This window comes from Barbus barbus (assembly GCF_936440315.1).
Source record: "Barbus barbus genome assembly, chromosome: 34".
Taxonomy (NCBI): domain Eukaryota; kingdom Metazoa; phylum Chordata; class Actinopteri; order Cypriniformes; family Cyprinidae; genus Barbus; species Barbus barbus.
The window spans coordinates 2811251-2883339 of NC_136762.1; the positions used below are offsets into that span (position 1 = coordinate 2811251).

The following is a 72089-nucleotide window of genomic DNA, read 5'->3' on the forward strand; positions in this document are numbered from 1 at the left end:
CTTCAAAGGGGTTTAAACGATACCAGACGATGAATAAGGGTGTTATCTAGCGAAACGATCGGTCATTTCAAAAATAAATAAAAAAGTTTAAGTTTTATAAGCACAAATGCTCGCCTTGCTCTGTTCTGTGATGCGTGTTCGTGACACCCGCATCCTCGCCGTCTCCTCATTAGACGCGCCTTTAGAGAGAAATGCATCTTTATTGATTATGATTAAGATTATAATAAAAGAGTTTTTGTTTTCGTATTTTTTTATTTCGTTAAGTGATAATTTAAAGCTTTCTATAGATATATTTATTATGTCTGTGAGGCATGTATTCGCTCAGCTTCGGTTCATTTTTGTGAAGCGCTCCTGTTCAAGACGAGACGACAGAAAGCGCATCATGTTTGTTTTCTTTGTTTTATAAAAGAACTACCTTTTGTTGGTATTGTGAGTGCACACAAATACAAGTAGACCCTTTACAGGCCCGAATGATGTATTACTCTTACCTTTATCAAAAAATAAAAAAATTACGGCGTAGGCTATTTTAATTTGTTTCCACTGAAAAAAATCCAAAGCTGGTGCCTCCATGTCCTACAGAGCGCGCTTTAGCTTCCACTCTCCACACAAACTTAGATATAGGCTAGCCCACATTATTATTATAGTGCAGGTTTAACGTTTAAACTTTGTTATATGCTTGAACTGTTTTAGTATATCTATAGATTTTATTTTAGGCATGTCCTGATGATATGAGAAGGCTAAATTGATCAAACATAGGCTATGATCAGCTCATGCCGCTGGCCGCTTGGTCGTTACTTTGAAAAAAACTAAAACTTATAGGCTATTTAACGAACAAATATGCTCCAAACGTTTTTCTAAATTAACTTAATAAAAAAACAAAATGAAATATAATAATTTTGCCATTACACACAAAACTGAACTATTTTAATAGCCAAAACATTAGTATAAACTGTTTTAGGAGAAGAGGGAAAAAAAGACGGGCTCGGGTCGGACTCGGGCCGGTAATTCTGATGAGCTGTCGGACGTGGGCCGGGCTAGGGCCAGACCGTCTCGGGCCAGGGCCGGGCTAGGGCCAGAGCGTCTCGGGCCAGGGCCGGGCTAGGACCTAAATTTGAGGCCCGTGCAGGGCTCTAAGTCACATGACACCGAGGAGAGAAAATGGCTAATTGGGCCCAATTTGGACATTTACACTTAGGGGTGTACTCACTTTTGTGGCCAGCGGTTTAGACATTAATGGCTGTGTGTTGAGTTATTTTGAGGGGACAGCACATTTATACTGTTATACAAGCTGTACACTCACTACTTTACATTGTAGTAAATTTCTTCAGTGTTGTCACATGAAAAGATATAATAAAATATTTACAAACATTTAAGGGGTGTACTCACTTCTGTGAAATACTGTATGTAAAAGCCCCTCCGCATGTGAAATGAATAACAACACATTCCTGTGAGTTTTCTGTTAGGTCGGTCTTGTTTTTTTTAACTGCTCATCCTTCAGTAACAGCCTATAGTGACAGAATCATAAAACAACCCGAGCTGAAATATGCCACTCAAAATGTTTTAGGCATCATGAGAACTCACAAACACAATTTTATCTCCTGGTAGACAGATATAAACCTGTGATGTTTCACTCTTGGAAATTGCATAAAACAGCCAGCTGTTTTGTGTGCAATTAGCATTAAACAGTGTGTGGGCGTATCCTTTAGGCTGAGTCTAGATTTTGATTGGCTCTTGCCTCTTTCTCAGGGTTCCTCATTGATCCATCAGAAGGTGGCTCCGCCCAGTGAGGGTGTCGGCTCTCCCGTTCTATCATTCATCCAGCTGGAGCAGTTTAATGCGGTGCGATTGGTCCAGAGCATTCACCAATCGCTGGCCTCGCTCAGTAAAGTCATCAGAGGGACGTCCCTCCTGACCGCTGACGTACACAAACTGGCCACTGCGCTCCTCAACCAGGAGGTAAGACTGAACGCCTGCACCTGCTTGATTAATTAAACAATACAGTATGATAGGCTGGGCTAAATGGCGTTATATAGTGATTACACCGTATCATATTTGCTGAATGAAATCCAATATTTGTTTCTTATTTTGTGATGCTGATTCCAAAAATAGTGGAATAAATACATTTTCGGTCTCCAAAGAACTATTTGTTCAATTCTCGGCCCATTTTCACATTTATGACAATATTTTATGCATAATCCTGAATTCAAATGTAGAAATTTAATCGCGTGTTCTTGGTTTTTTATTACATCTCTTTGGTTTTTATTCATTTTCATTTCAGTAAATATATTTTTAGCGATAACAACACTGGTTCATGACATCTTGTAGGTAAAGACACATGAAACAGTACTGCATTAAATAATAAAATAAGATTTTACAAAATTGTATATAATATATATATATATATGCGTTGCTCAAGGGCACCTCAGTCGTGGTATTGAGGGTATTGACTCGAACCCGCAACCTTTGATTACAAGTCCGACTCTAACCATTAGGCCACGACTTCCCCTTGTATTATTGTTAAAATTTTAATTAAAATTAAAAATTGAAATTGAAATGAAATGGAAAATAAAAAAAATGGTTAAGTTTTAGTAATTCTGTTGTGTGTTTTTGTAAATTTGTATTCTTTTTTGTTTGTTTTTTACCTTGTTTTTATTTTCTATTAATTTTATTAAGTTTTATTCTATTGAGTTTTAGTAATTCTAAGTAAATAAAAAAATGTGCACTGCTTTTCTTATATTAATAAGTACATTAAAAGTGATATATAAAATAAAAAAATATATAAATATTCTTATTTTGTGGGGGGGAAAAAAACTGATGGAAAATGTTATTTTATTTTGTTTTATTTTTTTACTCCGCATCATAAAATTAAGCAATATTAGGCCTTTTTTGCAAATCAGCAGCTCTTTGTTTTTGGGATAAAGGCAATGTAATCGTTTGTTTCTGTGTCTCTCAGTGTCCGTTGAGTTGGCAGAATAAATGGGAAGGCCCTGAAGACCCGATGCAGTATTTGCGAGCCGTTGTGTCCCGAGCGCTCGCGATTCAGGTAAACAAACGGCTGCTGTTGATCCAGAGGTCCTGGGATGTGTTTGACCTCCTCCAGGTGTTCTTGAGTTTGTTTAGCTGTGTCTGTGGGAGCGTTATGATCCTAGAATGCGGGAATGCCACAAAGGAGCCTTGTTTGTTCAGGATGCACCTGGCCTTATAAATGGCTCGCATATTTTCCTGCTGTAATAGGGCCATGCAGAGAGATTATCTGACCTCATGAGTCTCTGGAGACATTTGCCCGCACTGCCACGGGTCTCCCATCAGGCTCAGCAGACGCCGCGTGTGTCGAGGCGTCTCTGGTTGTTTTCCGAGCGTAAAGCCTTTGGAATGTAGGCCGCAGTGACTCATCTGATTATATGAAGGTTTTTCCGTGCTTTTATGTGCTTTACTCTTTTTTTTGTGCTTTGGCTTTGGATAAAAGCACTTTGTGAATAGTAGCCCTGCCATAAATTCCAGCTCTGTGAGGCTCATGACGTACTGTTTCTGATATCACTGGATCACAGCGCTCCGATGCCCATAGTCCACAGTGTGGTTTGGTGATTAAACAACTATGAAGCATTCATGAAGCCTTACAAAAATTGGTAACTTATTGTTGACTTTGGTTTTTGACTTTTGGTTAACTGAGGATTACTGTTCTAAATAAATAAATAAGAATATATATATATATATATATATATATATATATATATATATATATATATATATATATATATATATATATATATATATGCATCGCGAATCGAGAAATAATTCAGCATCCATTCTGATATTTTCCGAATGCATCTCGATTCTGAGCTTAGTTTTGAACAGCAGATGGCGCTGCATGCTTTAGAAACAGCCGTACTCTGCTTCTTTCCAAATCCTTACTCACACTTGAACCTAAAATAATCATTCATAAAATTAGAAAAGGTTGAAGTGAATTACAAGGGTGTTCACAGTGGGCTGTGTTTACATTAATTTTGTGTCATAAAAGCATTCTGAGCCGAGGTTAAATTACAGACTCAGCTGAACACACAATCGCTCTTCAGCGCATTTGAGTGTGCGGATAAAAACTAGATTAGAGCGCCATCTGCTGTTAAAATCTAAGCTCAGATTCGATTCCTAAGGACTCGCGATGCATTCTGAAAATCTCAGAATCGATCCAGAATCGATGTATCGTCTCAGCACTAATATATATATATATAATATAGTCGTGGTCAGAATTATTGGTACTCTTGGTAAATATGATCAAAGAAGGCTCTGAAAATAAACCTGCATTATTGATCCTTTTGATCTTTTATTTTAAAAAATAATCACAAAAATCTAACCTTTCATTGAACTAAAACAATTGAAAATGGGGGGAAATATCATTATGAAATAAATGTTTTTCTCAAATACACGTTAGACACAATTATTGGCACCCCTAGAAATTCTTACGAGTAAAATATCTCTGAAGTATATTCCCATTCATATTCACAATTTTGAGCACTCAAGGGTGATTATGAACATGAAATTATCCAGCCGTGGCTTCCTGTTTCACAGAAATATAAATAAGAGGGAAAACAAAGGCCAAATTCCCTTAATCATCCATCACAATGAGAAAAACCAAAGAATATATTTCTGATGTGCAACAAAAGATAATTGAGCTTCACAAATTAGTGAAGTGGCTTTAAGAAAAGAGCTAGAGCAGTGAAAATTCCCATTTCCACCATCAGGGCAATAATTAAGAATTTCCAATCAACAGAAAATGTTACAAAACTGCCGACGTGTGTCTATATCGTCCTAATGCACGGTGAGAAGGAGAGTTTGAGTGGCTAAAGACTCTTCAAGGATCACAGCTGGAGAATTACAGAAAATAGTTGAGTCTCGGGGTCAGAAAACCTTTTAAAAAAAAATGGTCAAACAGCCCCTACATCACCACATGTTGTTTGGGAGGGTTTCAAGAAAAATTCTCCTAGCTCATCCAAAAACAATCTCCAGCATATTCAGTTATCAGACACGACTGGAACTTCAAATGGGACTGGCTTCTGTGGTCAGATGAAACAAAAAATGAGCTTTTTAGCAGCAAACACTCAAGATGGGTTTGGTGAACACAGGGATAAAAAGTACCCCATGTGTACAATGAAATATACTGCTGTATTTGTGATGTTGTGGGCCTATATTTCTGCTGGAGGTCCTGGAGATCTTGTTCAGACACATGGCATCATGGATTCTATCAAATACCAACAGATAAAAAATCAATAAGTGACTGACTCTGTTAGAAATCTTATAATGGACCATGTTTGGATCTTCCAACCGAACAATAATCCAAACACAAACCTCAAAAAGGTGTCACTGAGCACAAAACCAAGCTTCTGCTGGCCATTCCAGTCCTCTGACCTGAACCCTGTAGAAAATGAGTGAGGTGAACTGAAGAGAAGAAGCACCAACATGAAGCTGTGAATCTGAAGGGTCTGGAGTGTTCTGGATGAAGGAATGGTCTCTGATCTCTTGTCAGGTGTTCTCTAACCTCATCAGGCATTATAGGAGAACATTTAGAGCTGTTAAACTGGCAAATGGAGGTTTCAACAAGTATTGAATAAAAAGGTGCCAATAATTGTGTCCAACGTGTGTTTGAGAAAAACATTTATTTCATAACGATATTTCCCCCCATTTTAAATTCTTATTCTCCAATGAAAGGTTAGATTTTTGAGTTTATATTTTGAGGATAGATTTAGAGTTTTTAAATAAAAGATCAAAAGGATTAACAATGCAGATTAATTTTCACAGCCTTCTTTGATCATATTTATGGATGGATGGATGGATGGATGGATGGATGGATGGATGGATGGATGGATGGATGGATGGATGGATGGATGGATGGATAGATAGATAGATAGATAGATAGATAGATAGATAGATAGATAGATAGATAGATAGATAGATATTCACTTGATACACTGACCTTGAGTGCAGGAAGGAGGAGGAGCTACGTGGCGTGAATATTAAAGACATCAGACAAGGACTCATGAATAATTCATGAGCACAGCAGCATCACCTGAGGGATAGTTCATTACAGCTGAACACACACACAAACAGCAGCGTGTGTATTATCATGTACATTAATCACACGACTGACTCATGTAATATTGTGATGGTGTGTTTATATATGATTATGGGAATCTGTTTGTTTAGAGTTAGTGCTTCTGAATATCCAGCCTGCTGTAAACACTAAAGCAGTGAATGTGAGCAGGTGTGTTCAGTGTTTGTCATCTGCTGATGTGTGTGTATAGAACTGTGAAGCGAGACTTTTAGATAGATCGTTCTATACATGTGAGAATCTACAAAACATGTCTGGGTAGCATTTATTGCCTTCTGATGTGGGGCTGAAATAAGAATATATATTTTGCATAAGGAAAATGAAGTCTGTTTCAGAAACATTAAGATTTGTGAATATTTTCATTTCACATTTTCACCTCAGAATTCTCTTTACTAAGTGCAGATAACTTTTCTGTTAAATAATAATTATTATTATAAAATAATAAATATGATTAAATTATTAAAATTAAAGTAATAATAAAATAAAATGTATATGCCTACTTCATGATAGTATTTGCAGTATTGTCTTTAGAAGGGTATTTTTCTAATTTAAAAATATTTTATTACAGTATTTTACTATAATATAGTAGAAAATTAACTGTATTACATGTATTATTATGTATTACTGTATTGTTATGAATGTAAGAATTCTGAAAATTATATATATATATATATATTAAAAAAAAAAGATGTCATATGACATCCTTCATATTTTTGATGCAGAATATATATATATTTATTTATTTTTATTTTATTTTGTGGTGAAATGTGACCTGGACATGTTTTGGTGAGGTTCACTGCTCTCATTTGTCCAGTCAGAGTCCGAGACGAGAGCTGGAAATGAGCCACGGCGTCCACAAAACACCTGTCACGCGTGTCCGATCCGTCCGCCGCTGCTGATCTGAGTTAGTTTGACTGTAATTAGTCCTACGGAGCGAGCTGACAGAAACACTCCTCATGATGAATGTGTTTCTTCAGCTGGGCTGATGATGACGATGATGATGGTGATTTGAGCTGCTCTCTCAGGCACTGCACTGAACCAGATCTCCCTGTAAACCAATGAAGGAGCAAGGTTGAGTGAACTTGAGAGGGAGAGTTTAGGTGAAGAAGTGTTAAGAGCTTTACAATATTGAAGCAATTCTGAGTTCATACTTCCTCCACAGGTCTAAAAGTCTTGCAGGACAAAAACAGCATTTTAAGAGTCGGAAACAATCCTGAAAACTAAATTATGTTTGTTTTTTGTTCCAAGAAACCTTGAATAAAGTTTTAAGTGGGCCTTAAGGGTCAAATATGGTGCCTAAAATGATTATAAAGCAGGTTTGTAGACGCACAAACTGATGAAAAATGAAGGTCATGGAAGTCTGTGTGCCGAAACTCCCCCCGAGATGGACTGTAATGGACCTCGGGACGGATTCCTCATGTGTGCTCCTCTAACAGATAATTGAATCTTATCCGTCAGCGCTATTATGACCCCCACCTGCTCCAGTGAGTCGAATTTCCACAGCAGTAGCTGTTTACAGGGATCTGTGAAATCTGTAAATGTGACCCGTCTATTCCCGACGAACAGATCTGAGCACAACACACACCTGCAGAAACGCTCCGACTCTAATAAACAGGAAGTCGAGCATGTTTGTGTGAGAGCGTTTGTGGGTCGTGCTAGTTCCTGAACACAGATCTTGTTGAAGTGACCTTGAAAAACTATATTATCTGCAATTTGACGTGTTTCTGAGTTAATTCAGTTGGAAATAGCAGACATTAATTAAAAATTTAGATGCAGATTGTTTGCTATTAGGATTATCAAGTAAATTTTTTATTTTTTTTTATAATTATTTTTAATTAATCATTTATTTTATAATTATTTTTAGTTATTCAATAATAATATACAATACAGCTTAATAATATTTAAAATATTAATTCACTACACTACTGTTCAAAATTTGGAGTCAGTAAGATTTTTTTAAAACAAAAATTTATATTTTATTTATCAAGGATGCATTAAATTGATTGAAAGTGACAGTAAAGATATTTAGAATATTACAAAAAAATTATATTTCAAAATGTGCTATTCTTTTGAACTTTCTATTCATCAAAGAATCCTGAAAAATAAAATGTATCACGGTTTAAAAAAATATGAAGCAGCACAACTGTTTAATCAGAAATGTGTCTTGAGCAGCAATTCAGTATATTAGAATGATTTCTGAAGGATCATGTGACACTGAAGACTGGAGCAATGATGCTGAAAATACAGATTTGATCCCAGGAATAAATGATATTTTAACATATATTTACATAGAAAACAGTTATTGCAAGTTGTAATAATATTTTACAATATTACTGTTTTACTGTACTTTTGCTCAAATAAATACAGCCTTTTTGAGCAGAAGAGAATCTAAAATCTTTAAAAAAAACATTACTTTAAAACAATTATTACTACAACAGTTGTGTTTGTTGTTGTTTATTGTGTGTGTGTGTGTGTGTGTGTGTGTGTGCAGGGATGGGTGGAGAGGGCAGAGAGGGGTGGACTGTTGTCGGAGATGCTGGATCTGTCGGAGCTCTTCCACCCGGACACTTTCCTGAACGCGCTGAGACAGGAGACCGCCAGGTGATGAATTGAGCACACACCTGAGAAACACAACTTTCTGAAGTCAACTTGAGGAGACTAATGCCAGAGTTATTGTACTTAACTAAAACTAAAACAACAAAAAAACTTTTGTTACTTAAAATAAAATGAACTAAATAAAACCTATAAAATTTTATTTTTTTTTCTCATTACATTTAGTTTAAATTGATGTACTATCATTACTAAAACGAAAATAAAAATGGGGGGGGGACTATTTAAACTAAACTAAAACTAATAAAAAAAAACTCAATTGCACAAAAATGAAAACATAAAATAGAAAAATTAAAATTCAGGTTATATTAATAAAAACTATAATAATATCTCTATCATACTAAAAGGAATAGTTCATCCAAAACTGGAAATCTGCTGAAAATGTACTGGCCATTAGGTAATCCGAGATGAGGATGAGTTTGTTTCTTCATCAGATTTGGATAAATGTAGCATTCCATCAGTGTCTCAGCAATGGATGCTCTGCAGTGAATGGGTGCCGTCAGAATGAGAGTCCAAACAGCTGATAAAAACATCACAATAATCCACACCACTCCAGTCCATCAGTTAACATCTGGAGATGAAACAAATCCATCATTAAGATGTTTTTAACTAAAATATGAGTCCATAATTCATAATAACGCTTCCTCCAGTGAAAAAAATGGTCTGGCGTGAATCAGGAAATAAATCTGCACAGATCAACAAGCAAAACAGCTCTTAACAAATATGTGGGTTGATTTGTATGTGAGAGACAACAGGAGACTGACTTTTTCCCACGTACACCTGTAAACTCATTATTTCACATACACCTACTAAACTGAACTTGCGGTGTCTTACGTAACAAATACCTGCTAAACTATCACCTGCACACCTGTTAAACTAAACTCATAAACATGTACTGAAGTAAATGTGAGGTAACTTACATCACATACTCCCACTACACTAAAATCAGCTCATTTACATAAAGAAGTTTTAAAGCTACAGTAACAAAAACAGCCAAAAGTTTTGTGGTTTAATAATTACTGATGCTAGTCTGTCGCTATTTGAATTGAATTCATTTTACAGCCCTACTTTTGATTTATTCATTAAAAATGTGCTAAATGCTATGCAGTAAATTTCATTTTATATCCTCGTTTTGTGCATTGCAGAAATCACATTGTACTAACAGAGGGTGAAAATGATTATTAGAAATAAAATTACAGCTAACAGAATTCAGGGGAAAATATAAAATGCTCTTCTGTTTTTTTGTTAGGCTGATGAGCTGCTCTATGGACAGTCTGAAGTTTGTGGCGTCATGGAGGGGTCAGATCACTGATGCTAAACTACAAGTGAAGGTACAAAGGCTCACGTTTAACAGGATTAAACTGAACTCTGCCGGTTCATGTTAACTTAAACTCTCTCTGGCTGTAGGTTGGCGGTTTGCAGTTGGAAGGTTGTGTTTTTGATGGAACGCGTCTGACTGAGAGCCATCATGAATCTCCCAGCGTGTCTGCCGTCCCCGCGTGTTACATGGCCTGGATCCCACAGGTAACACACACACTTTATCCTCTAATTATGCTGATATGATGTTTCCAGTGAAGGCTGTGCTTTATAGAGTGTGTGTGTGTGTGTTTCAGAGCACCGTGGGAAGTTATTCTCTGGATGAGTGCATCTCTTTGCCCGTGTACAGCAGCGCTGAGCGTCAGCGCGTGGTGACAAACGTGCAGCTGCCGTGTGCCGGAGATCATGACACATGGATCCAGAGCGGAGCGGCGCTCTTCCTCAAACAGCAGTAACACACACACACACACGCACGCTGAGGCGTTTCCACAATCCATTTATATGATCGCACTACATGTTTTTGAATGGCCTTTGGCTGAATGTGGTGGTGCTTTTGTCACGATCGCTGCACTAAAGCTGCTGTGAGACTGTAGTTTTTTTATTCAGTCTTGTTGCAGGTGTTTATATTATTAAATAAAAGAGTTTGTCATCAAGATCCAACACTTTCTCTCTAGTTAATTTCAGTTTGATTTAAGAGGGGACATTTTATTTTTAGTGTGAAATAAAAGAGCGGACAGCCTTGCCTCCACGGCCAATCTGAAATCTTGGTGTGGTACCAAAAGGGAGAGAAACTGAACTATTCATGTCTCTGTAAATCATTTTTATAACACTGATAAACGGTTCACCAAAACCGAAAAGTTCTAAGGTTTTAAAAAGAAAAGCATGCCCTATCATATCAAAGGCTAAAAATAAAATGAATCCATCCTCCTCTATCAAGTGACTGTACTCCACCAAATCCATCACCAACCTTACATTATTAAGGATAGATCTTCCTTTAAGAAAGCCTGATTGTGATTCGTTAATTAAATTATTAATGCCCACTTTTAATCTATTAACATATATATGTGTGCAAATTTGATAATCATTATTGAGCAATTTTGAGCATTATTGATCGGACGAAGATTATCCATATATCTCATATCTTTATCTGGTTTAGGGATTAATGTAATCAGACCCTGATTCATAGTGGGGCCTAAAGATCCATCTTCAATGGATTCAACAAAAGCATTAAATAATAATAATCTAATATCATTCCAAAAGAATTTGTAAAAAATGAGCTGTGAGGCCATCAGGGCCCGGAGATTTGTTTAACTTAAGGTTTTGAATCGCTGAATCAAGTTCGTCAATATGCAAATCAGAATCACAGCAATCTCTCCAATCATTGTCAATGTGGGGAATAAAATGTATTATATTATCAAATAAATTATTACACTATTGGGGAGAAGTTGGAAGAATACAGGTCACTGTAAAATTGATAGATATTCTTACTTATTAGAGTAGGATCTGTACATTCAGCATCATTTATCATTAGTGAAAGTCTAAGTCTATCTATTTTCTAATCTACAAAAGTAAGTACTTTTTTCACCCTCTTCTATCCATTTAGCCCTAGAACGTATATATATGCACCTTTGGCTTTCTTAATATAAAGATTGTTCAGTTCTAATTGCAGAGAGACCATTTTGTTTTTTTCAAATAAGTGCAAAATGTAAGGAAAAGTGTAAACACTCACGTCGTTTCGCGTGAGAATGATTCTAATTTTAATTGCATTCATTGTAAACGGCGACTGATAATGTATTTATGTCGTGCTAGATGAGGCTTGCACAGCCTGAGTGAGTGTGTGAGAGAGACAGCACACACAAAGCAACTCACAGAAATGTATAGATGCATACTGCTGTAGAAAAAATATATATATTTTCAATATATGATTTAGATATGCAACATACAGCCATGATGTTTCCCCGAATATCAATATCAACACGATTGCAACATGACACTGATTTTATACAACAGTATTTAAATAAACAAGAAGTTAAAATGAAGTGACTTAGATTTTAGACAAAATATTGACACAATTGTCTCAATTTCGCTGACGAAAATAGTTCCGATCAAAGCCACAGCAGAACGAATCCACGTTTTTGAACGAATCGAGTGAGTCAATGATTCAGTGTCCCATTCATAAGGACAGTCACTTGCCTCGTTTCTGAATGAATCGGTGGAATGAATACAGAACAGACACTTGCCGCAACCTAATGGTGGTTTAGTCATATTTAAAAGTATCATTGCATTTTTTCAACATTTATTTGTATGTTTAAAAGAAAAAAACAACAACATTAATCTTATAAATTATTAATGCATTTGCAATTTTGCAGTGTAAATGCATTTATGGCACCTCAGCTTCATCAGATTTGTGTAAATGTCTGTGTAAATGCATCTAATGCCACTTCAGATGCAGCTTCTGTTTCCTCAGCAGTGGAAAGATAAAGTTTGTTAATACTGATTTCATTTGAATAGTAACATATAATACTAACTCTACAGTTTCTTATTATGCTAACTGAATTAATTGAAACAAAGTAAGAATTTGATGTGAAAGATGACACATTTAATAAGGTTAGGGGGAAAAAAAATGACCATTTATAGACATAGTGGGAAATGATATCTGTTTTGTTACATACCGCAACTTATTTTACGTTTAAGTTTAAGCTATTTCTTCCTCTTTCCAGTCACAGAGCACTTTGTTTTGAGAGTTGTTTAATCTGTAACTTAGTCCAGATTGGGGGAATTGTAATGTTTAATAATTTATTTTATTATGTAAATTGAAATTTGCATAGATTTTTGTTTGTATATGCTGTCAATTATAGTTCTTAGAAAGAAAATCGGAATCGGCAAAATCGGTATCGGCAGGTCACACTTCCAAAAAATCGGAAATCTGAATCGGCCAAGAAAATTGCAATCGGTGCATCTCTAATTGTAATACATTTTTTTCTTTTTTTTACATGTGTAAAAAACTTATATATAATAATATATATATATATATATATATATATATATATATATGTAACAAGGCCTATACTGTTGTATATATATATATATATATACAACAGTTCTTTCTGGTCCTCAAATCTGATTGGCTGATGAGAGAGTGATATTAGAGTCCAACAGAACAGAACTGTTTCACCGTTTGTAATTGTATCACTCCGCTTGCCGAAGTTGCCGTATTTCTCACAGCGAGTGTCATGGCGGACACACAAATCCACTATAATTAAAAAAGTAATACTGTTTTTGTGTCATGGAATGTAGTTTTAAGAGTTTTTTAGGCAAGAATGTACATGTTTGGACTTAAAATGTGCAGTTTGTTAATAAAGATAATGTCTATTTGAAAATTTGCCATATCTCACGTCTACGAGAGTGATATTGCTCATTTATATATATATATATATATATATACATACAAACGGTTGAATACATTTATAAAATGTACACAAACATGACGGTTTGGTACGTACCTCGGTTTTGACGTCACAGTTTGTTTTTTTGGTTTCAATACAGCAGGAGGAAAAAACTAAACTAAACAATTTTTTTTATTATTATTATTATTTAACAATGATTTACTGAACAAATTGCTCTTTCTTTAAAAAAAAAATTCAGTTGGAATCAAAATTTTCTTAGGGATAAAAATCTACCTCAGTTTCTATTCTAAACTATAGGGAGTCCTTTTACATTACTATAAGGTTACAATTAACAACAGAGCCCAAACTTAAATTCAATTACTATTTATTTTTAACTATAGTAATCAACACTCAAATTAAAGAATTGTATACAAACATGTAAATTGTTTTTAAATTAATTTCTAAATTATACAGTTTCTATTTGTTGTTGAAATATAATAATTTGTTGAAATAATTAATAATATAATAAAGAGTAATAACTTGTTTAAAAAAAAATTTATTTAAAGAAGATACACTCTTACAGTGCGTTCACACCAGACGCGACTTGCGCGAATAAATTACGCTTCATTCGCGTCTGGTGTGAACGCACAATTAAAAGTGCTGGGTTATTTCTGTAAACACGTTGTTGGGTTAATTGTGCTGGGTCGTAATTCTGGGTTGTTTGAGGTACTGTAAACACACAGTTGGGTTGTTCATGCTGGGTCAAATGGACTGCAAGGGGTTCTTTCACCACTGAACACCTGGGTTGGGTTACTTTGACCCAACCGGTTTGTTTATTTTTCCTCTTCATCGAATTTTCTTGGTGGTTCAGTCATCTCGTCGTCAGACTGTCAAGCAACTCGCAGCAAGCAGGATTATAAGGTAACTTAATATGATTATATGATTATTTACCTCTATTGTTAATAATTTGTGGTAAGAGCACACTGATTTCACAGTTAATGTGATATTTGATCTGTCGCTGTGCGGGTTATGTTAGCGTTATTCTGTGAATGAAGTAGCCGCCTACATTTTTTGTTGACAAAAAAGGCCACAACAATCTCTTTATCGTTATATAAAAGTTATATATATATGTGTGTGTGTGTGTGTGTGTGTGCGTGTGCGTGCGTGCGTGCAAAGTTATACTTATTTTAACGCCTCATGGAAAGGTATGAACTATCGTTAGGTTAGAAATATAGGGGTAAGTTCAGTTAACTTACTCTCTGTGTAACGTTTCTGTATGGCTTTGTAATGTTTTGTCATAATTATCATTTCGTACTAAAATTTATCTTTTAAGGTCTTTTAATTTTCAAGTAAATGTCTGCGACGTACCGAATCCAACAATAACTTATTTTCGTGCTCTTTTTTCCTCAGGTAATGTTAGATGCATTAGCTACCCTTTAACCACAATATTACTGGTTTGTAATATTATTCTTAAACGAAGTTCCCAAACGCAGGTTCGAGAGGAGCCTAATCATCCAGTCCTGTCAAACACCGCTACGACTGTATATAAGCAGCAGTCATTGGTCCGTTCCAACGACAATTCTTCCGGCATCCCTCCACCACCCCTTCTCCTCCTCTAAATTCCTCTCTTTTTTTTCCTCCACCCCTTACCAATTCAGCACCCGGACTCTTCTACTACGAAGCCATGCTGTTGTAATAGCTGCAGTATGTGGTTTTTGCATTGTCCTGCTAAAATACACATCGTCTGGAGGGGAGCATATGTTGCTCTAAAACCTTTATATACCTTTCAGCATTCATAGTGCCTTCGAAAACATGCAAGCTGCCCATACCGTATGCACTTATGCACCCCCATACCATCAGAGATGCTGGCTTTTGAACTGAATGCTGATAACACGCTGGAAGGTCTCCCTCCTCTTTAGCCTGGAGGACACTGCGTCTGTCATTTCCAACAAGAATGTCAAATTTGGACTCGTCTGACCATAGAACATTTTTCCACTTTGAAACAGTCCATTTTAAATGAGCCTTGGCCCACAGGACACGATGGCGCTTCTGGACCATGTTCACATATGGCTTCCTTTTTGCATGATAGAGCTTTAGTTGGCATCTGCAGATGGCACGGCGGATTGTGTTTATCAGCAGTAGTTTCTGGAAGTATTCCTGGGCCCATTTAGTAATGTCAATGACAGAATCATGCCGATGAGTGATGCAGTGTCGTCTGAGGGCCCCAAGACCACGGGCATCCAACAAAGGTTTTCGGCCTTGTCCCTTACGCACAGAGATTTCTCCACTTTCTCTGAATCTTTTGATTATGTTATGTACTGTAGATGATGAGATTTGCAAAGCCTTTGCAATTTGACGTTGCGGAACGTTGTTTTTAAAGTATTCCACAATCTTTTTATGCACTCTTTCACAGATTGGAGAGCCTCTGCCCATCTTTACTTCTGAGAGACTCTGCCTCTCTTAAGACATCCCTTTTATAGCTAATCATGTTACAGACCTGATGTCAATTAACTTAATTAGATGCTAGATGGTCTCCCAGCTGAATCTTTTCAAAATGTCTTGCTTTTTCAGCCCTTTGTTGCCCCGTGCCAACTTTTCTGAGACCTGTAGCAGGCATCAAATTTGAAATGAGCTCGTTTAGTGGATAAAAGTGTAAAATTTCTCAGTTTAAACATTTATTATGTTCTCTGTTCTATTGTGAATAAAATATTGGCTCATGTGATTTGAAAGTCTTTTAGTTTTAATTTTATTCAAATTTAAAAAAACGTCCCAACATTTCCGGAATTCGGGTTGTACTACATTATTGCTGTAGTGTTGTTTTATATGAGATCCTTGTCTGCAGTGTATGTGTGTGTGTGTGTCTAGTCGCTGTGACGTCAGACCACACACACAGACTACACACACACACACTCATTTAGACTGGCATTATCCTGTTTCCGTGTCTCTTTTCTTGAGGGTGAGCCGTGCGATCTGATTAGTTGCCCTTTTGCTGGAGGCTTTTTATAAACACACACTTAGAGTTTTGGAGCTTCTTGACTTTTGAGATGGAGAGGCTTTTTATCCACACATCAAAGGTCAAAGTGTGTGTGTGTGTGTGTGTGTGTGTGTGTGTGTGTTCTTTCTGAGCGTAGGTCTCTGTCTCCTGTTCTCGCACACAATCAAACTGCAAAACAGGAAACAGAGCAGAGGAATGCCGCGTGTTAGGAAACCACAGACCTGCGGGCCGAGTGTGTGTGAGGTGATTTTGATTGATTTTCTTCATTAATTTCCCTCTTCCTGTCATAGTTCATTTTTGTCATGGCTGTCTGTCAGCAGACGCCCGCAGCTCCTCTGATTTAAATACACCACAGAGACTGAGTGTGTGTTCAGAGCAATCATCATTCACTCACCTGAATGTCGTTCCAAACCCGTATGGCACAAACGATGATGTTGAGCAGAATGTGCACGCTGCTCTCTTTCATTGTGAATGGGAAGCTCAGCATCTTTCATGTTCCTCAAAGAAACTCCTACAGGTTCAGAAGGACATGGCGGTGAGAAGATGATCAGATCTGTCGTTTGAGAGTGAATTATTCCGCGGATGTTTAGCTGCAGGATATTTATGTAATGTTCACAGATGGAAAGAAAATGAGAAATGAGATGTCAAATGAAGAAATGAGGAGAGAGAGACACAAACAGATGGAAAGACGAGTTAGATTAACGCTGTGTCTCTGCTTGTGTAATCGCACGACTGTTTTAAGATGGAGAAGTCTCGCTGTCAGAGGATGCCATCATTTATTTAGTATGTGAGATTGTGAGCAGTATGCAAATTTACTCAAATAAAGGTTCTTTAATGGCATTGATGATTGCTTGAAGAACCTTTAACACCCAGGGAAACTTTATTACACAAAATTCTTCATAGCGGAAAAAGGTTCTTCAGATTATTTTTATGTTCTTTACACTAGTGTAAAAAACCACAGCATGGTATTTCCGTGATAAATGTAAAGAAAATAGTCATTTCCATGGCAAACATAAAATATGGTATTTCCATGATTAAAGAAACAAGGTATTTCTATTGTCGCGGCAGTCGTCGTGTGAAGCCCTCTTAGTGTTAAGACCAAAGAGTGTAAAGACCATCGACTCTACCGTGCGACTCCACCGGGCAGGGACACCGGCAAGGGATAGTAGTAGCTTTTTATTTAATTTTTTCATTGATATGTTTATTATTGAAATGTTGTTGTTATATGCATGTGTTAATTTTATTTAATTTCTTTATTTTCTTAAATATGTGGGTAGATAGTATTTATAGAGTTGTAACTTTTTCGTTTTAGTTACTTTTTCTTATTTGTAAGTCGCTTTGGACAAAAGCGTCTGCTAAATGACAAAAGTAAAAAAGTAAAGAGTGTAAAGACCATCGACTCTACCGTGCGACTCCACCGGGCAGGGACACCGGCAAGGGATAGTAGTAGCTTTTTATTTAATTTTTTCATTGATATGTTTATTATTGAAATGTTGTTGTTATATGCATGTGTTAATTTTATTTAATTTCTTTATTTTCTTAAATATGTGGGTAGATAGTATTTATAGAGTTGTAACTTTTTCGTTTTAGTTACTTTTTCTTATTTGTAAGTCGCTTTGGACAAAAGCGTCTGCTAAATGACAAAAGTAAAAGTAAAGTAAAAGTATTGTAAATGCAAAAACCATGATAATTCTATGGTAAATGAAAAAAGTCAAAACCTGGTACTTTTATGTAAGTGATAGCTGAATAAACTGGAAACTTTCTATTGCACAAAACGTCCTTTATAGCGTTCTTCAGACTATTCAAATGTTCTTTACACTAAAAGTGCACATTTTTTATGTTTTATTTATATTTTATATATTTACCATATATATATTATATATTAAAAATATATTATTTAAATTTTTTACATGGCATTTATATTTTATATATTAATATTTTTATTATTGTTTTTTTTTTTTTTTCAGTCTAATACCATGTTGTTGTTTTGTTTTTACTAAATACTTAAAATACTTGTAAAGTGATTGTATCAGATGCTATTTTTGGTAAGTTAAAGCCAGGTTTTAAAATAATCAAATGTACAATGGTAATATATTTAGAAAATAAGGTCATTTTTATTTCATGCTGACTTTAAGAGTTCAGTTGTCACATGACCTCATTATGTGCACTCTCTAGTTTTGATCTCAGAAAAATAGGATTATTTTACATTTTTAAGGCATCGATTGAAAATTTTAATATCTGAACTTTTGGCCGTCCGATCAAAGAGTAAAAAAAAAAGGAAATCTGCATCCTGGAAATCATCACCGTACAGAAGTAAAATACGGTTTCATGGTGACTGTAATGAACTCTTCAGCATAAATGTGTGTCAGATTGTCAGGTGTGTGTGTTTAATGTGTCTCGCGGGGCCTGATGTGAGTGTGTCATCACCCCTTTCGCCATTTTATCGCTCCATCGCTGCTGATTTTCAGCGTTGATGCAATGCTGATGAAATCTAAGGCACACTTGCTCTGGCTCACACACACAGTGATGTAAACGGGTGAAAAGCGCACGGCGTACACAGTTTCACTCTGGCTGAAACGGCTGAACTGTGCAAGCGACCTGCTGTAGAGTCTCAGATGAAAGTTTAATGTGAGTGTGTGTGTGTGTGTGTGTGTGAGTGGCAGCGTGCAGCTGTGATGTGACAGTCTCCACCCCCGCTGCTTCCCTCCAGAGGTCAGAGGTCACCTGACTTTCACATCCACCCACACCTGACCTCATTTTCTCCATCTGTCTGCAGCGACCAAAGAAACGCCGCAGTCATTCATCTGAAAATATTACAGTAGCATTTCTCTCATCTTCTCATGTGGCAGAGCATGATGAAAAAAAAGCTGCGGAAATATTTCTTATTCGATGCTTATATACTCATTAGCACATGCACAAGTTTGTTCTAATGAATTCCTTAAAGTTCAATACGTCAGCATATCAGATGCTGTTTATTACCACAGAAAATAATTTAGTCTCATATCAGTTTGTAAAGACAAGCAAAAAAACCTGTTTACAGTGATGAAAAAATATAATGGAAGTCTATGGGGAAAGTGTAGAGGAGATTGTTTTAGTATTACGGGTCGTATTATAGTTTATAGAATATTTTGAATACATGGTCTGTTTAATTTTAGATGATTTTGTTGTTTTTGCCATTTTTATTCTTTTTTTTTTTTTTATATATCTATATATGAAGAGATCTGATGCAAAAGCCTAAGAGCCTTTTGAAATTTTCTTCTAAAATTAAAAACAAAAGCAATACTTAAAATATCTAATAAGCATTAACTGGATTAAACTAATATAAAAAAAGTAAACTTATTTTTGATTTCACTGTCATTTAAAGTTGAAGTACTAACATAAAACTAAATACTGAAAAAAAATTATATAGACATTAAAAGATAAAATTGAGAAAAACAACTAAATTATAAAAACTTTAAAATTAGTTTGGTGCAAGATCGCAATATAGTTTTTTTTTCTCTCCAAAAGACAAAAACCAAACAAAAAAAACTACAAAATGATGAATACAGACTGCATCAAGTGTGAATTTGTATTCAGTTCATAAGTGTGGTAAACTGAATTAGTATATATTTTACAATACTGTTGTATTTTGCTCATGCAACTTGGCTAGCTTATTGTAAAAATAAAAATAAAATTCATTTATTTAATCAAATTTACCATCAACGCGTCCACCATATTTGTTCACTAGCTATGTTTCCATCACCATGTTTTTAAGCACATTTTGAAATATCACATCAGAGGAATAGGGATGGATTCTGTTTCCGAAAAAAAATTAAATTTAATTCCCCAAAAAGTTTTGACGCTCACTTGAGGTGGTTTTTGACGTGAAAAAGAGTTAATGCGAATAATGTTAAATAGAAACACATTTGCCAAATAAATTAAAATGTAGCAAACATTAAACCCACGTGACTAATGTCCTCTGAGGGTCTTTTTTTGTTTTGTTTTTTTACTGTTGGTTGCTAGGTTGCCAATACCACCTCATCTGCTCAAACTATTATGGGTTATGAAAGGTTCATATTTTGGTTTTGGGAGTCTCCAATAACAGGCTGATATGCATGCAAGGTAAAAAAAAAAAAAAAACCTTTTTTTTTTTTTTATAATATGCATTTATTTTTACCTTATTTGTTCAATGACTCCCAAACGATTCCCCTCTTGTGACGCTAATTTGTGGTGATTGGTCGATTAAAGCCGTGTTTGTGAGCGGTGCTGCTTTGTGTGTACAAGACTGAAGAATAAATTTGCTAAAGAAGTTAATGTTTAAGAAACTTATATTCTAGCATGAATTCTATTTTATCAAAAAGACAAACAAATCCAAGACAAACATGACACAATTCTTTTATTTTTGTGCTTATATGAGCCGATACATGTTGAAAACGGTCGGGCTGACAGAAATCAGACATGCGCGAGAAACACTGTACTCCACAGACGACAAAGAATCATTGCTTTCATTTTGCGTGTCTTAAAGTTTAATAAAAGCACTTTAAAGCCTCGCAATTAAAGACTAAATCCACACCGTCAACATCCGTCCCTGCAGCAGTATGAACGAGTCCCGCAGGGCCAACGCTAAATTAAACTCAGATCAGGGAACAGAAGAAGGCCCACGGATTTACAGCGAGACGCTGCTGGAGCCGATCACAGAGAACAGCATGTCATCTGAAGAAATATGCAACACAATTATATCACCGGAAACCTCAAGCGCTTTTGTTGGCTGATGAAACATCAACAGACCACTTTCATCTACATCAACATCTATAATAAAGACTTGACAAAAATTCACGTAATAATGACTTGGGAATATTTCTCATAATAATGACTTGGCAAAATTCACGTAATAGATTATCATGTAATGTTTTCCGTAAAAAGAAAATTCAAAATGTCTCATAATTGTAAAAAAAAAAAAAAAAAACTTTCTCATAGTGACTCGTGAAAAATTATGTAATAATGACTTGCGAAATTTCATGTAATGACTTGGTTTTATATAAAAAATTCAAATATTTATCATAGCGACTTAAGGAAAAATTAATATAGCAATGACTTAGATTCTCATAAAAATTAAAATATTTCAAAACTTTAGTTTAATGTAATGAACTAGTTTCTCATAAAAATGTAAAACTTTCTAATAATTACAACTTAGTCTTCCATAAAAATTCCTAATTTTTTCATGACTCATTTTGTCAAAACTTTCTCATAAGTCATAATGTCTTGAGAAATTTCATGTAATGACTTGGTTTTTCATAAAACTTAAAATATTTCAAAACTTTCCTATAATAATGACTTAGGTTCATGTAAATGACCGATTTTATCATAGAAATTCAAATATTTTAGTAACGTTACAATTTCATGTACAATTTCACTATTGTGATAAATTCTCAGACGCATTTTGCAAAATTATGACTTACAGAATCATATTTTAGAGTGGAAACAGGCTTCTATAGTGGTTAAATCAGTTTATTTGTCAAATTAATGCATACAAAATAAAAATAAAGTGTCATACCTTAACATAGGCTTTTTTAAATCTATTTAAACTATGTTTCTGTTCATTTTGGGTAGAAATGAACGTGTTTTTATGAGAGTCACTCAGACAAGAAAGAATATGAAAAAAGCCACATACAACAGCATGGTCACAGATATAAAAAGACAAAAGACAGTTCTTTTAATAAATAACACTGGTTTGGATCAGATTAGTGAGGGATCCGCCCCTTCAGGGAGCTCTGACGTCTGATTGGTCTCAGAGAGCAAAAGCCTCATTAATATTCATCTACATTCCATTGGTGAGTTCCATGTGACTTTACTGGACACAATAAACATCTAAACCATAAAACTGAAACAATGAAGCTACATTATATCAGAGTCTCCCAACACCGCAGACGAGTGTGTGTTTGTGTGTCTAATAGGGTTTTTGTTTATGTGGACGCATGACTTGTAGCTATACGTCTGAATGGCGTACTGTGTGTGTGTTCATCGCGGCGGTCTGGACTGACACACACAGTCACAGCTCTCATGATGCTGCAGGTAAATCTCCTCCAGAACCCAGTGAGCTCGTGTTTTCTTCCTGTAGAAACTCGGACCTGGAGAAAACTTCAGCACCTGACAACATACACATGAAATATTAAGAGAGAAATTTAGTACATTGCTATTAACTACAACAACTAGATGCAAGAGTCAAATAAATGTAGCATTTGTTTTGTAACTAGAACCAATTAAATTAAAAACATGTAACTATAGCCAAATGTAAAAAAATTAATAAATAAAAGTCAGTAAATTATTTTGCTTGAGTATAAACAAATGTAAAATTAAAAAGGCAAGTTTTGTTCTTTAACAATTCAACAAAATCAAATAACTTCAAAAAAATTGTTGCTTTTACAACTAAATGTGAAAAATCAAATTCAGTGAAATTTAACTAAAAATACATTTAAGTTCGAACAATTGTGTTCTTTACAGACTAAAATGTAAAAAAAAATACAGTAAATTGTGTTTAACTATAACAACCTAACATCTAATTTAGCTCATTTTGTTCTTTAAGAATTAAACCTAATCAAATTTACCTAAGTTTATTTTATTTTTTACAAATAAATGTAAAAAGTTCTATTCAGCAAATTTGGTTAACTATAACAATTAAAATTGTACATGTTAAAAATAAAATTAAGAAAAAATAAATAAAAGATCAAGAAATAAGAACATAAAATAACCTTGCTTATACACAGTGAAACTAAAATTAAGGCTCTGGGTTCTATTGCAAGTTCTAAAAATAATAATAATAATAATAATAATTACACAAACAAAAATAGCAGCAAACATTATAAAAGTCGTACTTTAACTGCGTTTTCATTCAAAAAAATCAACTGAAGAGTAAGTCTGTGTGATTTTCTGTGTTAATGGATATTAAGCAGCAGATGCTGTTTGTAGAATTAAACCCGGAACATTCCATAAGAATGACTGTAACAGTTTATTACAATATTTATCCCTTATCAAAATAACCAAAGCTGCAGGTGTGTCTGGAGCCACAGTGATATTTGTTTGTTTGATCAGGGCAGAAAATAAAAGATTTCTCAGTTGATTTGTTTACCAATCGCTCTAGATGTGTTGTATGTTCAAAGCTCATTTATCTGTGTGTGTGCGCGCATGTCTCATATTAGTCAGCACTGACAGCCGCAGCCAATCACATTTAGCAGATGTTGCCGTGGGTAACAGTCTGTTATTCTACACAACAGCTCTGTGACAGCTGTCAATCACTCTACAGCTGGATCATGGTCATGCTGATGTCACGTCTTTATATGCAACTACATCTCCCAGGATGCATCAGACATCCCATGAGGCTTCGCTCCAGTTATTAACACTAGATTGGGTCAGACTAGGTTCAGGTTGAAATTTGACTAGGTTTGTGTGTCTTCAGTTATTGGTGTTAATATGTTAGGAAGTTAAAGCAGAATGTAGATGAATGCACACAGAGCATTGTTCAAAACATTCATTGTTCCTGCTCCGCTACTGAATCTACAGCAACTGAAATGATGTTTTATATGAGTTATGAGTCATGTGACCAGCACAAAATAATAAAAACACAGTAAACAGAGCACAGACTCTCGCTGGAGTCACAGGACAACAAACACCGAGCTGAAGGAGTCACGAACAACAACAACTCTGATGAAGAGCTGCTCGGAGATAAAACTCACGAATCGGTTCAAAATCTTATAGACATTAGAGGCTTTATACCATATCATCTTACATATGTCAATTAACGACTAATGATGAGTGTGCAACTTTTCATATGATCAGAGTTTTGTTGTTAAACTATCTATTATATATATTTTATACAATTATATCTATAAAAACATAATTTTAAATAATTTTTTTTATATAAAATAAGTATAAATTCATTCAAATGTAATACTTTTCAAACATGCATACATCAGCCACTGAAAAAAAATAAAAATAATAACATGTGAAATTTAATTCAACATTATTTTGAGGCATAAATGATTACTACCAAAAATAAATTAAATAATTTTCTAGTTTTAAAAATTCATATTTCTGTAACACTTAACAAAAGGTTCCATTAGTTAACTACATTATCATACAGTAATAATTAAAAATACTTTAGCCATCTTAAGCATTTGAAATATCAGTTATATATGATATCAACCTTGACCGTCTGAAAACACTAAATAAATAACCAACCTACACTGAACATAGTAAACAATGAAATAAAACTAAAAGGACAGGTTTAAATTAAATCTATAAGACCTATATTCCTATAGTGTCCTACACAGAGGAGGAGAATTCCTTTATTGTCCTATTAATTAAACCTGAGGAGGTGTGTGCGTTTGTTTTATTATTTCAGGACAAACAGGGGAAAGAAGAAGAGACAGGCAAGACCGTTACAGACAGCACACTTTACAGCTGTCATCAGTTCAGATAAAACTGTGTGTGTTTGTCTCTCGATTGATTTCATGTGTCATTTGCTGAAAATCTCACACAGAACAACAAGCGTCACACTGGTCACAACTGATCAGAGGAAAACAGCAGCAGACGGAGACAAAGACAAATAAAGTGTGTGTGTGTGTGTGAGAGAGAGAGAGAGAGCTATGGGATAATGGAAAGTGAATGGATGGAGAGATACAGTGGAGTTTCAGCACACAAAATACAGTGTGTGTGTGTGTTTGGAGCTGATAAGCCGAGAGAGGAACACACACTTCACTCGCTCAAACTCCACAGGAAAAACAAACGCCGCTTCTGACAAACACAGAATTCACCATTCCATGGCTACATAAGATGCTGTGCATACCAGTACACACACAAATGCTCAAAACCTCAACATTTCATGCTGAAACGCCGACTCTTGTTTTGACTGAAATCACCACTCATTTTGAGATGCAAGAGCAACATCCAATTCCTGAACGAGCTGATTCTTTTCAGTGAATCGCTTCACAAATGGCACTAAATGATTCATTTGCACATCAGACTGATCTCACTTCAGTGATTCTTGAGTCAACACCTCTTCGATTCAATGATCGGTTTAGATCAGGGCTGTCCAAACTCGGTCCTGGAGGGCCGGTGTCCTGCAGAGTTTAGCTCCAACTTGCCTCAACACACCTGCATGGAAGCTTCTAGTATGCCCCGTAAGAGCTTGATTAACTGCTTCAGGTGTGTTTGATTAGGGTTGGAGCTAAACTCTGCAGGACACCGGCCCTCCAGGACCGAGTTTGGACAGCCCTGGTTTAGAGTGACGCAAAATAAGCCAAGTGGTTTATCCTCATTGATCGGCTGAAAAAAGCAAGTTACTAATTCCAAATTTAGTATTGATTACTGTCAATAAAATTATATTTTATACATTGTATGTCCACATACAGTCACGGCCAAAAATATCGGCACCCTTGGTAAATTTGATCAAAGGCAGCTGTGAAAATTAATCTTTATTGTTAATCCTTTTGATCTTTTATTAAAAATAATAATAATCTAACCTTTCATTGGATAATAAGAATTTAATACGGGTGAAATATCATTATGAAAAATGTTTTTCTCAAAAACACGTTGGACACAATTATTGGCACCCCTAGAAATTCTTATGAGTAAAATATCTCTGAAGTATATTCCCATTCATATTCACAATTTTGAGCACTCAAGGGTGATTATGAACATGAAATTATCCAGCCGTGGCTTCCTGTTTCACAGAAACATAAATAGGAGGGAAAACAAAGCTCTTAATCATCCATCACAATGAGAAAAACCAAACAATATATTTCTGATGTGCAGCAAGTGACTGACTGACTCTGTTAGAAATCTTATAATGGGCCATGTTTGGATCTTCCAACCGAACAATAATCCAAACACAAACCTCAAAAACAACACAAAAATGGGTCACTGAGCACAAAACCAAGCTTCTGCTGGCCATTCCAGTCCTCTGACCTGAACCCTGTAGAAAATGAGTGAGGTGAACTGAAGAGAAGAAGCACCGTCATGGAGCTGTGAATCTGAAGGATCTGGAGTGATTCTGGATGAAGGAATGGTCTCTGATCTCTTGTCAGGTGTTCTCTAACCTCATCAGGCATTATAGGAGAACATTTAGAGCTGTTAAACTGACAAATGGAGGTTTCAACAAGTATTGAATAAAAGGGTGCCGTTAATTGTGGCCAATGTGTATTAGAGAAAAACATATTTCATAATATTTCCCCCCATTTTAAATTCTTATTCTCCAATGAAAGGTTAGATTTTTGTGAATTTTTTAAATAAAAGATCAAAATAATTAATGCAGAGTAATTTTCCCAGCCTTCTTTGATCATATTTACCAAGGGTGCCGATATTTTTGGCCATGACTGTATGTCACTGTTTGTACAGGCTAGGTGATTTAATGTAAGATAATACAAATTAATAAAAAACATTGTAACTTAACTGAAATATTACAAATGAATTTATTAAATTAAAAATCAAATATCAAAATTATTTCAGCTACTTCAGCAATCATACCATTTTACATGTTCATTTAGTGTAAATAAACAAACTAAAAAATTAAAAATTTATGAAAAAATACATAGATGTTTTTTAAAAAAAGGCAAAACCAAAATTACTATAACTTAACTAAAAAAAATAAAAAATTCTAAAATATAAAAGTAAAATCTAACTCAACTCAAAATATTAACAAAAACTAAAATAGTATATATCAATGATACTATATCACTGTTGTTTATATTTATATATATATATATATAAAATCTAAAAAAAAAATTAAAAAAATTAAACATGCACAACAAATTGCCAAAATGTAACTAATTCAGTGAAGAGAGAAAATCAAAAAATAAAATCAAACTCAAAATATGAACAAAAACTACTGTATTAATGATAGTAAAATAACACTGTTTTGCTAATAAAATAAAACAAAACATTTGCTCATCTGCCGATCACTATATATTAAATGTCTGCAGAAACCTCTCTTATTGACTAATGCTGGTTAGAATAAATAATACACATGGTTTATCGATCAGTGCTTTTTGTACTATTACTCAAGTAACTTGGAAAAGTAGTACTAGAGTATTATTTTATTAGGGTATCAAATACCTGAGTACTTGATTTTTGTATTTAATCAACCACTGGACTCAACCAATGGAGTGAGTCTGGGGGCGGGACTATGTGTCAGACTGACCAATGACAGATGGAGGGAGTGTTTGGAAACCTGTTTGAAAACAGTCATTCATCAAAGTCCATTGTGGGATACCTCGTGTAGTTTCTTGACTGTTTTTCCGGAGCTGCAGCTGCAGGAGTTCCAGTTGTCGGTGCCGCAGGCACAGTTTCCGCTGCAGCGCTGCACCAGGAGGCATCGTGGGAAAAACACGGCGTTGGTCGCCTTCAGCTCCTCACGGAGATTCACCGAGAAATTGCATGGAGTGCAGCTGTACTGCTTCACGTCATCATAGAGACGGTCGAGATCAACTGAGAGGGAAAGAGAGCGAGACGGGTTTACTATAACCATAGTGACCAGCAAACTACATCCTGATCCCAGTAAAAACAAGCAGACATATAAACCCTAACAAACACACTCTCCATTGGCACTTTAACCTGCAATGTTTCAACTTTATCAGGGCCGCAAGTTCAGTGTGTGTGTGTGTGTGTATTTTGTGAAGAACATTCCAGTGTGTTGTTTTGGATTTTTTTTTCTCACTAATGACTCACATAATCACAAGTTCTGGATGGACAGAGAGGAAGGGAGGCATAAATTAAGGGATGGAAGGAAATCACCTCCGTCTGCCTCATAAAAACTCAGTGAATGGTTAACGATACCGGTCTCTGCGCTGTCTCTGTGTGTGTGTGTGTGTGTGTGTGTGTGTGTGAGAGAGAGAGAGAGACTCACGCTTGTGTTTACGGTCGGTTTTGGAAAGTTCGTGCTCTGTAGTAGTGTGTGTGTGTGTGTGTGTGTGTGTGTGTGTGAGAGAGAGAGAGAGACTCACGCTTGTGTTTACGGTCGGTTTTGGAAAGTTCGTGCTCTGTAGTAGTGTGTGTGTGTGTGTGTGTGTGTGTGTGTGTGTGTGTGTGAGAGAGAGAGAGACTCACGCTTGTGTTTACGGTCGGTTTTGGAAAGTTCGTGCTCTGTAGTAGTGTGTGTGTGTGTGTGTGTGTGTGTGAGAGAGAGACTCGCGCTTGTGTTTATGGTCGGTTTTGGAAAGTTCGTGCTCTGTAGTAGTGTGTGTGTGTGTGTGTGTGAGAGAGAGACTCACGCTTGTGTTTGCGGTCGGTGTGGAAAGTTCGTGGTCTGTAGTAGTGTGTGTGTGTGTGTGAGAGAGAGACTCACGCTTGTGTTTGCGGTCGGTGTGGAAAGTTCGTGGTCTGTAGTAGTGTGTGTGTGTGTGTGAGAGAGAGACTCACGCTTGTGTTTGCGGTCGGTGTGGAAAGTTCGTGGTCTGTAGTAGTGTGTGTGTGTGTGTGAGAGAGAGACTCACGCTTGTGTTTGCGGTCGGTGTGGAAAGTTCGTGGTCTGTAGTAGTGTGTGTGTGTGTGAGAGAGAGACTCGCGCTTGTGTTTGCGGTCGGTGTGGAAAGTTCGTGGTCTGTAGTAGAGTGTGTGTGTGTGTGAGAGAGAGACTCACGCTTGTGTTTGCGGTCGGTGTGGAAAGTTCGTGGTCTGTAGTAGTGTGTGTGTGTGTGTGAGAGAGAGACTCACGCTTGTGTTTGCGGTCGGTGTGGAAAGTTCGTGGTCTGTAGTAGTGTGTGTGTGTGTGTGAGAGAGAGACTCACGCTTGTGTTTGCGGTCGGTGTGGAAAGTTCGTGGTCTGTAGTAGTGTGTGTGTGTGTGAGAGAGAGACTCGCGCTTGTGTTTGCGGTCGGTGTGGAAAGTTCGTGGTCTGTAGTAGTGTGTGTGTGTGTGAGAGAGAGACTCACGCTTGTGTTTGCGGTCGGTGTGGAAAGTTCGTGGTCTGTAGTAGAGTGTGTGTGTGTGAGAGAGAGACTCGCGCTTGTGTTTGTGGTCGGTTTTGGAAAGTTCGTGCTCTGTAGTAGTGTGTGTGTGTGTGTGTGAGAGAGAGAGACTCACGCTTGTGTTTGCGGTCGTTGTGGAAAGTTCGTGGTCTGTAGTAGTGTGTGCGCGTGTAGAGCTGCTCCAGGTCTTCCTGCCAGGTGAAGGGGTTCATGTGTCTCAGAAGCTCCTCCACCGTGCTGACGCTGGCGATGTCGTTGTCCAGAGCGACCGCAGACAGCGGCGTGTCCGTCCCAGAAACCTCCCTGAAATCCTACAGACACACACACACACTGTAAAATCCCACTTTCCTGCAACACATCCGCTCTGTATCACTGTATACGCCAGAGCAGCGGGAACATTCTGCTAAACATCTCCATTTGGGATTTACTGAAGAAACAATGTCAAAACAGCTTCTCCGACACTGAAATACAATTAAAAAGACCAAAAGTTTCATCATCTAGAAGTGTGTAATACTTACTGACATCACTGTAACTGCTTCCCAGTTGGTCAGAGACGCGAGAGGTGAGCTGTTCTGAAAAATAGGCAGACACTTCAAACTTTTGTTGTCAGTTTCATGAATTTTTCACAGGAATTTACGTATTCTACATCAGCGGCGAGGGAAATCTGGGAAAGTCATTATCTGTGCTGATAAATCCTGACTGGAAACACTCCTGACACGCAGCAGCAATCAGCAACACAAACAACATCACTCAGATGAGAATCATCACTCAGGATGTCAACGGCCAAGGAGGCGGAGCTACAGACATCACAGCGCTGACATTTAAAACCGGCCGTAAACGACAGGTGAACATTACACAACCATCAGGAGACCCGAATTAACAAGACCATCAATCCACCTCCACTGTTATACAGCAATAACGAGGAAAGAGAGATGGACAGAATATAGACAGTGTGTTTAGAACAGCATTTCTTGTTGTATATTGCAACTATCATTGGTAGAAAAACAGTTTAATATATTAATACGCAAAATAATTTTATAAAAACTAACCTGTAAATGGGTTCGAGAAATTTTTTTTTTTTTTTTTTAAATAACTTAAGATACTGAAAGTATTTTTTATTTTTTATTTTTAAACATGAAAGAAACTAAAACTAAATGAAAATCTTGAAAATGTTTCCCTGCAGGTTACTTCAAAAACCTCGGTAGTTATTATGGACTCATAATCCAAAGGTTGTGGGTTCGAGTCTCAGGTCCGGCAGGGATTGTAGGTGGGGGGAGTGAATGTCCAGCGCTCTCTCCACCCACAATACCACGACTACTGTTGTAAAATGTTGAGTGATTCAAAATAAAAATAATCAATAAATAGAACAAAATAAAAAAATTAAAAAGATTGCAAGTGATGTCAGTCGCGGAAGCGCAAGTGCAAGTCTGCAGCCAGAACCTATTGAATTTTTCCCTGCAGTTTACTTAATTTCCACAATTTTCATCATACTTTGAAAGCTGACGTAATTTAACAAAATAAACAAAAACTACAAACTATAAAAACTGCAGTTAAAAAAAAAGAAAAAAAGTATTGTAAATTTGTCGATACTTAAACTGCAAGTATTAAGAGACACCTTTAACTAAAATTCTAAGACGAAAACTTCAATATATAAAAAATAAATACACAGTAACCAATGAAACTGTTGCTGAAAATAAAACGTTATATAAATGAAGAAATTTAAATATAAACCATGAAGACTGACATGCAGTTTACTTTAAACCCTCCATATGCTCTGAAAATACACTTCCTTGTGCTGCAACTCTCGTTACATAAATCTGCTCCTGCAGCAATGCAAACAATAGAAGGAGGTCAGAGGTCGCGGGCGGTCTGTTATGATGATGTATCCCATCAGAGATCACGTCTCTACGGCCTCTGATGTCTCACACACACACACACAGCTCGTGTCCTACAGAAACGTCCGGAGCAGAGTGGGAATGTGGAAATGTCAGGAATACCGCAGATTCAGGGAATTACACATGACGGATCCGAACAAACTGCCACCCCTGAACCTGAAGTCCAGCAGCTGCAGGGTTCAACCACGTGACTCATTTACCTTCTAAACATGTTCCTGGTCTTACTGTGCAGGATTCATCAGTGCAAGCTGTTTTGAAAGAAAAATTATCTTTCATCAAAATATAATAACTTGATCTACCTCTGAAACTACGTCTCTGCTGACATGACCATGGCTAAGCAGGTGGAGAAAATTTATATTATAGCAGAAAATGCTATTATTGAGACTGAATGCACAATTATAGAGCGTCACAAGAATAAATTACATTTTAAAATAGAAGAAAAAAGTTATTTTAAATTGTAATTATATTTCAAAAATATTTACTAAATATATATTTAGTGTATTTTTGATCAAATAAATGCAGCCTTGGTAAGAGGCTTTGCTCAGAAACAATAATATATATTACCAACCTCAAAACCTGTTACACTAATTTACATGCAATTTATAATCACTCATATGATCTCTCTACAATAAACCCCATAAAATTCCACAAACAATATTCAATGCTAAAGCAACATTTTCTGCTGCATATTCAGTCTCACTCAGAAATATGTTAACACATTATTCAATGCATCGCTTAAGTTAAATACTTAACTTTACATGAACTTTAGGTTAGATAATTAAGTTAATTAACACTTTAAAACAGCAGAATGATATCTGCGAAGTTGATTTGGGAATTATGACATGGATTTTCTCCAAAGAACATGAATATTGAATTCATTTCATAGCTAAAATTATCCTAATTTAGGTCAACATGCCTTCAGCAGAATACAAATATAAAATAAAACCCCTCATGCATCATTAGTTTTTGACAATGAACATCAAAGATGCAAATCCTAAAAACATTCAAGGAGAATTATCTAATTATAGCTAAAGACCTTGAACAAAATGATCTACAAACATTCGCTAATCCCAAAAGAGAAGCTGAACAAACATCACCGTTGGAAACTGGTCCATATTTTTCAAGAACATAAAACAATGCTTACAGAAGGTCTATGAAACAAACAAACACATCATCTTCCTGAAGAGGAACTCTCCACAACTCTTTGTGCCATTAACAGACACCAACAGCATTAAAGGAGTAATTTTCTCAAAAATATAAATTTGCTAAACATGTCCTCAAACTCAGGCCATCCAAGTTTTTTTCTTCATCAGATTTGGAGAAATGTAGCATTCCATCACTTGCTCAGCAATAGATCCTCTGCTCTGTTGCTTCTGGCTAAAATACGAGTCCATAACTCATAATAACACTTCCTCCAGTGGAAAAAGTCCATCTCCTGTTGTTTCTCATCAAACCCCAGCCACATGTTTTGTTTAGAGCGGTTTTGGCTTGTAAACTGTGCTTGATTTGTGCAGATTTCTCTCCTGATTCAGACCATTTTTCACTGGAGGAAGCGTTATTATGGATTTATGGACTCGGATCTTAGATGGAATCACCGTTTTGAAGTAAAAATGCCTTAATGATGGATTTGTTTCAGTTTTGTCTTCTCCAGATGTTAAGTGATGTACTGGAGTGGTGTGGATTATTTTGATGACTCTCATTCTGACGGCACCCATTCACTGCAGAGCATCCATTGCTGAGACACTGATGCAATGCTACATTTCTCCAAATCTGATGAAGAAACACACTCATCTACATCTTTGACGGCCTGAGGGCGAACACATTTTTAGCAAACTTACATTTTTGGGTGAACTATTCTTTTAATGAGTGTGTGATTCTGAAGAGTTTTTTTATTTTAAGACATGTTTTCAGCTGTCATTTCTCATTATAGAGCTTCTCCATGTATATGTAATAAAGACACAGAACTAAGCTCAGACAACTCAAGACAGGGTGGAAGTTTCCGCATTACATCAGTGTTTTTACACACTCACACGTTCACTTCAGTCTCACGGCCTCTCACTTTCTTGTACTGTCGCTCACACCTCTCTTTGTCTTATTCTGGCTCAGAAACAAATGTCTTAAGCCAAAATTTTGTAAGTTCATCTAAGGTAAAAAGCATTTCAGGTAAGAAGCTGTTACTTTAAGAAGCAGCCACCAAGTAACCACCCAGAACACCCTAGCAACTGCATAGCAACACCTTGGCAACCATCCACAGCTCCTCAACATTGCCAGTTTTGCACAAAACCCAGTTAAAATGCTTAAAATTAAGTTTCATTACATTTATGTTCAGCGCAGGTGTCTGTTTTCATTGTTTCCCAAAGCTCTGAAATTTACAGTTTTACACTCACAGAAAACATATTGCATATTTATGCTAGCAGCTAGCACCAGATTATCGCCGTTTTGCCCTGTGTGGAGAAAAAAAGCCACGAGTAGTCATAAAGCAGGATGGCTTTAGTCCCAATAAATGTTGTAAAATATTTCTCACACCATCTGCTATCATTCCACCATCCAATAGCATCCCCTTTTCAGCGTGTGCACAACAGCTACAGTAAATAAACCTGATATGAAACAGACACTTCTTGTTCTAGACTCATTTTACATCATGATTTTTTTGTGTGTAATATTTTATATTACTTTTGGGGTTATGTTTTGTTCTCTTCTGCTCACCAAGGCAGCATTTATGTAATCAAAACTACAATAAACAGTAATATTGTGAAATAGGATTATAATTTCAAATAACATTTCTGTGTGAATATATATTAAAATTAGGGCCGGGACTCGATTAAAAAAATTAATCTAATTAATTAGAGCCTTTGTAATTAATTAATCGAAATTAATCGCATTTTAATCGCATATAAATATTTGACCTGAGAACAGTGAGAAGTAAGTTTTTTTATATGGATTTTTAAATTTCCCATCCACAGGGCCAACCAAAGCGGTCTCATCAGCTTCTTTGTCCATGTTCACTGTGGTTTGTTTTTGTCTGTTTCTCAATATGCGTTCTTCAGCGATCTTGCGTCCTTGTGTTCTCGTTAACCGTCGAAGTTCAGTTCCAATTCTCAAGAACGCAAGTACAGAGGATGCATGAAAGTGCCCGGATATGTTCTTGAAACTGAGGATGCATCGAGTGCAGACTTAAGAGAATCGAGCCGTTAGAAATCGCAGAAAACGCTGTGGGCGGCCGGTGTACGGAAGCCTGTAAGCTTTAAAGTCGCTCTCACAAATACTTAACGGCTCTTCAAGTTGAAAGTAAACATTTATCGTTTTGTTTTGGTTAATTTTAATAAAGTTATAAGACCCGGAGAAAGTCTGCATTTTTATTGGCATATTAAAATGAATCTTAACAGTAAAACATATAACGCTGTAAAATAAAACAATACAATTATATGAAAGTAATATCTATAATAGTATGAAATGTTTTAATAAGTTATGATATGACATTTTGTAATATTTATTGTTCATTGGCCGTTTCTTATGCTGAGACTATGCGGTCAGTTAAGCAGGAATGCAGTAAGTTACATCTCAGTTCTCATAAGTGTGCGTTCTGTGTTCTCGCGTCCTTCCGAGTTCGTTCTTCCAAGGAAGCTTGCCAAGACTAGGGCTGGGTATCGTTCAAAAAATTTCGATATTGATACCGATACCTTGAGTTCGATACCGGTTCCTGAACGGTACTTTTTTCGATACCAGTTTTATAAAATCAAGTTTTAATAAGATTACATTATCTGAAAAAACTATTTTTTTTAGCTTGTTGATATTTATACAGACTCAAAGTCCCATCTCCTGAGCCACTGCACAAAGGAACAAAATATATCCAACACAATAAATAAATAATTTTAATAAAGTTCAAATAGTTTTCAGTTTACACATCTGTTAGGCTACGTTTACACTAGTGCATGTTCATTTAAAACACATAGCTCAGACAGAATCATCATTTCTAGGTTGTTAAAGACTTCAAGAAATGTAAAACCTTCATCCACTTTCATAAGTGGGTGTTTTATTTTCTTTCACCACATGTTTTATTGTTATTAAATTCTGGTGTAGTATGTCTAATTATTTGAATGCATAAAAACAACTTAGTTTATTTAAATTTATTCTTAAAATAGCCTAATGAAATGTTTTATTTTTCCTCAGAAATTCTGTGTTCTGTATCTGGTTTTCAAATGAAGACATAAAACATTTAATTTCTCTTTAAATTATTGAAAATCAAAGTTTATTTATTTTGGCAAAACAAAGGGAGGTTACTATTAAAATTAAAACATGGAATAACTGTTGTGTGATCATTACTAAAAAAAAAAAAAGTTTTAATTTTAATAGTAGCCTAGTAGTAGCAGTATGTACTGTCTGCTGAACAATATTAATACCGTTAATATTAAAACCGAACTTTTATTTTGACGGGTTGCCTGGAATACCTTTACAGTTCTGTGTGTATATGAGATGAGTTAGTTTTACTCGAATCAAACGGTAAAATGCTCATGAAGTGACTTTCAGAGCAGGTCTGGAGATGTTGTTCATGTCCTCATTTAGAGAGGCGGCAGACGCTGAAATGACCGCGAACGTCACTCGAGCTTCAGTCTGTGTATAATAAACAAACCGCGCGATTTAAAGAGCGGACTGCTCCGTGCGCTTTCGAAACGCTCTCGCGGAGGTCAAACACTGATCAATCTGCACGTCGCCGTTTCTAGTCAAACACAGCTAGTGATGCAGGCTTATTGGCTCACTGATGTGATGAGATTAACCCCTTAGGTATCGAAATTTGGTACCGAACGACAAGACGTTTTTCGATACTCGGTGGTATCGAGGCAATTCGGTCGGTGCCTAAAAAGTATCGAACTCGATACCCAGCCCTAGTCAAGACCGGTCTCCACGAACGCAAGTCCGTTCTGACGCTAGTTGGTGCTCCAGTATAATCGGTCCGCCGAAACTCATCCAGTGAGAAACGTTCCGCGGTGCAAAAATAAGTGCGATTAAAATGCGTTAAAAAAAATTAACGCGTTATTTTTGTGTAATTAATTAATCTAAATTAACGCGTTAAAGTCCCGGCCCTAATTAAAATGTAATTTATTCCTCTGCTCAAAGCTGAATTTTCAGCATCATTACTCTTCAGTGTCACATGATCCTTCAGAAATCATTCTAATATACTGATTTACTGCTCAAGAAACATTTCTGATTATCAATTTTAAAAACAGTTATGCTGCTGAATATTTTTGTGAGAAACATTTTATTTTTCATGATTTTTTGATGAATAAAAAGTTAAAAAGAACAGCATTTATTTGAAATAGAAATCTTTTGTAACATTATAAATGTCTTTTCTGACACTTTTGATCAATGCATCCTTATTAAGTATTAATTTCTTTTAAAAATAATCAGCCATGATGCAAACAGCATTGAAACTCACCAGCAGTGAATAGCAGATTTTGAATCCTGGTTTTGCTACGAAGTAATCATCCGATTTGAAGGTGATTTTGATGAGGTTTGTTTTGGATGTGATCCGTGATGGAGCTCTTTGACCGCACCAGCGGCCCCAGATGATGGTGCTGATTTCAGAAATATCCTCCACTTCCACATAATCATACCTGCAACATACAAAGCTGTCAGTACATCACCTGCACAGGTGAAGCATAAACACCTGATCAAGCAGATCTGCAGGGCTACTTAAAAAAATGCTTTGTTTCTGATCCTCAAATACATCCGATTAGATAAAAATTAATATGATTATAATCACAATTTAGTTTAATTTATATGCTATTATAGTATCTATTAGTATTTTGAATTAGCTGTTATTTGCATATTGTCAGTTCGGTTTTAATTTACTTTAAGTTTTAGCAATTATGTTGTGTGGTTTTGTAAGTTTTATAAGTTTTTTATATTTAGCTTATTTATATTGTTGCTAATGCAACAGTTCTAATTTATTCTAATTTAAGTTCTTCATCTAATTCTATTTTCTATTATTTCAGCTTTATATAAATACACACTGGGTACATACAGTAACACACAAAACCATGATCAGCAATGCAGTAATTGGTAATGTGATATCATGCTTTTATCTAGATCATATAATTTATTCGATTTTACACAAAAAAGAAACTTAGTGTTATATATTTTTCTATGTCCTTGTTTCACTTCTTGCCTCTTTCTCATCCTATAAATTCACCTCATCTCTCATGTGTTTTTTCCTGCTTTATTTTTAGTCTCAATGTCTCGAGGGTCTTTATAAAAAGTATCAGATTCACAGTAAAACCTCTAACCTCAAGGACAAACCCGTAACCAGAGTGTCGCCCCATACACAGATACTCGCGCTGATTGGCTTTCTGCTCATTAAATATTCATATCATGTTTTAACTCTTCAGGCCTTTATTTCTAGTCCAGAAATGCAGAATGAGAACCACAGGAATCTGAGAACCACACCTGTTATTCTCACCCACGTGTTACAACATGATTTAACCATGTAGGACATGCTCCTGGAGGTCCTGGATCAACGTTCCTATGATGAATTAATCAGATTTATAGCTATGTAAAGGGCTTTAGGTTTAGATGCTTGTTAAACTGTTAAACATTTACCATATAGACCAACCCAAAGAGTCAAAATGACACTCTCAACCGTTTAAATAGATCTAATTCATTATTCATAAACGCTTCCATGCAAAGCTCCATCCCTTTCTCTGCCTCTGCTTAAAACCTGTAACCAAATCTAATTCATTACTTATGAAATCAACTATCTGAAGCGTCGCCCTCATCTGAAAACTCCATTACCCGTCTCAGCTTAACTTTTAAATAGATCAAATTCATTCTTCATGAACTCATCCATCCTGAAGCTCCGCCCTCACCTGCAGACTCCATTCTTCTCCTCTACTTAAAACATTTACATGGATCTAATTCATTATTCATGACATCATCCATTTGGAAGCTCCACCCTCATCTGAAAACCCCAATCTCCTTCTCCAAGTAACTCTTACATAGAACAAAGTCATAATTCATGAACTAATCCATCTGAATCTCCACCCTCACGGGAAAACTCCATTCTCTACCTCCACTTAAACTCTTAAATAGATCTAATTTATTATTCCCGTACTTAACATTTCTAAGCTCCATGTTCACCTGAAAACATTTTTGTTGTCCACTTAAATCATTTAAATAGATTTAATTCATTATTCATGAACTCATCCAGCCGAAGCTCTGTCTTACCTCAAAATTCACTTCAAAAATGTTTAAACATCTAATTCATTATCCATGCATTCATCCATTCTAAAGCTCCACCCTCACCTGCAGACTCCATTAACTGCTGCCACTTAAAATTCTTAAAGGTGGGGTATGTATTTTTTTAAAAAACGCTTTAGAAAACTGAGTCGGGCCCAGCTTGTAGCCAATCAGCAGTAAGAGAGAGGGAGAGAGCGCTCAGTGCATATGACATTGATAACAGAAAGATATAAATGGCGGATAAAAAAAACAAGAGGAAAACATCTACGGAAACAAAAGAAGGCTTACACCGTGTCTACACCGGACACCGCGCCGCAACAGCTAGATTCTACACTGGACGCGACAAAGCTACCATTGAAAATAATTTAAAATTTGTGTCCATACGTCATAAACAGAAAGTGGTAGCAGTTTACTGTCGGGATTTGTCGTGTCCCATCCAGTGCAGACAGCATCATTGATTGTAATGAGCTCTATATTATTTTGTCGCGCCGCGCCGCTGGAGAGAACTCAAGGAGGGGGAAGGCCTGCGATCGTACGCCAAGGTTGCTTTGTTTCTATACTCGATAGGTGAGTAAGATTGGTTTTGCAGAACTAATCGTTGCCTGGGTTGCGTACGTATGTGTGGGGCGGAGCTATCAAAATAGGGGCGAGACCCTTTTGGGGTAGGGGCGCGTTTGTTTTGGTGATTTCAAATATCAACATTGGCTACCAGAAATCACTTACCCCACCTTTAAATAGATCTAATTCATTATACATTAAAGTTTCCATCCAAAGCTCCGCCCTCACCTGCATACTCCATTCTCCGCCTCCTCCAGTCCAAACTGAGCATCGAATTCCAGCAGGATGCGCGTGTTGGGCGGCGAGAGCAGTTTCCATGACAACAGCAGGTTGCGGGGGTATGAGCTGGGGAAGCGTGGGCTCTGGACATGACCTCCGCTCTTGACCATTAGGAACTCTTCCTTCCGGTACAAGTCTGTGAGGTGATTACTGTCTGTTACTGGTCACAACTTGGACAGGTAACTGCGTTTACTCTCATAGACAAATAAACACAGATATACACAAATACAACACACAGAAAGGTTAGAATCCGTTTAATTTCAGTTCATCCCAGTTCAGTTCGGAAAACAGCATAAATTCAGCTCAAATTGAATTCTCTTAAAAAAAAAATAGACCAGTTTACTTCTAATTCTCGAGGAAACAAATGAAGACAATTTTGAATGGAATTAATTTGCTGTGGATGTAAAGTGCTTTTATTTACATCCACAGTAAATGAGTTCCGTTCAAAATGGTCTTCATTTAAAGAACTTAATTCACTTCTAGTTTCATTTAGGAAGTAAACTGAATTTACTTATGATGCTATTTGTGAAGTGATCTTAATTCATTTTTGATTTCCCTCAGGAAACTAACCCAATTCACTTTTCGCTCTCTTTTTTTTTTTTTTTTTTTTTTTAGAAAAAGAAGAAGTCATTTTAGATTGTATTCAGATCCAAAGTAAACTAAATTCACTTCTGATTCTCTTTAAATAAAAGAGACTTCTAATTCTGTTCAGGAACTGATTTTTATTTATTTCTGATGCTCTTTGGGAAATGATCTGAATTGACTTCTGATTCACTTCAGGAAAAGAACAGACTTCACTTTGGATTCACTTAAAATTCTGTTCAGGAAGAGATTAATATTTACTTCTGATGCTATTTGGGAAATGATCTGGATTCACTACTGATTCTCTTCCGGAAAACAACCTTAGTTCACTTATAATTCACTTCAGGAAACGAGCTAAAGTCATGTTTGATTCTCTTCAGAAAATTTTACTTCACATGCTTCTGAATCTTATTATAATGAGAACTAGATGAACTTCTAACTGTTCACGAAGTGACCCAAATTCACTTCCGATTCGCTCCCAAAAAATAACCAAATTCACTTCTAAATCTCTTCAGGAAGAGAACAAGTCACTTTTGATTCTCTTCAGAAAAAAAGCTTAATTCTTTTTGAATTCTGTTCAGGAAGCGAGTTTACACACATTCTTTTGGGAAGTGATCTGAACTGACTCCTGATTCTCTTTAGAAAAAGAACAATTCACTTTTGATTCCTTTGGGTGAAAGAACATGAATCACTTGATTTACTGCAGAAAAGTGAACCGAATTAACATCCGATTATAAAGAAATAACATGAAATCCCTTCTGATTCTCTTCAGCACAAACAATCATTATTAGAATTTGAGCTTAATATCTGAACTGATTTCACTGAAATAGACCACAGAATCGCCGACAGAACACACAAACATGAGCAACACAAGAGAAGACAGACAGAAATGGATAAATGGTGACAGGTCTATAGAAAAAGACAGACATGCTTTTAGCCCACAAATGTAAAATATTAAAAATAGCAGATGTTATGCAACAGGAAAACAAAGATCACTCAATGTGACAGTTCATGAATCTTTAAATCAGACCAATGAGCACATCTGATCGCTGTAAAGAAAACGAAAGAATTCATGGTTCGCTAAACGAAAGTGACGACATGGACGGTGACCTGATATGTCAAAATGATGCAGCCATGATGATTTTTTCATTTCCAAAAGTTCCTTGACTCAGGACCACCATAGCATTCACACACACACACACACACACACACACACACACACTGATTATTGATCCATGCATGCAGCAAACGCTTGTGATTATGGCTATACTGCAGGAACAGGGCCACCATCCATCACCATGACAACCTGCTGACCAATGAGCTTTTAAATGAACTTAACACACAGGAATAAGGGCGCTGTAGCTCACACACACACACTACTCGCTTATTTCACTTCCATAAGTGTGACACTGACAGACAGTCTAGCAGCTTTTAGTTTAGCAGTCTCATTTACACAATCTCTCACACACCATACTTCTATAACACCAATTTGCTTCAAATTTCTAACACACTGTACATACACACTCATCACACACACACACAGTTCTAAAAGCTCTTAAAGTTTGGTGTGTTAAAATATGAGCTGTCGTCTGTTATTGTGAAGAGCTAAATACATCAGATTCAATGTTCAGAAAGTAGGTTATGTTTTAAAAAGTAGAGAGCTGCCTCACTTTCTACTTTCCCAACTCAAATCCCAACAGAAAGAGAACCTCATGAATGATTTAAAACTTGTTACATAACAATTAAGAATAAAAATGGTAAAAACATTAATTCATTTTATCATTAATATCCGGATTAAGTGTACATGGTAATATGGTACATTTTTAAATTAAATTTAATGCATTAATCATCACATTCTGTTCTTAAGTATATTTAATTAGTTAATACGGTAATTATTTAATTTGATTTCATTTGTTTTATCATTAAATTCTGGTGTTAAATTTCAAGTGTATTTAATTACGTAATATGGTCAATATTTAACTTGTATTTAATTTGTCTGGTATTAGATCAACTACAAGTACGTTTAATTAGGTACTGTAATGTGGTCAATTTTCAATTAAATTTAATTTGTTATCTTTACATGCTTTTCTTAAGTTTAATTTGTTTATCATTAAAATCTGGTATTAAGTGAATTACAAGTATATATATATATATATATATATACACACACATTATAATTTATCTAGCTTTTGTCTGCTCCATGTTATTACCGTTAACTAAAAAGTATCTAAAACAATTCTGTTAATTGAAAATAACAGAATAATAATATATTATATATATATATATATATATATATATATATATATATATATATATATATATATATATATATATATATATATATATATATATATATATATATATATATATAATATATTATATATATATATATATATATATATATATATATATATATATATATATATATATATATATATATATTATATATATATATAAAATGGTGGTCACACCAGATACTGACTGGTTTTCGGACACTCCCGGACCCCCCCAATACAGTAAAACTGCACATTTTAGAGTGGCCTTTTATTGTGGCCAGCCTAAGCCACACCTCTGCAATAATCATGCTATCTCGGCAAAGAAGAAGTGCTCACTAACACAGATTTAGACAGATTTGTGAACAATATTTGAGAGAAATAGGCCTCTTGTGTACATAGAAAAAGTCTTAGATCTTTGAGTTCAGCTCATGAAAAATGGGGACAAAAACAAAAGTGTTGCGTTTATAATTTTGTTCAGTGTATACATACATGCATATATATATATACACACACATGCATACATTCACGCGCACACACACACACACATTCAATGAAAAACTTAAATCAAAAATTAAATGAAAACAATTTGAAAATCTAAATGAAATGAAAACTGCATTAGCATTGGCAACTAAACGAAATAAGTTTAAATTGAAGCCAAAATAAATTCTAACTGCAAACAAATAAAAACAGACTAAACTAACATAAATTAGATGTACAAAATTAATTAAATAAATTAAACCTAATTAGTAATATAAAAAAAAAGAAAGAAAGCTAATTCGAAATAATAATGTACAAATGTTACTAAAATAATGCTCTATGCCATCCAGGATGGATGTATTGCTTTTACTGAGCTTGTTGCAATTCATTGTGTGGTTGTCAACTGTGCCAAAGTCAAAAGAATTTAGTCTGTGATAAATGAGTCTTTCATTGTAATCAGAATAAATAATAGATTGATCTCGTTATACAACATCAAAAGGTGTGTGCTGCGTTGAAGTGTTTTGAACAGACATATTTCTCCATCGCTGAAGAGCAGAGAAAAAATAAAACAAATCTAGACATGCATTCATGTGTGAGATCCTGAATAATGCCCGACTCTGTGTGTGTGTTTGTGTCTGGCTCACAATGAAGGTCATCCTGGTCAAGAACCACCCACTCAGACAGGAAGAGACCGGCTGATTGACATATAAAGCAATCAGTCACAGTTAATTGTGTTTTAATGTGCCTTTTAGGGTCAAGTTTATCAGAAATAGTTGATACCACACTAACTTACACTACCAGTCAAAAGTTTTTGAACAGTAAGACATTTAATGTTTTTTTTAAAGAAGTCTCTTCTCCTCACCAAGCCTGCATTTATTTCATCCAAAATATAATCAAAATTTTAAATTTTAAAATTATTTTTCCTATTTAAACTAACCATTTTCTATTTGAATGCATGTTAAATTGTAATTTATTCCTGTGATTTCAAAGATGATTTTTTAACATCATTACTCCAGTCACATGATCCTTCAGAAATCATTCTAATATTCTGATTTGCTGCTCAAAAACACATTATTATTATTATTATTATTATTATTGTTGAAAATATAACAAACAAACATAAAAATGTGAGTAGAATTTTTTTCAGGTTTCTTTGATGAATAGAAAGTTCAGAAGAACAGCATTTATCTGAAAAAGAAATCTTTTGTAACATTATAAAATGTCTTTATCATCACTTTTGATCACTTTATTTGATCACATCCTAGCTAAATAAAAGTATTAATTCCCCACCTGGCCAAAAAAAAATAATATATACTTACTCTTTTGAAAGCTTTTGAATTGTATGGTGTATAATGCTACAAAAGCTTTTTATTTCAGATAAATGCTGACCTGCACATTTATATTTATATTTTTTATCTTTTATTTGATTTTTTCTACTTTTCTTTTTCTTAATATTTGTTTGTATACTTTATAATTGCACTGTGCTTGGAGCGGACCTGACCTACATTTCACTGCTGGTTATACTCTGTATAATTGTGTATGTGACAAATAAAAATCTTGAATCTGTGTGTCTTTCAATTCATCAAAGAAGCCTGAAAAAAAATTCTCAATGTTTTAAATATTGATAATAATAAAAATATGTTTCTTGAGCAGATCAGCATATTATAATGATTTCTGAAGGATCATGTGACACTGAAGACTGGAGTAATGATGCTGAAAATTCAGCTGCGCATCACAGAAATAAATTGGTGAGCAGAAGAGAATTCTTAAAAAAAAAAAAATCTTACTGTTAAAAACTTTTGACTGCTAAGTGCACATAAAAATAAATCATCAAACAATACTACGATAGCAACCATCCATAGTTGTAGGAAAAACATGAGAAACGGTTCCACGACTCTCAAATATAAAACATTTCACTGCTCCACAGATATCTCAACAAGAACGAAACCGGAAATCATACATTTTCAGAACTAGATGCTGAGAGTGAACAATAATTTTACTCTTCCATCTTGCCCAGGTCATATTTCATTCTACAAAATAAATAAAACAAACAAGTAAATAATATACCTACATATATGCATGCATACTTGCATAACTAATTACAATAAAATAAAAACATTCCCAGAACATATTTCATTCCAAAACTGGAAATAAATATAAAAAAAATTACAAAATATAAAATGTAATAAAAAAGTATTAAAAATATATAATAAAAATTAAAATTAAAATATAAAATAAATTATAAAACAAAAATAAAATACATGAAAGAAACCATATTTTTTTCATAAGCAAAACAGCCATTAAAATTACGCAAAATATTTTCTTTTTCTCTCCATTTTCTCTACAGATAAATCCATCTGAAAACATGAAGAATTTCCAAGGACAGGAGTTCAGAAAGCATGTGTTTCTATTGACAGCTAGAGGTCAGAGGTCAAACACAGGCATAAAACTTGTATGTGTGTGTGACCCCGCTGTCAGACAGCTTCAGCTGAACTTACAGAAGCATCCAGACACAATACACTCAGACTCCTACCCTGAGGACGTGTGTGTGTGTGTGTGTGTCTGTCCATCTATTTGTAGTTTCTCTCACCTCGCGTGCTGCTCGGTGCTTGAGTGAGAGATCATGCTGAAACTGTTACACAGTTGGAACCCAAAACAGAATCTATTTCTGGACGTCTAGAGCCACACAAAACACACGTTATATCAGCACACTCAGTTTATTAGTGCACTAATATTCTATTGGAACATTTGTTCTCGTATCCATAGAAACCAAATGTTCCATCAGGATTTATTGGGAAGAAGTTGAATGACATCATCAGGAGGAGAGGAGAGGAGAGAATTATTGATCACCAAACCACAAATTTATGCAAAAAAAAAGTTTTTTGCAAAAAAGTCTTTCAAGTACATAATTATTTTGCTGTTTAACACCAAGTCTGTTTACTTTTTATAAATAACCTATTTGATTGTACTGAGTTTGATATTGGAATAATATTGTACTGTTTGAGCTACTGTAATCTAACATAAACAATATGCTCTTATTGACTTTAAATCACTTTGCAGTATGTTTTCTGTGGCAAACACAAACCGCCGTGTTCCTGGGAGAATTTGGGAAAGGAAAGAGTTTAAGCAGCTGTTCATATTCCTTACAAGGCGTTGATGTCGAACAGTACAAATATTACTGCAAAAATAAAAACTCACAGGAAACAAGCCTCCAGTGCAAAGAACATGTTCAACACAGATAATGAAGCATTTCTGTGTGCATGTCATTATTTTTGTATCCCTGATCAGATTCTTAATATGAGAAGAGTGTTGACAACACACACACACACACACACTCACTCGTGAGAAAGTAAATCAATTAGTGCTCGACTGCAGCGTCATGAAAGCCAAGCCTTCAACACTCCAGCCAGCTCTTATTAACACACGCTGGATACCGAATACACCTCCACCCCTTGTGCTTTACTCACATGGCATTTGACTTATTAAAAAAGCAAACAAGATTTGCTACCATTTAGCCTTGCTTGCAACCCATGCTATAACTTGGACAAATAACAACAGTTTTATTTTTCCCCAAATTTAATTTTTACTTTTTCCCAAATTCGGTTTTCTGTTGTAATTGTTTTAATTTTTATGGATTTTCTTAATGTACTGTACATGAACAAACTGTATTTTATATTTCTATAAATTTATAAAACTTTAATAATTTAATACAGTAACAATATTAAGGAACAATTTTTTTATTTTTATTTCTTTCTTTTACAAATTCCACTATATTTCTTTCTGAAATTCTATTTTTCTAGATTCTCCATTTCATATTTTATATATTTTTTTCACTAAAAACAGAATTAAAAACTTTACCAATTTGTTATTTTTACACAGAGCCATTTTGTCATATTTATTTATTTATTTATATTTAAGGTTATGTACAATGGTTTTATACAAATACTGACAAAACCTGTGGTTTTTAACAATTTAATATTTTTGTATTTATAGGATTAGATATCTATGAACAGTATTTTTGTTTTTTAGATTCTGTGTTTAATGGTGTAAAACAAAATCATTAAAACATTGGTGAGCCAATAAGTTAATGATTTAACAATTTTAAAAACAATACGGCCCAATGAAATCTGCATTATGTTTTTACAGATTCTTTTGAATTTTTCTGGCTTCTGCCTGTTTAATATTTAATATAAATGTATCATCAAAAACTGTGGTACTCGTTAAACTTTAATTGAATCTGGCTTTTAAAATGCAATCACACAAAAATACAAAAATGTTTCTCTTCACAACAAAACGTATATATTTTTTCAAATAAAGTGCTGAAGCAGACAGCTGGGAATATGTAGGGAAAATGGAAATTTGCAAAACATTGTGAATGACAGGCAAACAAACAAATTCTGCAGTGCTTAGAATATTTGATTTATGTTTCTCTAATTAACTTGTGTACTTTCAACAACATTGTTTCTAGAATAAGAAGTTGTTAGTATGCGGTAAAATCACAGATATAAAGGGAATAAGAGATGCGTGTCATCATACAGACATGCAGCTCACAGATGTCTGATTTCATGAGGGAAGCACTGAGCTAATGGAGATGAAACACCCAGCGCTGAAACATGCCCACCCTGGGAGACACACACACACACACACACAAATGACTTAATCACACAGATCTGCAACTGAAGCTCTATCATTTTGTCTGTCATGGAGGAATCCATGACTGTAAAAGTAGTTATAAACCATCACACACACACTCAGAGAATAACTGGAGCCTGTTCGAAACGATGAAAGAATGTGCACTAGCAGACAGCTGTATGTGAGATACAGACAGAAATATGCTGAGTAAAGACACATCCTCTTGTCTGCATGCACACACACACAAACAGAAACACCTTCAAACATTTAAGTTAAAGACTGTTTTTTGTTCATATACAAAATCAGTGTGTGCAAAACACACACACACACACACACACACACACAGCAACAGGAACAATAATTCCTACTACAATTCAAGAAGTGTGTGTGTGTGTGTGTGTGTGTGTGTGTGTGTGTGTATTGTGGGGAATCCCATACCAGATTCCTCATCACTGATGGCTGGGTGTGAACCGGGACACCCTGTGACTCACTGCCCTAAAATAACTATATTTCAGCTGTTTTACCACACACACACACACACATGGTCCACAGCTGTCAGAGATGCTCAAACACAACAGCCACATCTCTCTCAAACACACACACACACACACACACCTGGGCAAGGGTAGCTGGCACATCAAACGGTGTGAATTGTTTCCAAGTACAACTATTTAAACATCATTCCTTAATTCTTTCCATTTTTATTCATGCAAAGAATTATGCATGTAATTTTAAGGTAAAAATTTCAAAAACAACAAAATTATTAATTTTAACTAAAATTAAATGAAAACAGAAAATACAGAAAAAAATACCTGATTACAAAAAAAATACCTGATTACAAGCCATTTTTAAGGTCTCATTAATTGAGACCAGGGTTATTACAGTTAAACCTAAAAAAAAAAAAGTTAATTGAAATAAACACTTAATTTATTTTAGCTAGTTGCCAAAGCAACATTTCTCAAAAATAAATAAATAAAAACTGTAGACATTTAAAACACACATACAAAAAAAAAAACTAAATTGTGACTAGATTGTTGTAACTCGTGTTACTAAAATAAAACCGATTCAGATACCACATATAATATATTTTGAATAATTTATGATTCATTTAAATAGTCTTGCAGTGCATAATTTGTAGTTTCTACTATTTCACTTGTCGCACTGCAAGACTCAAGATTCAAGATTGACAAATAAAAAATCTTGAGTCTTGGAGTGCGACAAGTGAAATAGTAGAAACTACAAATTATGCATTGCAAGACTATTTAAATGAATCATTAATTATTCAAAATAGTAAAAAAAAAAACTCAAAATATTCTAAATAGTAAAAATCATAATGATGGAAAAATCCATGTTATTGGTCAACAACCCTAGTATTGCAGTAAACATTTTAACATTCACTACAGGTGTCACCTGTTGGAGAACTAACACACACACACACACACACATACAAATGACCCCAAAGGTCCCAAAAATAATCAAGCTTTTCATCACATCAAATCTTAATAAGCAATGTTTACACTGCATTCAGGCTTTTCATCAGTTTATGCATTCCCTGGGAATCAAACCCATGACCTTGTGTTGCTAGCATCAAACTCTACTGTTTGACATACAAGAGTACAGGAACAGGTTAAAGATCCTCCTACCACAGTAACTCAGTGCCGAGAAGAACAGCGCTGCTGAAATCAGGCATGTGACACGAGCAGAGATGATCAGAGAGCTGAAGACCTGTCATAACACGCTTCAGCTGATCACATCATCAACCAAAACTGAGGAACATTCATGCCTGTTCACATCCACAGTGACCACAGAAAGCATCTGCAGCACTTCCAAACGTCTGAATGTCATTCATGAGATCCCAAAATATCAAAGCAAGAGTTCTGAGCTCAACTAATGGCACTTGTCTGAAGCATTTGGCAATGAATTTTAAGTAACTGCCGTCAAAGTATTTCAGCAGACACTAGAAAATAGCACAAAAACATCTGTACATTTATTATTGGAATGTTTTTTCCGAAACGTTTTAGTTTCATGTTTATGTAACGTTTGTCAAATGTTACTAATTGTTTCAGAACGTTCAAAGAACATTCAAAAGTAACATTCCCATAATACTTTAAAAATCATACTATGGAATGTTCCCTTAACATTCACACAACCAAGAAAAAAAATGGTTTTAAAACATGCATCATTAAAAACAATGTTTAAAACAATACATCATTCATGGAATGTTTTTTTTTTTCTGAAGCATTTTAGTTGAAAGTTTGTCTAACATTCTTTAAACGTTGCTGCTACTTACTTTTGAAAGTTCACTGAACATTCTAAAACATTCTCATAATGTTTGCAAAATGATAAATGGTATGTTCACTTAAAACTCGCACAACTGAGGGGAAAAAATAATCGTTTAAAACAAAACTTTGTTCACAGAATATCTTAATCGTTTTAGCTGAATGTTTGTCTAACGTTCTTTAAATGATTTTTCAGAACGTTTAGAGAACATTTCATTCTTATCATTTTTGCAACATGATAAAATGGAAGTATTCCCTTAACATACAGACAACCAAAAAATATGTTTTTAATCATTAAAATTTTTTAAAACAATACTTTATGGATTTTTTTTTTTTCCTGAAACATTTTAGTTCAACGTTTATCTAACATCCTTTGAATGTTCAGAGAACATTCTAAATCAACTGCCATGATGTTTACTAAACTTGACGTTTGCATAATCAAAAAAAAAAGATTTTAAAACATTTCAAACACGACTTTTTCAGAGAACATTCAGGAACAAAGTGTTCATAACTTGAAGATAACGTTATCAAATCGTTCTTATACCACATATTGTTAGCTTAGTACTAGAACATGTTGATAGTCAATGTGATGAACTACTACACCTGCTAGCTAGAACACCTGTGTGAACTTGAGACTTCATACATGCACTAAAAAGTTGCTTAATACGACAGCGAGACTTCAAAAAAGGATGAAAAAGGAAGCATTTGAGCTCAGATGACACTCGCTTTGACATTTCTAAGTGTCCTAAATGACTTTTGGGGTCACCGTCTCTTCCAAACTCACCATTGCTGCGTGCGTTTGAAGTCCTCAGCGCTTTGGAGGACATCACCTGGGCCTGTGTGGCGTAATTCTCACCGCTCAGCGCCGCGATGAGGGAGCACACGAGCAGCCACATGATTTGGAACCGAACCGTCCGCTGATGCGTGATCCAGAAGCGCCACATGGACCCGGGGTTTCCACCGCTGCTCTGCGCGTCCTCAGATCCGGAGAACAGGTTCATATAAACCAAACCGCGGAATCCAAAACCTCTGACTTTATCTGCTTCTGTCCCGTTTGACCCCAATCTTATAATTCCACCAGAATACTTTCCATTCCTTGAACATTTACGGAAACCCGAGGACGCGAGAAAAGTGTCCTGGCAACAATAACGCGCGGGGTGCCGATGGATTCCCAGAGTTCACACATCAAACTCCTGCTGAAAGATCGGGTTGCTTGAGCTGCTGAGAGATGGAAGGAGAAAGAAAGGAAGCCCAGGAGGGCTGGACCCCTTTCACCCAGTCAGGACGAGGAAATAACGCCCGAGTGTTTGCGGGAATACTTTCCCTCGGTGCGTAACGCTGCCACTCTTTTCCTGTTTGTTTCGCCGCAAAGAAAGTTTTGAGTTTCCCTGAGGAGAAACAACGAACGCTGCGGCGTTACGCACGGGATTCAAGCATTTAGCAAACTGCAGGCCATGACTTGAATTCAGCTTTCAAACTCTTTCTCAGTGAATTACTATAAGAGCGTTTATCAAGTCTAATGGGAAGGAATATAATTTAATAAATGCTTGCTTAAGGGCTTCCTCATGAACAATTGCACCTTATCAGATGAGGACATTTCCGCTCTGGGATCTGAATTATTGGAAGTGTTTGCTATGGAATAAAAACTAGGCCTACTTACTGCACTGTATACTGCCTACTACTTTTTAAATAGTACGTGAAGATAAACGTTTCAAACAGCAGTACGCATGTCACATGACCTTATTACGTGTGTTTAATTATCAGCTCAGAATTCATTTCCATATTTAGCACTGACAATTAGATTAGTGACTATTAATTCATAAAGTGTCGATGTGTAAACATTTAATCTAAATACATTTCATCATCCATAACATGGAGGGTAAACAGACTTGACTGTATGTGGCAGGTTCTCACATGTATTTTGTGCCAAGTTTAGGGAAAACCCCACAGAAACCCCGGCCCAGTCCAGTTCTGAGCTCAGGGTGTCACGATTTACCTCCTGAGGGATGCTGTGTGTGTGTGAGGTGTTGTGGGTAACCAGGACCAGTGTACATAGTGTTGATACAGAAACTCTAGTGTACATCCTGATGTTTATCTTCATGTCTTTGCATTTCTCTCTCTCTCTCTCTCTCTCTCTCTCTCACACACACACACACTCCGAGTTTATCTAAATATGTTTGTACAGGAAACAGCCTGTTTATATTCTCCCTTTGAGCTAAACACACGTTTACAGGACTGCATAATGGACAACACATCCGATGAGTGTTTAATCTAAGAGTCGCACATGCCATTTTTTAATGGTGTTTACTCATACTTACAGTTCCAACACTAAGTATTAAACATCCCACAGTGTTTATGCTTCAGACATGAATAATTCCTTAAATCTGTCTCTTTTTACTTAAGCCTAGCAACCACTGAGAACACCCTAGCAACCATTTTAGTAACTGCATAGTAACACCTTAGAAACATCCTGGCAATCTTTAAACAATGCACTAAAAACCACTCAGAACCCCGTAGCAACAGAACATTTTAGTAACCACACAGCAACATCATAGCAACACCCTGGCAACCGTTAAGCAATGCACCTAAGAACACCTTAACAAAATCATAGCAATGCCCTAGAAATAGAACATGTTAGTAAACACATAGCAACACCTTAGCAACATCACAGCAACACCCTGGCAACCATTAAACAATGCACTGAAAACCACTCAGAATGCCCTAGCAACAGAACATTTTAGTAACCACACAGCAACATCATAGCAACACCCTGGCAACCGTTAAGCAATGCACCTAAGAACACCTTAACAAAATAATAGCAATGCCCTAGAAATAGAACATGTTAGTAAACACATAGCAACACCTTAGCAACATCACAGCAACACCCTGGCAACCATTAAACAATGCACTGAAAACCACTCAGAATGCCCTAGAAACCAGAACATTTTAGTAACCGCATACCAACACCTTAGCAACCATTAAGCAATGCACTGAAAATCACTCAGAACACCCTAGCAACTAGAACATTTTAGTAACTGCATAGCAACACCCTAGCAACCATTAAGCAATCCACTAAAACCCCTCAAATTGCCCTAGCAACCAGAATATTTTAGTAACCACATAGCAATGCATCTGAGAACACCTTAGCAACATCATAGCAACACCCTGGCAACCACCAAGCAATGTACAGAAAACCACTCAGAATGCCCTAGCAACAGAACATTTTAGTAACCACACAACAATATCATAGCAACACCCTGGCAACCATTATGCACCTAAGAACACCTTAACAAAATCATAGCAACGCCCTAGCAACAGAACATGTTAGTAACCACATAGCAACACCTTAGCAACATCACAGCAACACCCTGGCAACCATTAAACAAAATCTAGTTCTAACACCCTCTCCCTCTCTCTCTACTGTCCTGAAAGAGTTAACGCTCAGACGGTCTGGAATGATTCCTGGATTCCCGCAGCATTCCGCCACATTCCACGGGATTCCTCAGCGGCGACATCATAATCAAAGAAGGCGGATGACAAAGACGCTCAGTGTGGCATTGAACAACTGCAAGCTCCTAAGTATTCACAAAGGCACGGACAAGCGCAACACACACACCAGCTTTACATGAGAAAATATGCTTAATCATCACAAAAATAATGGTTCAATGCAATCAATATTAATGTAGGTTTCGTTTGTGTTATTCAAAATGTGATTTATTATTTTTTTCTTTTGGTTTTGAGGCAGCATATGACCTGCATGTGTTTTTGTGGCATTGTAGTGAATCTTGTGCATCCAGCCATGAGATCCTTCTCTTTTAACACATAAAGAACATGCAGTAGGAGGAAGGTTTTATGGCAGAAGTCACATGATCAGTCAGATCTGTATTTATATCATGGGTTAAAGCTCCTTAAACTTTTAGCAAGACAATTACAGGTCAAGTGTGAAATTTATTCACTTCTACTAAAGAAAATTACACTTGTGTCTCCCCTTCCATCCTAGTCTTGCTTTAGTTGGACAAACAGATAGTCCAGATAGATAAAAAAGAAAAAAAAAAGAAGAAGAAGAAGATGTAATATTTCCTGTAGCTCCACAGTATTTAGTCGCATGACATTTACGGTGCGCTCAAAATTATTTTACCACTTGCTGACTTGAAATAAGAGATTGTATTATTAAAAATGTATTGTATATTAAATATATGAACAGTTACTTGGAAATCAAGTAATTATGAAGTATGAGATTATACTATAAAATAAATAATTCAAAAAATAATTTATAATTATTTGGAAATCAAGTTATTATTAAATACGGGATTATATTATAGAAGATTATGAAATGTGAAATATAATTAATTAATGTACAAATATATAAATAATACGAGAAATTAATTAGGAAATTGGAGATTATAGTATAAAAATAATATAAAAATAAATTAATGACACGGACATCAAGTAATTATGAAACATGACATTTATATGATAAACAAATGATATATAGTATATTAATAATTATGTAATTATGATACATAAGATTGTATTGTAAAAATGTATTATACAAGGGCATAGAATTTAGTAGAGATGCTATGGCATGTACCGAACAATATCTAGCGACTACTAAATTGTTCCTAGCAATAATGTTGATTAAAAATTAAACGTCTGTTGTCCTTAATTTACAGTATTCACAATAAATATTTACAGAGAAACATCAAGTTCAAAGGGATAATTCAAGATCAGAATAGTACAACAGGCAAGGGTCAGGAGTAGTGTTATACAACCAACTAATATCCAAACAATCTCTCTCACAAACAAACAATATCTCTAGGCATACAAACGGGGTCAAACAGCACAAGCACAACAGCGTAGTTTACAAAGGAACCAATCAGCAGCAACCTGGGCAGACACACACAAACCAACAGAACAAAACACAACAAAACTATAGGGTTGTAAGATTATATACAGAAGTATATAATGCATGAATAATTATTTGGAAATTAAGTTATTATAAAATGTGAAATATGTGACCCTGGACCACAAAACCAGTCTTAAGCATATTTGTAGCAATCGCCAAAAAAGTTTGATTTTTCTTTTATGCCAAAAATCATTAGGACATTAAGTAAAAATCATGTTCCATGAAGATATTTAGTCAATTTCCTACTGTAAATATATCAAAACTTAATTTTTGATATGTAATATGCATTGCTAAGAATTTAATTTGGACAACTTTGAAGGCGATTTTCTAAATATTTAGATTTTTTTGCACCCTCAGATTCCAGATTTTCAAATAGTTATATAAGCCAAATATTGTCAGATCCTAAACCATACATCAATAGAAAGCTTATTTATTCAGCTTTCAGATGATGTGCAAATCTCAATTTCAAAATATTGACCCTTATAACTGGTTTTGTGGTCCAGGGTCACATATTATAAAAAATAATTAATGTAAACATGTATTAATAATACTTGGAAATGAGTTAGGAAATTAGCAAATAATTTATGACATGGACATTAAGGAATTTTGAAGTATGATATTCGTAAAATGTATTTAAAATATATCAATAATTACTTGTAAATCAAGTAATTATGAAACATGAACTTTATATTATAAAAATGGGTTATATAAAATATATTACTATTTGCTAGGAAATCAAGTAATTATGAAATATAAGATTATTTGATCAAATTAATATTATGATGATTTGATATCAAAATATGATATGAACCATAGCCTTTCAAGGTGACAGATAAGAGGAAGAGTTTCAGTTGTGATGGGTAGCCTATTTATTGTAATTCATTAGCTCTTGCAGTTTCAGTTCATCTGTAATGTTTTTTTTTTGCAGTTTTTCTATGGATAAATAAGTATTTCTTTCTATTTCTTCTCCTCAACAAGCTGGCCAGCTGGATTCTTATTCTCTCTGACTGACCACTCACTGACATACAACTGGACTTCAGAAGCATCTTCTGACAAGCACCTGAGGGCAGACGATGAGCAAAGACGGCAGCATGCAACACTGAGATGCTTACAAGCATCACCTGAATAACAACATCTGGATTAATGACAGACAGTTGAAGGAAAGTCTATTGACCCCTTGAGTTCTGAGGTTTATTAGTGCCACAGAATACAGTGCATTGACCAGTTTGCGTCTTTCTGGCCTGACCTTTTATTGCAATGTAAACACAACTTAAATATATGGCATACAGACCCAAGCACAGAGCTATTTTTAGTCCCACACTCTTTCATTTTATCTTCCTATCAAGATCATTTTGTCTGTGTGATTTATGATCAGCCAGAGCAGAGGTGCGGTGTCATATTAATGTGAGGTCTGATAACTAAGCCCACCCGCAGCACACAGGATAAATACGAGTCCTTTACCGCAGCGGTGGGGGCGGTAATTCTGTCCCGCGTTTATAGAGTCGCATCTCCTGCTAGATAAATGTGACAAACGACGGGAAGGTGAGAGCTCGGACCTCATCTGAAGGCATCAGACACCTGTGTGTGTGTGTGTGTGTGTGTGTGTGTATGTGAGTGCAGAGTTATTGATTGAGAACATTGAGTAGATTTGTATGGTTTATGACGTCCTGATGGGCGATAAATACGTGCCAGTGAGTGTGTTTTGAATTTCCCTCAACACTAAGCAAACTCGATTAGATTAACGTGAATAAAAAGTATCTGGGCTCGCTGTGTGTGTGGTTATCACATTAGCTTTATTCGATCAGATCTCACCTGTGTTCCTGCCAGATGGCGGGAAAAATGCTGACTAAGCACACACACATTCACAGTTGAGAGTCTTCCGTCGCTCTGCAGCCTTAATTAGATGATTCATCAGTCCATCATTTAAACTGGCTCATAATTAACAAAATCCTTATAACTAGACACAATGCAATTGGCTAAAACTCTCAATTAGCATAATCTTCAGACAGGACTTTGGTTAAAGAGGCAGCTTAGGTATAGTGAGTGTGTGAGTGTGTGTGTGTGTGTGTGTGTTGGTGCAGTGACCTTGAAGGTCCGTCTCTGTTCTGCTTCCTTCTCTATCCATTACACACACAAACCTAGTGTTCTGCCTACCTAGAGAGTGTTTTAAAGGCTTCTTAGATACAATTAAGATGCAAAGACTGTTCAAAAGGTAGACGGTGACATCATGCTGCCTTCTAAGACATTCTTATCACTACATTTTAAAGCAACATCATATTTATCTCATGCAAAATGCAATCCCAGAATGCACTGCAATGAGCTCAGTATCCAAGTCGGTAAGGGTTTAAAAAAAAAAGAACAAGGATGCATTAAATGTCACAGTAAAGGCATTTATAATGTTACAAAAGATTTCTATTTCAAATAAATGCTGTTCTTTTGAACTTTCTATTCATCAGGATCCTGAGAAATAAAATGTATCACAGTTTCCACAAAAATGGAAGCAGCAAATCAGCGTATTATTATGATTTCTGAAGGATCGTGTGACACTTAAGACTGAGTAATGATGCTGAAAATTCAGCTTTGATCACAGAAATAAATTACATTTTTCAATATATTCACATAGAAAACAGAAATTTTAATTTGTAATAATATTTCACTGTTTGACTGTATTTTTAATCAAATAAATGCAGCCTTGGCGAGCATGCTGGTGAGAGACTTCTTTCAAAGACTTTTTTTTCACTTTTGCATGGTAACATGGTTTAATTTGAGTTTTTAGAAAACTCAAATTAAAAGGAAAGCTGAAAAAATAGGAAATCTCATTTAAAATATTGATTAAAAATATATAATACTAAAATAACACTGATAAAATGACAGCAACAGCAATATAAAAACATCAGTGCTTAATAAAATAATAATGTTCAATGTCATTAATTTAGTATTGACTAAATATACATTTCAAATCAAATTAAAAATGGACTCTTTTACCTTGTATTTGTGCATGTGGTGTATTTTTATGATTATTTGAGCTCCACATTCAGTGGTAGTGCAGATGTGTATAGACTATAACAAAGAGCTTGACTGTCAAAGCAGTTCAGACCTTTTCCTGATGAAATCCACCACACAAATCACAACCCATCATCAGTCAGAAGCGTCATCACAGACGCTGGACGCCTGCTGAATATCAACCAGTACAAACCACCCGTACAAAAGAGTCATCATAATTAAAGCAACGTTTCAGGTTCAATAAGTTAAGAAAACAAACAAACAAATTGAATTTACAGTAATGAACTTACAATGGAAGATTATTCCAGGAAGAGCAACAATAAAAAGCATTTGACAAAAATCAACAGTGAATACAAACTTAATTTTCTCTTCATCCTTAACCAGCACCTCTCAAATAACACCAACCATGTGTGTGTGTGTGTGTGTGTGTGTGTTAATGGATCTGTTTTTGTCTCATGGTGATGTGGAATAGATTATGATGTCTTTGTCATTTCCAGGTAGATTCATTAGGTATTTACAGCTATAGTTAGATAAATCTTTTATGCAATTTCTTGGTATTATTAATTAAGGAAATTTCCCCCCGTACCAAACTACAACCCTTCACTGTGTTAAAAATACTGTGGCATACTCCAGGCTAACTGGTTTCATAAAATGCAGTGTTATTATCCTTAATCAAAACTAAAGCTATAAAAAAAAAAATGTTTGATGAAAAACCTAAATTAAATAAAAACAAGATTTGTTGCCTAACTGAAATAATTTTATGTTCAAGTACTAAAATTACTAACTGGTAACTAAAATAAAAATGAATTAAAACTATTTAGAATATTTACAATTATTTTAAAAACTATTGAAAATGCACAAAATTACTCAAAATAAAATCAATTACAACTGAAAATGTAAAAATAAATATAATGTAAAATATTAAATATATACCTGCTTAACACTAAAATAACAATGCAAATTATTATTAATAATAATTAAACAAAAATTACAAGTTATTTTTTTAATTATTATAAAATACATAATAATATAGTGCTAGTACTTTAATATAGAATTCAAATAATTCATACAAGTGACCAAATATTAAATATTTTAAAAATAAAATTTAACTTCCAACTGGATGATAATAAAAATACAACTGCAACCGCATTTTCTGCTTTAATGCTATATTTAACCGCATCTAGACTGATGAACATCACCTGGTGAAATAATTGTTTTATGTGGTTTTTTATGACAAAACAATGCATCTACTTATTGAAATACACTGAAATTAATGATTGAAATATTTAATAATATTTATTATATAGCACATTTTACTGATTTTACCATCTTCAATGCAATTTTACTCCCACAACCATGGTAAAATCCCTGTATTGCATGGTTTGAAATGAGATTTTACAGCTGAAACTTTCCAAAATATAAATCTCCATCAACAAACGTTCAAAAATTGGGATAATTTTCCATACAGTGAGATAAAAGTGAAGCTGAGGAGCAAGGCCGTAACCAGGGTTTGAAAATTAGTGAGGTCCGAAGTAAGGTGTTAAGAATTGTGCTATAATAACACCCACAAATGTACTACATATAGCCTAAACTTCAAAATAGACAGACATGTAGATGATTGTGAAATATTTTTTATTCAATATAATGTTTTACATGTTACAAACTATTTACAGGCTATTTGCTATAGTGTTTCTCTGTGTGTGTGTGTGTGTGTGTGCGCGCGTGTTTGTGTGTGTGTGTGTGTGTGTGTCTTTCAATTTAGGCTTTTTTTTAAGAAATACATCTAATGTATTTTGCCGGAACCTTTTTGCCATTCTACACTCTCTCTGTTCTGTCTGTTTTGGAGGATAAACATTGTTAAATTAGACCTTCTTTATTGCATCACAATGGGTTATGTAACAATACTGATTACTGTAATAGATTTCCATAATAAACATTGCTATATGGATAAGTAATAATAACTTTGGCTGTGCTCTAATGCAGTGGTTGTCAACTGGTTAGGCCATTGAACCCACATTTTACCATGGACATTAAGCTGCGACCCTTTTTTTTTGGAAATTGACATATATATAAATATATATATATATGCCGTCTGAAAATTTCTTCTAGAATGATCATTTTTATCAAGCTCGTATATTTAAGTTCAGTAATTTCACTTAAATTACAATTATATATAAAAATAATATAAAATATTATATATAAAAGTGGCATTTTGAGGGTTAAGGTCTGTTACCATGGTAAATTTGCGGTGTAATGGAAGAGTGCGCGCAACCAGCACAGTATGACTGACAGGACTGGAAAGTTCTTTTTTTTTTTTTTTTTTAGGTGAGGGAATTTTTATTTTATAACAAGTTATAAAAATAACGTTAGAATAATGACACCGACATAAAACTTGACAACATCTGATTTGACCGTAGATACTGAATGAGGAAAAAGCGTTTTTCTCAGGTAGGCCTACTTTTAGAAGAGTCAACCGCTTTCAAGCACGTCTTTCAAAATAATAGTCTAGCGTCAGAAAAAACAGAATTACGTTTGTTGTTTCTTTGACTGCACACTCCGCGACCCACTCAAAACGTTTTTGCGACCCACCAGTTGAGAAACACTGCTTTAATTAATGTTTTTTGATGACTTAAGGTTAACTAAAGAGCATGAGACGTCTGCTGGCCAGTAACGTTAAAGTTATTTGGCATAGTAACGTTAGCCTATTTCATTCTGTTACAAACAGATTTGTATTATGCTATTGTTTTTGATAGTGTTATACATTTCTTTCAGATATTAACGATGATCACTGCGTTTGTCTTACCGATTGTGGTATCTTCCTGTCAGCAATTAAATTACAGATTGTCTATAAGCTTTTTTTATGAATGTACAATGTTGCCAGATATTGCTACGAAAAACAAGCAATTACAAAAAGAAAGAAAAAGATATCCGAAATAAGTTCAAAGCTTGTGTTTTGTAAATAAGAATATATCACTAACACTAACGTTCAACTTTCCACTTTATAAACGTCCCAAAGTGTCACAATAAATTGGAAAAACGAGTCACAAAACACGTATAATAGGTGGATCTGGCAACAAATGGAGACTGCACCCGCGCTCTCACTCAACGCGCTCTCAAGCCCCGTTCACTGCGCTAGCTTCTCGCAGCAACATGAATTGCAAACACTCATGTGATATGAGGTGGTTTAAACGGCTAAATAATCATTCAGAGAGCTTGACATTTTATTTTTGAATATAAAAAATGACCGAGGTCCGGACCTCGGTGACCTCATAGCTGGCTACGGCCGTGCTGAGGAGGAAGGAGAGGGCATCTCTCCTGAAGCATCAGAAAGCATCAGCGCTTTGATCTGTGGTCTGCGCGTGCTTGTGTGTGCATCTGTCTCTTCTCATCTTTTGCTGTGCAGAAGAATCAATGGATGGATGATATTTATCGCACAAACTTCGCAGAGATGACAGAACAAAACGGAGCCACAATGCGCTCGCTCTCAGTCTCTTATCTACTTCAGTTAATTAAAGCGGAGTGTGTAACGAGTTTATGTGCTTCACTCTAACTGAATTAAGTAGACAGATAAGAGTCCCTCTGAATGCAGAAGGAGACTCTGCGCGCAGACCAACACACACACACACACACACACTGCGCTACAATAGGACGTGTGTAATCTGTTCTTTATTCAGAGAGCGTCCTACTGCAGAAAGCCTCGAAATGCCCCGCCTCCCTCTCTCTCTCTTTCTATGGATGGAGGGAAGAACAGAGAGAAAAGAAGTTGCGTTCAGATTCACAGGATCCCTACAGAGCGTTCACTGCTCTCTACACACCGAGCACCTGAGATCTGGAGGAGTTATCAAACACACACAGAGCTCAGGGGTTTAGATCTCATGACATCATAAATACACACACATATACATAAAAAAGAAAGAAAGAAATATATTTAAATAATATAAAAATAAATAATATATAAATATATAATAAAAATATCAATTATAAAAATTTTACATTTAGATATATAATAATCACAATATATTAATGCTACATATAAAATATATAGTTATAAATACTATTTATATATATTCTGTCATGACAACTCTTGGAGGGATTGACATGGTAATGTGTTTTTTAATCTATCTATCTATCTATCTATCTATCTATCTATCTATCTATCTATCTATCTATCTATCTATCTATCTATCTATCTATCTATCTATCTATCTATCTATCTATCTATCTATCTATCTATCTATCTATCTATCTATCTATCTATCTATCTATCGTTCTATCTATCGTTCTGTCTCTGTATCTTTTGTTCTATCTTTCTCTAGGGAATCAGTCCAAGTACATATTTTAGCTTTATTTCACATAGAAAGTCAAGAACAAAATTGTTATTTACAACAACAACCTAACAAGAGGATATCATTCTCTTAAAGGCAGGGACCAGAAAAGAAAAAGTATGTCTAAGTCTAAAAGTATGTATATGTATGTATGTATATATATATATATATACATACAGTATATCCTGATAAAAATGCTAATTTTAGAAGCCAATTTCAAACGGCACGGATTTTGCACATGAACTCTTTTTTGTATATTTATTCATTAATATTTTATATTTATTCATACTTTTTCTTTAAGAGAATGATATCCTCTTGCTAGGTCGTTGTTGTAAATAACAATTTTGTTCTTGACTTTCTATGTGAAATAAAGCTAAAATATGTACTTGGACTGATTCCCTAGAGAAAGATAGAACAAAAGATACAGAGACAGAACGATAGATAGAACGATAGATAGATAGATAGATAGATAGATAGATAGATAGATAGATAGATAGATAGATAGATAGATAGATAGATAGATAGATAGTGTATTGATTACGTTTTGAAAAGTGGGCGTTACATTCAAGAATGGAGCCGAGCGATTGGAGGGGAGGGGTTGAAAAAAACAAGAGGAACATCTTATTAACATATGACCGCCCACATTTACATTTCAACACATATTCAATATGTAGCAACTTGACACGCTCTGATGAGCAACAGTGTAGCTTTACTGGTACACAGAAGTCAGCCAATCAGAACAGAGCTCATTTGCATACAGAAGTCAAAGTGCAGCAGCACAAACAGCCTGTTTAATTTTGAAGGTCAGTGAGAGAGTGAAAGAATATTAAAACAGATTATTTTACACTAATACAATAAGTCAAACTGTTACACATATATTTAAAGAAATGAAATATGCATTATATATATTTAAAATATATTTAAAATTAATTTGTAATGCCCGAAACGGTTACATTTATCTGTTAAACACACAAAAATAGTTTTAATGATTTATTTTTATATATTTGTTAACATACCTAAATTCTGTTTAGTGTTTTTATTCTGTGATGAACTGTTTGCTCTCCTCTGTTTCAGTCTCTCTGTGTGCGTGTGTGTGTGTGTGTGTGTGTGAGACAGTAATGTTCAGTAATAAACCGTTTGACCGTAATTACTGTAGATGCAATCATTCTGTCCAAAGCATTAAACACCGTTTAACATAATAAAGCTCATTCTGCAAATGCCACTAATTACATCGCTGTGACACGCTGTGTGTGTGTGTGTGTCTGTGTGTGTGTGTGTGTGTCTGTGTGTGTGTGTCATTATTTAGATTCTAAATCCTGTAATACAGCGATGAAATTCATAAATCCTTCAGGCTCAAATGTTTTATGTTCTGTAACGACTAATTAGATAAAGCACATAGAAATGAACATGACATGTTCTGAATTCAATCTTTTTGTCTGATAATATTTTATATATTAATATCTCTCTCCCCATAGGACAGAAAAATCTGTAATCTTTAATATATCACATATATTTCCAAGACAACTATGAGATTAAATGGAGATGGATTTTTTTTCGAGAAACATCTGAGTGAAAACTTGTCCAAGTTGCGAATGAGAAACCTGTGAGCAATAAAAACAATTCTCTCTGTGTTTATTTCTCGTTCTTTATTTATGCATGTGACTCTGTGCCAGTTTCCCATTAGACTGAAACATTAGGCTGTTTTAGATAAAAAGGCTGTGCGATAGATGGCTTTTCTGTGTTAATGTAAAGCTACATGCTGACAGGGCTGTATTTTTAATGCGGTGAGCAGATATGTCTAATGCATTATAGCTGTAAGGGCTCTGTGAAAGTCCTCCATCTCTGTCTCTCTCTTCAGATCCAGTACTAATGTGTAAAAAATACCTCAATTACAGTACAATCAAGTGTGTGTCATGCCATTTGCTAATTTTTGTGGGGAGCAAATGTGCAAATATATATTTTTGTATTCATTTTTAATCAAAATTTAATAACTTTCTCTACCTGTGAAATGACTTTTCAACACTCTCCGCCAACCACCTGCCTGCATCCTTGTTTGTAATGAACATTTTTCTTGATCCAATTAATGATTTATGATGGATAAAACCAATTACCATAGTTTAATATCCTGTTTCACTCAGAAACGTGTCGCATTATGTAAGTAAAATGGGTTGGAAATGCATTTCTCAATTACTTTACTGTCAAACTACAATCTAATCTGATGAGAAATTAGTTCACTTTGCTGCTAATAAAAAATGTTGACAATTTAGGTGATATATAACTTAATATATATGAATATGCGTTTATATATATATTATTTCAGTATGATTTGTTTATATTTGTATATTTTCCATTTTCATTCCTTTAATTTTTAAAGTTGTAGTCATTTTGTTGTTTCTGTCATTTTTATTTGTTTTTTTGAAAAACGTTATTTTAGTAGATATTAGTATTTTAGTACATCAAATTAAACTAAATGAAAATATGTATATATTTATATAATATAACTATCATTATTATTAATATTTATTTTTAATTAAAACAGTATTTATCTGGAACAAAAACATTCATAGATCCAAAATTATGATTATGTAAAAAATACATGTAATAAAAGTAATAAAAAAACAAATGAAAAACAGTAACCAATTTTATATTATTGACATCTATAATCACGGAGGAGTAATGAAAATAATTTTTAAAGAATCATCTGTATAAACTAATTCAGCAAAATGTATCACACTGCTCAACATAAGTTTACACAGAAGTGTGTTGGGTTGCTGCCTTATTTCGAAGTTAACAAAATGCTTGTTCCTGGAAAAGCTGCAGTAAATGAATCTAATTCAGCAGGTTATGAGGTCAACAGCGGGGTCAATGGGGTCCCTCGCACTGCAGGTGGAAACCTGATACAGATAGATAAAAGAATGAGAAATATGGTATGTTATGTTCATGACTAACCACTTCTACTGAGCAAACTGTTTGATATTGTACTAATATTAATACTGATATTGCACTTTTCTTGTACTTTGTTGATTTATTACACAAAAAATAAATAAAATAATCACACAGATGCACTTCAAAGGAGACTAATAAACACACAGGGTGTTGCTAAGGTGTTCTGGGTGTCGCTAGGTGGTTGCTCTGGTGTTTTGGTAGTTTCTAAGGTGTTGTGGATGTTCCTAGGTGAATAATAAGGTGTTTGGGATGTTGTTTGGTGATTGCTAAGATATTCTGGTGGTTGCTCAGGTGTTCTGGGTGTTGCTAGGTGGTTGCTAAGATGTTGTGGATGTTGGTTGCTAAGATGTTATGGTGGTTGCTATGGATGTTTCTAGGTGGTTGTTAAGGCGTTTGGTGTATTGGCTTGGGTATTGTGGATGTTTCTATGTGATAACAAATGTGTTTTGGATGTTTGATAGGTGGTTGCTAAGGTGTTGTGGGTGTTATTAAGTGGTTGCTAAGATGTTTTAGATGTTGGTTGGTGTTACTAAGATGCTCTGGTGGTTGATCAGGTGTTCTGGGTGGTTAATAGGTGGTAGCTAAGGTGTTCTGGTGGTTTCTAAGGTGTTGTGGATGTTTCTATGTTATAACTAAGGTGTTTTGGATGTTTGATAGATGGTTGCTAAGGTGTTGTGTGTGTTGTTAGGTGGTTGCTAAGATGTTTTAGATGTTGGTTGGTGTTACTAAGATGCTCTGGTGGTTGATCAGGTGTTCTGGGTGGTTAATAGGTGGTAGCTAAGGTGTTCTGGTGGTTTCTAAGGTGTTTTGGATGTTTCTATGTTATAACTAAGGTGTTTTGGGTGTTTGATAGGTGGTTGCTAAGGTGTTGTGGATGTTGTTAGGTGGTTGCTAAGATGTTTTGGATGTTGGTTGGTGTTATTAAGATGTTCTGGTGGTTGATCAGGTGTTCTGGATAGTTAATAGGTGGTAGCTAAGGTGTTCCGGTGGTTTCTAAGGTGTTGTGGATGTTTCTAGGTGATAACTAAGGTGTTGTGGATGTTTGATAGGTGGTTGCTAAGGTGTTGTGGATGTTGTTAGGTGGTTGCTAAGATGTTTTGGATGTTGGTTGGTGTTACTAAGATGCTCTGGTGGTTGATCAGGTGTTCTGGATAGTTAATAGGTGGTAGCTAAGGTGTTCCGGTGATTTCTAAGGTGTTGTGGATGTTTCTAGGTGATAACTAAGGTGTTGTGGATGTTTGATAGGTGGTTGCTAAGGTGTTGTGGATGTTGTTAGGTGGTTGCTAAGATGTTTTGGATGTTGGTTGGTGTTATTAAGATGTTCTGGTGGTTGATCAGGTGTTTTGGATAGTTAATAGGTGGTAGCTAAGGTGTTCCGGTGGTTTCTAAGGTGTTGTGGATGTTTCTAGGTGATAACTAAGGTGTTGTGGATGTTTGATAGGTGGTTGCTAAGGTGTTGTGGATGTTGTTAGGTGGTTGCTAAGATGTTTTGGATGTTGGTTGGTGTTATTAAGATGTTCTGGTGGTTGATCAGGTGTTTTGGATAGTTAATAGGTGGTAGCTAAGGTGTTCCGGTGGTTTCTAAGGTGTTGTGGATGTTTCTAGGTGATAACTAAGGTGTTGTGGATGTTTGATAGGTGGTTGCTAAGTTATTCTGGTGGTTGCTCAGGTATTGTGTATGTTGGATTTTGTGGATTACATAGTGGGGCTCCAATGTACTTGATGGAACTGATTGAGAAATATGAGCCAAAACTGTCTCTAAGGTCAGCTGACCAGCTGGCTTTGAGGATTTCTAGAACTAAACTGCGAAGTGGAGATCGAGCTTTTGTAGTGACAACTCTGGAATGAATTACCGTTTTCTCTCAGATCAGCTCCCACACTAATACTTCCTTGCATTAGCATTTAATGGGGTATAGACATATATTGAAACTGTGGAGTTTATTTCACTGTTATTTATTGTGGTTTTAGTGCTGTTTTTAATGTTTGAGATTGTTTTATTATGTGTTTACATATTGTACAGCACTTTGGTCAATGGTCAGTTATGTGAAAGTTCTCAATAAATAAATAAAAGAAAGAAAGAAAGAAAGAAAGAAAGAAAGAAAGAAAGAAAGAAAGAAAGAAAGAAAGAAAGAAAGGATGTTCGATAGGTGGTTGCTAAGGTGTTGTGGATGTTGCTAGGTGATTACTAAGATATTTTGAATGTTGGTGGTTACTAAGATGATCTGGGGATTGGTCATGTGTGCTGGATGTTTGATAGGTGGCTGCTAAGGTGTTCTGGTAGTTGTTGTTAGGGTGACGTGGATGTTGCTAGGTGATTACTAAGATGTTTTGGATGTTGTTAGGTGGTTACTATGGTGTTTTGGATGTTGGCTGCGCAAGTGTTTTGGATATATAATGTATTATATTAATTGTGAACATGCTGATCTATTATGAGTATAATTTATTCCAGATTAAATAAAATGAGACTAATAACTTGCTGGGAAAAGTAGAAGCATCACATCCCTTGACACTCTTCAAGAACTGAAAAATCTGACCATGAAACGCAGACCTGAGCTCAATTTTCTCAGGTCACATGTCCATCTGATCTAACAGGCAGAGGAGAACAGACAGAATAAGAGAGAAAAGGCCAGGCTGAAGGAGTGTTAGTCCCGTTCCAGCCTGCTTATGGTCTTTATTCACAGAATTTGAACCCTGAACGAGGCCATCCATCAAAACGCTGGTGCTAGCACCGCTGGACGTGGAAAAGCACTTTAAAGAGCAAGAGCACGGCCGGTCACACGCTTTCATCCTACATTAGACTTTAAAAAAGATGGATTTCCCTCCATTTCCCTCCTCTTGTTGGCTGCTTTCTCCTCTTTAGTGCTTGTGTATGTCTCCAGCACGGCTGCGGCGGACGCATTAGCGAGAGTGTTTGAGGAAAGCTCCAGAAATACAGCTGTGCTGCTTCTCATTTTGTGTGCTGTGTGTGTGACATCAGTGTTCTGGATGCTGCTCTGCAGTTGCTAAGATGTTCTGGCTGTTTGCTAAGTGGTTGCTAAGATTCTGTGTTTTAGTTAGGTGGTTGCTAAGATGTTCTGAGTGTTGCTATGTAGTTTCTGGGTCTTTGAGAAGTGGTTGCTAAGGTGATCATGGTGTTGCTTGGTGGTTGCTAAGATGTTTTGGATGTTTACTAGATGGTTTCTAGGGTGTTTTGGGTGTTAATAGATGGTTGCTAAGGTCTTTTGTATTTTGGTGGTTGCTAAGGTCTCCTGGATGTTAGTCAGATGGTTGCTAAGGTAACCTGATGGTTGTGCAGGTGTTCTAGATGTTGCTAGGTGGTTTCAAAGGTGTTCTTAGTGTTATACAGGTGGTCTAAGGATTTTTAAGATGTTCTAGACGTTTGATATCTTTGAAATCTTTGACAAGATCCTCCTGTGTAGTTCTGGGCTGATTCCTCACCATTCTCATGATCATTGAAACTCCTCGAGGTGAGATCTTACATGGAGCCCCAGACCGAGGGAGATTGACAGTTATTTTGTGTTTCTTCCATTTGTGAATAATCGCACCAACTGTTGTCACCTTCTCAGCAAGCTGCTTGGTGATGGTCTTGTAGCCCATTCCAGCCTTGTGTAGGTCTACAATCTTGTGCCTGACATCCTTGGACAGCTCTTTGGTCTTGTCCATGGTGTAGAGTTCTGACTGTAGGAATCTGACTGATTGATTGCTTCTGTGGACAGGTGTCTTTTATACAGGTAACAAGCTGAGACTCCCTTTAAGAGAGTGCTCCTAATCTCAGCTCCTTACCTGTTTAAAAGACACCTGGGAGCTAGAAATCTTGCTGATTGATAGGGGATCAAATACTTTTCTCATTAAAGTATCATTAAAATGCAAATCAATTTATAAGCTTTCTGAAATGCATTTTTCTGTATTTTTTTGTTGTTGCAAATCAATTTATAAGTTTTCTGAAATGCATTTTTCTGGATTTTTTTGTTGTTATTCTGTCTCTCACTGTTAAAACTGTCAGTGGCCAAACATACAAAATCAGCAGGGGATCAAATATTTTTTCCCCCACTGTATAATAGTATGAAATGCTTTGAGTTATGACATTTGTTTATAATGTCATGTTATATTTATTGTTCATTGGCCCCTGTTTATGCTGAGACTATGCGGTCAGTTAAGCAAGAATGCAGTGCATCTCAATTTTTACAAGGATGCGTTCTGTTCTCGCGTCCTTCCGAGTTCATTCTTTCAAGGAAGCTTGGCAAGACCGGTCTCCACAAGAACACAAGTCCGTTCTCTGCGTTCTTGGAATTGAGAAACAGCCACTGTGTGTTGCTAGGTGGTTACTAAGATGTTCTGGGTGTTGCTACGATGGCTGCAAATGTGTTGCTAGGTGTTTGCTTACCAGAAAAGTATCAGCACAACTCAGCAAGTCACATAGTTTTAGGTTGAACGCTGGTTATAAGGTCTTACAGGAAAATTGTGTGTGTTCAGAATACAAATTAGACGCACAACAAACACCCTCCTCTCTTCTCTTGGTTTGTTTGAGCAGATATTAGATGTTGTTGTTTCACACAGTGAGAAACCGACACAGTAATAAGCCAAAACTGGGATCACTGAGCCGAGAATTTAATATTCATGAGAACAATTCCAAACATAATCTCATTCCATGATGATTACTTCCATGCAGCCAATTAAAACTGACAAATCATGTGGTATTTGTTCGTTTGCAAACACTCAGATCTCTAACCCAGGCAGGAATGATTCCTCAAATCATGTGTGCTGTTCAGTGTGATTTTCACCTGCTGGACCAGAAAAAAGCTGTAAGAATCCCACAGACACACATTAGAGCCTAAACTATATCAGGGTGATGCTAGGTGGTTGCTAAGGTGTTCTTGATGTTGGCTAGATGGTTGCTAAGGTGTTCTGGGTGTTTGATAGATGGTTGCTAAGATGTTATGGATGTTGCTAGGAGGTTGCTAAAGTGTTCTTGATTTTGGCTAGATATTGCTAAGGTGTTTTAGGTGTGTGCTAAGTGGTTGCTAAGGTGGATGCTAAAGGTTTTGTGGATGTTGCTAGGTGGTTTTTAAAGTGTTCTGGGAGTTTGATAGATGGTTGCTAAGGTTTTATGAATGTTTACTAGACTGTTGCTAAGGTGTTCTGGGTGTTGATAGGTGGTTGCAAAGGTGCTCTGGGAATGGTTGCTCAGGTGTTCTGGATGCTTGATTGGTGGTTGCTAAGGCATTCTGGATGTTGCTAGGTGGTGGTTTAAGGTTTTCAGGATTTTGATTATTGGTTTTTAAGGCGTCCCAGTAGGTTGCTCAGGTGTTCTGTATTTTATTATGTGGTTGTTAAGATGTTTTGGGTGTTGCTAGGTGGTAGCGAAAGAGTTCTGGGTGTTACTAGGTTGTTGCTAAGGAGTTCAGAATGTTGCTGTGGTGGTTGCTAAGGTCTTTTGGGTGTTGCTATGTGGTCGACTACCAGCAAAGTAACAGCACAACTCAAGTCATGTGATTTTAGGTTTCACTGAGTGGGTTTATACACACAGCATTGTGCTGATAACTATATAAAATCTACTTCTTCTAACAACAAAACAAAGCAAGAAAACAGTGCTTAAAAAATTCAAATTTTCAAGTTTTAATAGACATGTGAACAGTCTGCACGTAAAAATCCATTCAGACTGCAGGAAAAGGTGTGCAAAGCAGAGCAAGATTGGGGTAACTGACACAAATCTGATCAGTTTATGACGTTTATTTGATAAATGAACCCAGTTAAAGGTGTTTCTATGACCTCCTCACACATTGTCATGTTATTAGATATAATCATGTAAGCACACTCATTAACTGTGTTTACATGTGTGGTCTTATACTGCTTATGTTTAATAAACTGACGATGTGTAAGGTCATGTAAACACAGTGCTCTTTAATTAAACCTGATTAGCAACTGTAGATTTTTACCCATTACCCTGATTTCACGCTGCATTCAAACACCTGTACATGTTCTGACAGCTTGTTTAATGAGCATGTGTCTTGTGCACGAGTTTGCAGATTTTAACATAGCGAAAAAACTGATGATTTCACTGATGATTATTCTTTTTTTGACTATGCCCTATGAAATCAGTTTTATTTTTTCCCAAATGTTTTCCCCAACCTCTTAATGGTTTTAATGGTTAGATTAAATTGTATTAATCGAAAAACATGTAAAATGAATTGAAACCATGAAACGTATACAATTTAACAGTAATTTATTACAAGTTTAACAGAAATGTTTAAGGCACTATGGAATATTCAGTTTTATTTTTTACCAAATTCTGTTTTCCATTAATTTTCTGGGTTCCATTTTAATGGTTTCATTAAATATTAATAATCAAAAGAGCATCTATAATAAATTGATTTTATAAAAAATAATTTGTGTATTTACATTTTTCTGGTAAATATTTAAAAAATCCTCATACCTTGATAATACCTTTAAAAATAATGTGTTAAAAAATATTTATTAGTAGTAGCAGTACTATATTACATAAAGTAATGTTTCTGTCACAATTTCTTCAAGTTAAACCGAAATTTTATTTTGATTGTTTGCTGTGAAGACCTTTAGGTTTCTGTTTGTTTCTTTTCTTGTTTTTGTTTTTCAAAAGATACAGCAAAATGCTTAGAAAGTGACTCTCACAGCAATTTTATAGAGTATGTGGATAGAAAAACAAAACTGTGCGTCTGCACTATTCATAGACATGCAGGATTCATATTTAAATTGCATTTTTGTGGCTTAATATTCACAGACACTAGTCCACAACATGTTTTGACTTGATTTATCCATCCAAAATTTGGCAAATTCCATGACATTCCGAGATTTACAGTAAATTCCATTTTTATGACTGGATTCTGCAATTTCGTCCATGTTTTCCGCATCGCAGACAGAAATCATAGGGCCCTATATATTGGTCTATTTCTGCAGCATGAATGTGTGTGTAAATGAACACACACATCTACTCTAACAAATGTGCTAAAAGCCCATTGGCACATGTGCGGTGAGAGTGAGAGTGATTGTCTCAGGGTCACGACCCTTCTTAACCCTGCAGGGAAAAAGCTCTATATGAAGCTGTTTTTCTTTTGCAACGACAAAGTAGGTTTTACTATTTTTACAGAGACATTTGGATGCACTCATACGGCTCATGTTTTCACTGACATTTACTTCACCTACATATGCACCGTGATTCTGCCTCAACCCTTCAGCTTCAGTTCCTCTAGTAAACAAACTCCAGCCCTGGCTCGACATCTGCCCGACAAGATCTCCTCTCTCTCAGAAGATGAAAGGACAAAACGAACCGTACTGATCACAATCTCGGGGAACAGAGAGTGGCTTGTGTTAAT

At 35.5% G+C, this 72089-nt stretch overlaps 2 protein-coding genes across 2 annotated transcripts in view; one reads left to right on the plus strand and one right to left on the minus strand.

The window, feature by feature from the left end:
* Positions 1-10688, plus strand: part of dync2h1 (dynein cytoplasmic 2 heavy chain 1) — a gene marked incomplete at its 5' end in the record, with an annotated part of 100916 nt that extends 90228 nt beyond the window's left edge. The window contains 6 exons of the mRNA XM_079392548.1: positions 1747-1956; positions 2954-3043; positions 8595-8704; positions 9963-10044; positions 10121-10237; positions 10327-10688. Of these exons, the coding sequence (XP_079248674.1) occupies positions 1747-1956; positions 2954-3043; positions 8595-8704; positions 9963-10044; positions 10121-10237; positions 10327-10485 (768 nt within the window). The 3' untranslated portion in view covers positions 10486-10688. The remainder of the gene's footprint in view (positions 1-1746; positions 1957-2953; positions 3044-8594; positions 8705-9962; positions 10045-10120; positions 10238-10326) is intronic.
* Positions 10689-20769: 10081 nt separating this feature from the next.
* Positions 20770-50928, minus strand: LOC306854185 (platelet-derived growth factor D-like). The gene is made up of 7 exons (XM_079392007.1): positions 50345-50928; positions 39264-39450; positions 36679-36856; positions 29868-29921; positions 29465-29660; positions 27657-27871; positions 20770-22537 (listed from the first exon to the last, which is right to left on the minus strand). Exons 1-7 carry the CDS (start codon positions 50559-50561, stop codon positions 22409-22411), a joined length of 1176 nt encoding a protein of 391 aa, XP_079248133.1. The 5' UTR covers positions 50562-50928; the 3' UTR covers positions 20770-22408.
* Between the last annotated feature and the right edge of the window lie 21161 nt (positions 50929-72089).

What these genes read in the sequence shown, in the direction of transcription:
- LOC306854185 (XM_079392007.1), bottom strand. Translation starts at nt 50,561, where the DNA reads ATGAACCTGTTCTCCGGATCTGAGGACGCGCAGAGCAGCGGTGGAAAC. An exon ending in AAATCTGCTATTCACTGCTG is followed by an intron (nt 29,922 to 36,678) that starts GTGAGTTTCAAT and finishes CCTATTTTTCAG; the next exon opens with AACAGCTCACCTCTCGCGTC. An exon ending in AAGCAGTTACAGTGATGTCA is followed by an intron (nt 29,661 to 29,867) that starts GTAAGTATTACA and finishes GTGTGTCTGTAG; the next exon opens with GATTTCAGGGAGGTTTCTGG.